Source organism: Periplaneta americana, chromosome 13 (genome assembly GCF_040183065.1).
Source record: "Periplaneta americana isolate PAMFEO1 chromosome 13, P.americana_PAMFEO1_priV1, whole genome shotgun sequence".
Classification (NCBI taxonomy): domain Eukaryota; kingdom Metazoa; phylum Arthropoda; class Insecta; order Blattodea; family Blattidae; genus Periplaneta; species Periplaneta americana.
Window position 1 is genome coordinate 86,493,437 of NC_091129.1, and position 69,425 is coordinate 86,562,861.

At 34.4% G+C, this 69,425-nt stretch overlaps 1 protein-coding gene across 3 annotated transcripts; it reads left to right on the forward strand.

Moving 5' to 3' along the window:
- Window positions 1-6,551: 6,551 nt before the first annotated feature.
- On the forward strand, window positions 6,552-55,480 carry LOC138712084 (sodium-coupled monocarboxylate transporter 2-like). 3 transcript variants are annotated; one of them, XR_011335632.1, is made up of 13 exons: window positions 6,552-6,666; window positions 14,446-14,661; window positions 21,648-21,807; window positions 23,276-23,393; window positions 26,738-26,805; window positions 32,769-32,923; window positions 33,486-33,626; window positions 39,503-39,611; window positions 44,433-44,542; window positions 46,540-46,723; window positions 48,712-48,798; window positions 52,380-52,524; window positions 55,030-55,166. XR_011335632.1 is itself a non-coding variant. In XM_069843477.1 (13 exons), the coding sequence occupies exons 2-13, from the start codon at window positions 14,453-14,455 to the stop codon at window positions 55,334-55,336; spliced, it is 1,806 nt and encodes a 601-aa protein (XP_069699578.1). In that variant the 5' UTR covers window positions 6,552-6,666; window positions 14,446-14,452; the 3' UTR covers window positions 55,337-55,480. The 3 variants fall into 3 exon arrangements, 2 of the variants coding, with proteins under 2 accessions (XP_069699578.1, XP_069699579.1); XM_069843477.1 differs by having other exon boundaries at window positions 52,367-52,524; window positions 55,030-55,480; XM_069843478.1 differs by having other exon boundaries at window positions 6,591-6,638; window positions 52,367-52,524; window positions 55,030-55,480.
- The last annotated feature ends 13,945 nt before the right edge of the window (window positions 55,481-69,425 follow it).

The window sequence follows — 69,425 nt, forward strand, 5'->3', positions numbered from 1 at the left end:
TGTTTTTTTCCTGGGAGGGAATAGTATATTATATATCACAGTATATATATATATATATATATTTATTTATTTATTTATTTATTGAACCTGGTATAGATAAGACCATCAGGCCTTCTCTTTCCCTCTAGCAGGGGATTGCAACTACAATATTAAGAATACAATTAAATTTATAATTACAATTAATATTACATCTACAAATGCAATAAAAATTAAAGTACTAAAAGATTAACTGATTAACAAAGGCTAGACGGTTTATTGTAAAAGTTAAGAACAAAGAAATATATATATTTTTTTAGCTAAGTAAAAATTAAACCAAGAATAAAATTATATAGTGATGAAATTACCAAATATTGAAATATTTTCTGGTAGAATAAGAGAACTATTTACAAGAAACCACTCTGAACGAGTCTCAATTACTGACCAAGTGCCTAGTAAGTTTGTGTTTGAATTAATTTATATTTCGACAGTCCCTAATGTTGGCAGGTAGAGAATTCCAGAGTTTTGGCAGGGCTATTGTGAAAGAGGATGAGTATGAGGAAGTGCGATTGGATGGTATTGTTAGTATTGTTTCATGGCGAGAGCGTGTGTTCAGATTATGGTGGGAAGGAAGGTAAGTGAAGCGAGACGACAGGTACGAAGGAATAGAAGAGTTCAATATTTCGAAGAGAAAGAGAAGTGAATGTATATTTATTTTGTTATCTAGTTTAAGTCAACCTATTGGTTCCAGGGATGGGGTAATATGATCATATTTGCGAGCATTGCTTACAAAACGTACGCATAAATTATCAGCATGTTGAAGTTTCGTTTTGTTGGCGTTGGAAAGGTCAGTCAGTAAAATGTCGGCATAGTCAAAATAGGGCAATACAAGCGTCTGCACGAGGGATTTTTTTAAGCAAGAAAGAGGATGAACATTTATCCTTTTTAGCATATGGATAATAGAATCTACTTTTCTGCAGGTTTCTGCGATTTACATGTCCCAGTTTAGATTATTATCCATGTGAATGCCAAGATTTTTTTACTGAAAAACTGAAAGGGAAATGCACTGTGCTTACTTTAAGGGTCAATTTGTTTTACAGGATCAGTTTGCCGTTTGTGTCCTAATATAATACGTAGGGCTTAGCTTTTAGAAGGGAAATCATCAACTTCAATTTCTATGATCTCTTTACTGGAATGAGGTGGTGTGGTCAGCACCACGCTCCGCCCATCTGTTACTTCAAGAAAGAGCCAGTACAGAAATTGAGAGGAAGCTTAGCAGACTCTTGCGTTTTTATGAAGGCTTGGCAACGAGAAAATTTCTATCACGACATGGAATTGAACACGGAAGTTTTTATTATATAGCCAGTTCCTGTATCAACCAAGTTACTCGGTCGCCTATATCTGTGTAATAGCGTAGTTTTTATTAATCAGGAAATCTCATCACAATGAGAGGCTTACACTATTCAATAGCTTATCTAATTGCATATGTTAGTATTTGCTGAACTGTTTTCAATGCATGAATAATACGGTATGTGGTATTGATTCTACAAATGTCAAATAGCCATTGTAATCGATGGGACTACGCTATTAAATGTGATGTATAACTATAAATGATTTTTAAAATCCCACTGAATATAAGTATTTGACTGCAGCTGAAGAAATATTAATTTCTTTCGCACTTAAACATATTTAATCAATGTTTCAGGTGTAACAAATGTCAATTTTTAATTATAGCGTACCACATAAATTCCTCGAAATGTAGTAAAATTGTATATAAATAGGTATAAGGAAGATAAAACAAAATTTCGCATTATACATTTTACCCCTTTTGCAGATATTCTCTCACACAGCCAAAAATATTTGTTCCCAATTTATTTCTTTAAAATGTGGTGTCATATTTATAAAATATGATGTGCATAAGACTGTACAAAATTTATTACATTACATTTTCTTTCAAAGTGAAACGTTTATATAAAATTTCACTTCCAAAGTGGGAAAATATGTCATAATAATGAGAGCCCGGATGTTAGGCAAAATCTCTTTTTTAAACTGAGTGTATGTATAAAAGACCTATTAGAGATAAACATGTTTCCACACATTTGGGGACGATAGGCCCAATTTTTATTTTGCCTTTTTTGCCTATTTTAGCTATCGTAGTCTATTTTAAATTTAAATGCCTTTTTTTCTTAGCCTTTTTACGTCGTTGTAATTTTTTTATATGTTTAATGCATTTAAAATAAACAGCACATACATTATATGAAAAAAAAGAAGAACGGCTGTACAAATTAAAAATATATATTCACCTCACACAAAGATTTGCTGAGAATCTTATTCTCCAGCAATATATATGTTTCCAAGAAGTTGTAAACTTTTCCCTCCTACCGATTCCATTTTTATGTCACTTAACAAAGATGTTTTGAACAGTATAACCCTCAGGGCTCAGGTTACTTCGGGGTTTATCAGCGAAAGAACGGGGATGAGGGAAGAATTAAAAGCCAGTCTCCAGGTCCCGTTACTGTTGTCGCTCGCACGCACAAATCACTCGTACTGTGAAGTCTCTAATCCATTCTCACACCCCTCTTTTTGAGACAATATACAGTCGGTTTTTTCCGATCTCTGAAAGAAAGTAGAGACAGTCTTTCTGAAATAAGTTGTTTTAAATATGCTCCAATCACTTCAGTAGAAGTAGAAAGATCTTTTCCACCGTGAAAAACGTTCTCTCTGACAGGCGGCTCACTATGACAGTTGACAATTTAAAAAAGCATCTTATTGTGACATGTAACCAAGGAAAGTGAGTACCGTATGAGATAGTTTATTAACTATTTGTCTATTTTTTGTCTGTTTCCATGAATATAGGCTGACCAAATTTTTTTATGATCCAGAAGGGGACATCGGCATTTCAAGAAAAACCACAAACATTTATCTAGACACTATCCGTTGAAATGTTGCAGAAATTACATGTAACAGTAGTTACAACTACAGAACTTTTCACACTAAATTTGTAGATTATCTTAACTTTCTGAATTAAATGAATAAACACACATAACTTCTAAACATAATTATGGCCACTAAGAATTCAATTTTAGTACTGACGCATGTATCGAAGTCTTTCACATAATATTGTAGACAGTGAATTCTAAAACATACATTTTACAAGTACTTGCTGAAGAATATATCTTTTTAAGGATCTGTTCATTCTCATACAGCTTCACACTAAGTTCCTCACATGAAAAATGAAAGTTTGTTTTCACTTGTAACAAAGCTGTTTCAATTTTCATTCTTGACCTTTCATCAGTCCACATTGAGTTCATTGTGGAGAAAAGTCTTTCAACTGAAGAATTACTGACTGAAAGATATATGATTCATGGCACTATTTTGAGAAGATTTTCAAATAGAATAGATTTTTTTTTTTAAATATTGAAACACATCACACCAATGTTCACCTGTTGGTTTGTCACAAAACTTTTCATTTTTTGAACACTTAAAAATGGATGCTGCGGCAGTTCTAACACTTCCGCGCAACGCGAATGAAGGCAAAGATGGTATATCGTATGTTCTTCTCGAAGAGTGCAGAAAATCTTATACTGTGTTTGCTGTTCTTCTGTCTCTTACTGAGAACCGTTCAGAAATGTGCATGAATCACAACCGTTTCATCACGATACTTAAATATTCATGTGTAAAAATAATGTCATTGAAACAAAATCAAAATTTCTGGGGATAAAATTAATTTCCAGGGACAAAAAGGGCACATTTGCTTCCAGGGGACAGCAACTCAAAGCCGGGGACTGTCCCTGGAAATCGGGGACGTCTGGTTAGCCTACATGAATAGTAAATGCCTATTTCACTGTCTATTTTTACTATTTTTAGTGCCTATATGCCTGCCTATTTTAACCTAAATAAATGCCTAAACATTCGGGCTCTAGTAATAATTTTTATAAGATGAAGTTCCTTATGCTGATTAAAGTGGCAGCACCATCGCTCTCGTTGTTGCATCAAGTGATAGATGGCAGTTTCCAAATGAAATATGTATGGAAGGGAATTACGAGAAATTGTAACGTAAGCTGATACGTAGAGCAGTGCAAATGATGCACTTGAAAGGTAGCTTGGCAACAAGACAAGGGTTGTAACTTGAAACAGGATATCGTATGTGTACAAGCAACGTGGTAATCCACATCAGGCCCATCCAGACTTCGAGCTCCAGGCGCGCTACTTAGCTGCGCCAGTGTGCCGACTAGTGTTGCCAACTCGATTCTTAAAAATCCCCTATGAAACCGTGCAGAAACCGCTATATTTCCAATGTAAAATTAGATTATTTTGCCGCAGTGAGTGCTAAAAATACCCGCTAAGTCCCTATATCAACAATACAAATTTCATGAATTTTATCCGCTAAAATAACACTGAAAAACGCTAGATCTAGCGGAAAAACCGCTGAATTGGCAACACTGGACTGCGTCGAGGCCCCACCACGCGACTGTCAGAGTAGTAGTGGGGACAACTACAAACTACCCTCCGAAAATGGCTTGGCTGCTTTGGCGATTTTTAAGGATTTGTAGATCGCACGGACAGACGGTTCATCACTTCATGTTCCTCCAAAACCAAACTCACTATGAGCATGTCAAGCTGCTAAGAGGGTGATTGCACACACAAAATGAATATAATTCACCTAGGCCTACCTCTATGTGTGCTGTCAACTGTAACGCCTGCTTAAGGGCTTAGGTGCAACTTACAACAGTAAAATTTTGGAAATATTCAACATTTTTTTCGTCCATTACTGTATCTTGTACAATAATGAAAGTTAGTATGTGTAAACACTGTCCTTCTGCTATACGACAAAAATATTTTTACGATTTAAAAAATTATTTATTTATTTTTTATTTTTTTTCAAAATTCAGTTCACTGTGCAATGATGAAGCGTTTCCCACATAACTAAAAAACTATCCACCATAGTGTGATGTGATTTTTTGTGTGTGTTTATGCATGTCATATCTACAATATGATGCAAGATGACTTCTCTACCTTTGATATATTGTCTGATAAAAAAATAAATTTATTTAAAAATGATCAAATATCGGCATTTTCTATTACACAAAATAAAAAAAATATATAATTTATTAAGGAATGTTGTTGAAAGTACATGATATTGTAAACATGAGTTTCAGCAATAAAATAAAGGAGAACATGAAAAAGTTAACAAGTTTATAAGTTATGAGGGGAAAAAATATATAAATAACTTTTTTATGTCGTAAAAATATTTTTTTCATATAGCAGAAGGACAGTGTTTTACACATACCAATTTTCATTATTGTACAAGATACAGTAATGGAGGGGGAAAAAAACGTTGAATATTTCTAAACATTTTACTGCTGTAAGCTGTACCTACCCCCTTAAGTTCGCTCAGCATCATTTCATGATTGACGCCTGCCAGAATCTCGTAAGCAGTGACGTACGCAGAATTTTTCAAGGGGGAAGTCATAAATAAAATCGTTTACAATTTTATATTTGAGATATTTTCCAGTTAGTGTATTATTATTATTATTATTATTATCATCATCATCATCATCATCATTATCATCACCAAGCAAACATGGTTTCTTATATCAGGTTTATGGTCTTAAGGCTTTCTACGCAGTGATGAATCTGAAAATAGAACGAGAATGCATTTAATTTTCACTGAAATTTTAATCCACACCTGGGAAACGAGTTTTCAGATATTTAAACGTTAGTTAATAATAAATATGAACAAAGGATAAAACACCAACATCGTAAATGCTCGAGGTTTGATAATTATTTGGTCAATATTTATTTTAATTTTGTCACATAAAATACTACTAATACTACTAATTATAATATTTTAAACACATAATTGTTGTGTAAATTACTAAGTAAATGTAATAATAACTTCTCTCAGAACAAAGGAATGTAGGCTACTGCAATTCAATAAAAATATTAATCCCGATATTCATTTCTTTGTAATATCGACTGTTGATCAAGAATAAAGATCGATTCTTTGCTGCGTATCCATATATAAAAGCCACTAACTGTGGTTTCTTCACAAGCCGCGTCTCGACTTCGCTTTAGAAATCACACAAGTATTGAAATCTTGACCGCGATTTAAAAGATGCGACTTGGAACAACGATTTCGTCTATGTTTTAGAAATCAACCCGTAGACTACTAAAGTAATATTTTCATCTACATGTCATTTTGTACCCCTTACTGGAGTAATTTCGTTTCATGTGAATGTTTCGTACGCTTCAGTATTTTTGTAATAGATATATTACTTCTGGCAATAAATTTTGTCTTCTTCTGTGCAAAATGTTTCATAGTTCTACTAGAAGGTCAACTTGAACATTGTGGTATAACGTTGAAGTAAATAATCTCTTGTGTGAGAAATAACTGTTCGTGTTCTATCGACTTGCAACTTGTCTTATCGTTGTTGTTGCAAACAATGTCAATCACAACTTTCTACATACATTCTCTTTCTTATAATCCATTTTAAAGCCTGGAAAAACGATTGTAAACCGGTTTCTGTTAATAATCGCCTAAGTACCGTTTCCTTAGTCTCGATAAACATAGATACAACAGGCACCAACACTTACCACACTTTTTTCGGACACGAAGACTGAATGTCACAACATACTTATTGACTCTAATGTGCTTACTCGTAAGTTCTGAACCAACTATTATAGCGTGTGAGTATATTTTCTATGATAGCATTTTCTTCATCATCGCCACGTGCTACATATTAATCTACCACAGCTTTCAAGTTAAATTACTGTTATTTGGTGAGTAACAATATAGGGTAAAGGTGCCTAATCCCGTGATTAAATCTCAATTGACTGCCATGGAGTTGTGGTCTCTGAATTTTAAGTTTTTGAAATACCTAACAGATGCCAGGAGATGTCTTCTTTTCAATTCTATTGACTACCCGCCTTTTGAATAGAAGCAGTCGACTGCAGAAGCTTTCGTTCAGTGAAAGATAACACTACTCAACAAATTTGAACTTTTTTTTCCATACCATTAATAAAATAGGCTGATCTTAACTAATTTGCATGCGCTGAACACGAAAATGACAATGAAAAGTTCGTAACACGTCACGTTTTTGTGTTATACATTCATACTTGACACATTGAAAAAATAGGATTATTGATCTATTAAAAATTACTTTGTTCTCATTTTTCCTAAGGATAGCTTAGATATGATAAAACTGATACATTAATAACTGACCAGCTATTAAGGCTATTAAAAACCACCCTTCGTGCAATACAATAGAGAAAGATAAAAAATATCTTCATTTTTTTCTCTTATGAGAACTGGAATTTTCTCTTTTTAAAAACAAGCAATAATGCCAATCGTCGCTGGATCCCATCTTCCTTGATACCGTTGCTCCATTGTAGCAATATCTTTGTAAAATCACTCTCCCTGTTCATCAGTTACAGTCCCCAAGTTCTCAGGAAAGAAGTCCTAATGTGAATGTAAGAAGTGGATCCTCAGTGACATACTGCAAGCCATTTTTTTTGTAGTTTCTTAGTAACGTCTCTATTAATTGGCGATAATTTTCTGTTTTGTGATTTTCTAAAAACCGTTTGGCGACAGATACAAAAGATTTCCATGCTGGTAATTCCTTGGGGTTAAGTCTTTTCTCAAAAATGCTCTCCTTCAAAAGTTTTCTAATTTGTGGACCGACAAATATGCCTTCTTTTAATTTAGCATCACTGATTTTAGGGAATAGAGTCTTTAAGTATTGTAAGGCTTCTCCACTTTTATCTAGAGCTTTCAGAAAATTTTTCATTAGCCCTAGTTACATATGCAGTGGAGAAAGAAGTACTTTTTCACGTTGCACTAGCAGAGAATATTTTAATATTATGCTGACAGGAATATAACCTTGTCTGATAGGCCAGTTCTTCACTACATAATGTTATGCTGTTGCTCGACTGTCCCACAAACATTAAAAACAACATAACTTAGTAAAACCTCCTTGTAATCCAAGCAACAAAGCTATTACTTTCAAATCCCCACAAATTGCCCAGCGATGTTCAATAGAATTTACTGTATTCAATATTAGTAACATGTTTTCATACGTTTTTTCATAGTGTCTGAATGTTGGAAGGTTTTGTATTACCATTGTGCAATAAAACTGATTTTAAGGTTGGTTTTATATTTGAGGTAAGAATTAATATAGCACTATAAAAATGATATACTACTGTAGATTATAGTCAGCTTAGTCAGCTGAATCAATGTGTATGATTATTTAAACATTGTGAGACAATAACAATGCTACAGGAGCTTTCTCATTTTCGGATTTATTTTCATATTTCTCTTTCCTGGTTCACTCAACCAGCGATGCCAATGATAAATTGTGAAAATTAATTCTATGAATGAAAATAGTTCGTGGAAAAAATAATAGAAATAAATTATAGAAAACATCATTATAATTACAACAAAATAATAGGATATATATTTAACTTAGTTACTGCTGTTTTAGAAATATAAATAATGAGAGATAATTGTGTTATAATTCAATTTAGTCAAATTAAATTTTGTATTGAAATCAACTTTCAGTTTATTTTGTTTATAATATATTAATATGTTGTAAGCATTCCTGTAGTTACACAAGTATTTTCTATGGAATTTGTCACTTAGGCCCTTTTTCTATGTTGTAATTTCTTGGTTAATCCATATTAAAACAATATACCATGACTTTAAAGTTTTTTTTCAAATACACGTTCGTTTTCTGAGAAGTTAATTAGGATTATTGTAATATCACGGAATTAGGAAGCCACTATCACGGAATTTGGATCCCTGTCACGGATTTAAGAGCCACTGTATAACAGTGAAGTATCATATATTTTATATCAAACTTGTGAAACTTTTGACGCTGAATGTTGTAAAAACTGTAGCTAAAGGTCCAAATAACGTCATTTAGATGTTATTTGAAAATTTTTAGTACAAGTTTGGCATAAATATAGACTTTATTAAATATGTCACGGAATTAGGCAACCTTGCCCTACTCAGTTCTTACCTGGACATGGCAAGTTTGGTAGCTATTTCGAACGGTTCAAGATAGAAACAGAAAGTGGAAATATTTGTGCATATAATGACTCCCTGCAAACTGTCCAACTTTTGTTATTTCGGTATCACAAATTTTAATTACAACGTTTTGAACTAGTTTGTCGATTAGATAGGTGCGACACCAAGTACTACCCACCGTTATAAGTGTTTCGAAATAAGTGCTGTTATAAAAATTTTATAAGATATGTGAATTATGTTCATCAAAGTTGTAATCTGAACCCATGCTACTGTATAATTTCTCATAATTAATGCATTTCAAAATGCACGTTTTTTCTGGAAAACTATTCAATACGTAGTAAAATGGTATTCTTTGCTCCGGTATTCTTAGAAATACAGTATGTACAGATCTTTATAAGTGTTTTATTTCAGTTCTAATTTTGTTTTCCTGGCTATCTCTCTTTCTACTAATACCTTAGCTTCTCAAATGTTCCAATTTTTAAATTATTTCACTTCTTTGCAATTAAGCCAATTCTACTGCCATCATTTCATTTTTTAAAAATCTGCGCTTAATACCCATATTTCACTATCAAATCCAAATACATTAATGTATTTGTAATGTAATATCTATTATGTATTTATATCTAATGTCTTTTTTATGTCGTATGTATGAAACGTCCACGTAATATGTGGATAAATACGTATGTAATTTCTATGTAATATATTTTTGTATGTCATATGTGTGTAATGTTTATGTACTATGTATTTTTTTCTGTCGTGTGTACATTAGCTATGTATTCATAATATTCAAATTCAAATTTATTCATAATTTACATTTGAAATGGTATATTTGAATAGATACCCAAAATGAGCATATTATGCTCGTGCTCGCGTACAGTCCAGTAGCGCCAACATAAATTTTACAGACATCAATAATAATGCTGATAATAGAAATAATAGTAATAATAATAATAATAATAATAGTTAGTCATGCCTCGTCTCGGTGGACTTGTCAGTGTGTGCAATACTAAAGCCTAGAGCAGTGGTCGTCAGCACTCGCTGAAATGGGTAGAGTGCATAGAGGGTAAGGAACATGATATGTTTACACTTAGTCCTTCGCCTTATCCCACAAGAGGAAATCTTGTCATCAGGTATGAGCCGTTGCAACAACTAAAATTTATGCATATAAAGCCGAAGCTTCTCACGTTAACACTTTATGAGCTACATTTGGTGGCATACGCATACGCGACTCTTTGGATGAATTATTTTTCGAACTTCACTCAAATGAAATGCGAACTCATTCGATATCTTCAACAATTATTCCAGGTCTTCCACTTCTTTTTCTGTCATTTACCATGATTTTTTTTGTAAAAACCTTCATGCTGTTTGCAGATGGTGGGTATCACTTATAATATGTTATTTTGAAGTTTCTTTGAGTTTCTATTCCGTCATGATATACCAAGCTATGCATTATGTTTTGTACTGTATCTCCATTTTTCCGAATGAACAAACTCAGGGCGTTGCTATAGAAACTACCCACATGTAGCGGAATATAGAGAAACGTTCTGAGTTAAAATTTGCAATGAAGAAATCCTAAGTTGCTGTCTTTAAATATTTTTGTGTTATTAATGACTGAATTCCGTCAGAGACTTTAAAAATACGGAGTATTTTTGCACAGAGTTTCTCTGTCATTTACCAATAATAATGGTACAGTTCTCGCCTATCTTAGACGACCTCACTCATACCACTCTGCTGACATAACAAAATCATACGGGGCATGCCTGTTAGTTATGCGGCGTTGTCACATTATGACCCTGAATTAGTCCAGCCACTGACGCAAGTATGATGTTTTTTTTTTAAATAAAGAAGTTACTAGTTGTCTCTTGCGGCAAGATAAGCTGACCTTTTTTACCCGGGCTGAGGCCTTCTATGTTTGGAAACGCTGTTATAAAGCAATTCTGTTATCGGACGCGGCCAACTTCATAACATAAACGTCAAGAGCATGTTGACATTACTTCTTTCGCTCCTTTCCCCTGAGCTGAGTTCGTCAAAGTTTGGCGAGTACAATTCTTAAGTAATGTCCTATATTCCTGAATAAAACTATCCATATGTTCTGAATATCTTCGTATATCATCTATGATTTAGAAGACATCCTTATCCTTATATATAGAAATACTAAGAAAGTAAATCCTGATCCATTTCGCAAACAGCATAAATTGACATAAAAGTCCCAATTTATTTCTTCAAAATGAGAATAATTTACGTTTACAATTCTTAAGGTGAAATATTAAGGTATGTATCCACGTTTCGTCCTGAAATCCACATTTTCCAACCAAAAATTATGAATTTTTTTGTACACAATTAGTGTTCTTCAACTAAACCAATCCAATTAAAAAATACATATTTAAGCTTTTTGAAAATTAAAAAAAAAATAATAATCACAAAATTAAAAAAAAAATTTGAAACGCTCTCATCCCGCAGCAAATGACACTAGCAAGTTCCTTTTTGCACAGAAATGTTAGTTTTCATCCCCTGATTGTGTTGAACAACGATTATTAGTTTAGTCAGCTTAGTTCAAGAATTATAATTTATTCACTGAAAAATAAGATGTTTATTTTCATAATAATCAGAAAAAAATTTTTTCCTCTATTTTTTCATACAATATTACAAAAACCACATAACTTACAACATTCCTCATTTCATGAGCTTTAATTTGGTATATAAATGACTTCTGTATTTCAATATTTTGTGCATTTTATATTGTTTTGAATGCTGAAAAAGTCGAGATTTTTTTTTTGTAATAAACGAAGATGAAAGTTTGGGAGAACATACATCTTTTATTTAAAGAGATATGTTAAAGATTCTTATACCACAGCATTCACCATTTCATTAGGTTTAATGCCATGTATGAATGGAACTATTATTTCAATTTTTGAGGTTGTCTTTGTGTTTTGAAATTCTGAAAGCGGCGGCTTTTCTTTGTTAAACAGTGTAGGTAGAAAGTTTATACTTAGTATGTGATCACTTAATTTATCAGTAGGTAACCTTTTGCAAATTATAGCATCGTTATTTACTTTAAACTTCTATTTTCTTAAAAATTAAGTTATATCTAAATTTTTGGTTTATATTTTTCAATTAATTAGAGAAAAATTGTAGCATATTAAAAAAAAATAAAATTTGTGAAATTTCAACATACCCATGCCCCATGCTGACTCCCAGGTTTCAGAATCCTCCTGCTACATATGTAGTACCTTCTTCATGAAGTTTCTTGTCTTCATGAGTTTTCTTCGCTGCCCTGAGTCTTCTCCGCCGTTTCTTCTGCTCCGGTGTACTTTGAATCATGCACTTTCTTATTCTCACAATGTCACTCTTAGCTACACCAGCAACAGAATATTTCCCAGGACTAATATTAAATTTCCTGAGAATATTAACCTGTGTTTTGTTGCCACAGTTGAAATGGCAAACGGCGTCCATTACTCCTAATCTCAGGGTATCGAGGCCTACATATGTATCTTTTGGACACCTTCGCCATATCATGCCATTGAACGATTCGTTACAATTCTGAGTCAGGCCATGGAGACATTTGGACAACATTTTCTGATCTGTCAGCCTTTCATAAACAGGCTTGATTGCTCTCATAATTTCAATGGGCAACCCTGGCTTATACTTATACAAGTGCAATTCATTTTTTGCTTTGGCACGATTGAAAGAACACCAGCTGTCAACACCCTCCGGACACTTGCTATGGAAAGGCTGGTTCTTATTTGCTGACAGATGAAAAAATGTTGCCCATATTGCTTTGGACATAGCTTGCACACTAGTGGTATTTCCTCGCAAGGCTATGCCAAAGTAATTTTGCAACTTATCGATGAGGCTGCTCGTAAGTTTCCCCTTCCCTCCCAACTTTTTCTCTTTGGCTAGTTTTCGAAGAGCCGTCCCTAATCTCTTCTGATAGTGTCCAACGCACACTAATTTGTTTATAGTTTTTCCATTGTATGGATTTGTTTCTACCAGTACCCTATAACTTTTTGAGTCCCCATCACCATAAAAATCCACATACTGGAGCCCTCTCTCTTCCTCAGAGCGGAGAAAATTTTTTTTGGCCCCTTCTGATTCCATATTGGGTGCTGAACCACTGTAATTTTTGGCACAGTTCCTGTTGTGGTCTGCTTTCCATGCAAGATAAGCTGGTGATGTTTTACCTTCATGGGAGTGAAGTTTACATCCCACGCAGCTTCTTGACATGACTTCAACATCTACCACTTTACCACTGTCAACAGAAATTGCTGCCACAACACCTGACAGAGAGGAATGGCCACGTCGTTGCGAAGTCCCATCGATAGATACACCACACTCCATACCTTTTAATTTTCTCACTTCCTCAGCAGCAGATTTCATGCTTTCAGTTGCTAGTTCTGTGGTGGCAGTAGCAAGAGCTTTAGTATGTTCATGATATGGTGTTGCATTGGGAGGAGGAGGTAAATTCATGATAGACGAAAATCTAACAGCCTCACTATGTCCACAGCCTACAGATCTCATGGCATATACCAATCTTCTGTTTATTTCTGGAACTTGCCCTTGCCTTTTTGATGTTGGGAAGAATTTTGATTTGTAGCCACAATGTCTACAAGTTAGGAAATGCTGTAGTTTCCAACCAAATCTTTGTCGTTCAGAAATATTCACTGTCACAGACCCACATGTGAAACATCAGGGGCAAGCTAACACTGATATTAAATTTTGAAGGCAGTCTGAGTCGAAAATCACATTATAATTATCACTAACATTACTATTATCTATGTCACAACTTGAGATTTTAGAGTAGGAAGAACCACAGACTTCACTTACATTACTATTATTTAGGCCTACACTAGAACTATTATTTACAGTACTATCGCTAATATGTACAGTAGTATTACTATTTACAGATTCAGTTTTCTTCGTAAACCTGTTACCATGAAAACTTCTCTTCCTTTTTCTTCCACTTCGACTACTAGAACCCATTTTCACACTGAAATTAGCAGCCAAACTTCACACAAACAAACACACGCTTTGAAATTATGGAAGCTGACATCTTTGTTGTTGACACAAACCAAAACAGTGTAGGCCCTACCATCTGTTGGTGAATGTGTGTACTACGTGAAGAACTCAAAAACCGCGTTATTTAAGCTAGATTTAAACCAAAAATAAATTAAGAAATTGGCGCTGGACACAGAGCTCGCGCCACGCCTCCTGCTAGTGAATCACGTGCGCGCCCGTCCCTTTAAATGTCCGAATAGGGCACTTCTGGGCGGAATATGCGCATAAATGATAGAGATTTGGAAACTAGAAGAATGTGGCTTTCATACTATGAAAAAAACGAAAGATGGGAAATTTCGAACAGAAACCCCATTTTAAACGTGGATACATACCTTAATAATCTGCAATAACACTCGATTGAAACATAATACTCATCTCCTCCATAGGGTCTTAATGAATTCTACATCCGTTCAAACTGATGGACTACAGCGCCTCTACCTGGGATGGGCGGACTATACTGTGTTTAGCCTGATGTTGTCTTTGTCAACACTCATTGGCATTTATTTCGGATTCTGGGGTAGGAGAGAAAACACACCACTGGAATACCTACACGGAGGCAGAAAGTTGAATGTGACACCGGTAATTGCCTCTATGACAGTCAGGTTTGTAACACTTCCAAGGTTAAATAATTATTATGTCGTGTTAAACCCAACTCGATTTTTTATTTGTAGCTGATATTATTAGTAGATTTAATCCGACAATATCACTCAGCGGACAATTCTGAAGAAAATCTATGAAAAACGATGATTATTTAAGTTTTAAATATTGCATTCAACATTCCGAGCCATGAGAATGATACGTTAAATCCGGATATAGGCTTAGTAAACCTCTGCGGACTTGCATATTACGTTCACTATGGCCGAGGTCCACTATATCCGAAGTGCCTCTCCTCTAACCTTAAATGACAGAAATGAATGAAATTGTGAACAAGAAAATAAAATATTTAATTTTTGTGAAATGGATTATACTGTATAGGCCTACTGTTAGTCACAGTTGATTTACTTTAACTATGCTGTCGACCCACGTCCGCTTGCAAAAGACCGCGTTAAATGGCACTTATAATAATTCGCCTTATCTTCCAAAGAAAACACACCACTTTACGCTTTGATAATTTTATATAGTACATTCACTGTTGGAACACTAGAAACAGACTGATCAGGTAGAAATGACAAACGCAGTTAAGGTGTGACTGCGTACTCAGCCTTGGAATTTCACGGGTCACTTAATGGAAACTGGGAGGGGTTGATGGAGTTTGAAAGCCATCGAAATCTTATCTTAATTTATATTCTGGACATAATGTTCGTCCCATTTTAATGACGAAGGCAATTTCATTTTCCGTTGTTTCGATGCTATCAGTCATAATGGAAATATTTCTGAGAACAAAAGGCAACCCTTTGACGGTGGAGAATTAGAAATAACAGTAGAGTGCCTGAGAACAGAATGTCAACTCTTCGACGGTGGAGTGAGGCAAGTCGTCACGCGTCCACTGGATTTACAGTACACCTCAGAATTAGAAATTGTCTAGAAATTAGTAATCCTACCTTTGTCCTTTGACTACAGAAGTAAGAAACTTGGAATGTTGTTCTCAATACATTTTTTTTTTTCAATTTTATACAAGAAGTTCTGACTTCAAATAAGAATTTGTCAGGATACAACTCAGGTAACTTCAATTTTTAAGGTTCACTATAACCGAAGCGAGGGTTCACTATAAACGGAAATAGTAATGTACTTTTTAACGTATGCGGGTCAAGAATAAGGCCGGGTGCACAAAGAATGAGACCCGTCGCGGCGCGGCGCGGCGCGACGCGACATTTTGTCTGTTGGTACTTGTCTCCCATTGATTTCTTATGATGCGATGCACACAGAATCAGACGCGACGTGACGGTTGCTAGGAGACACAAGGAGACACGAAGAGACAACATCGAATGACTGCTTGAAGTTCGTCGCGAGGAGACTGTATGATAGCTGCAGTGTACTGCGCATGCGTTAGTAGTGGCTATGATTGCATGCTTTCATTATCTACAAAAAATACTATTGTTGTGTAGTGCACTTTATATATAATGGAACTCGATGCAGATAAATTAGTTATTTTAGTACAGGAAAAATACGTTCTGTACAATCTTTGAAACAATATCACGACAATAACGTGGTTTCTAAAAATATGTGAAAAATTGCAAATGAGATGAAAGAACCAGGTGAATAATAATAACACTGCGTAACAAATTTTAACTTTTTTTTTGCGCTGGACATGTGATACATGTTTTATACAGTAGCGTGCAAATTAATCCGAACACGACATATTTTTACATTTTCTGTCATTGTTGGCCTCACAGCTGCTCATACCGCCTTAATTGACATCTGTAGTACGTGTAATTACATTGTTGAAGGTCTGTCATTATTATTTTTTTATAATATGTGACATTTTGCCTGTCGTTTTGTACTTATAAGCATTTCAGTTGTGTTGAAGAGTTAATACTGCAATCCTGTGTACATTCTGTCGTGTTCACAAATGGATGCAACTCCACGAAAACGGTCTAAAATTGTAACATTAGCAGAGCATTCTTCTATGACACAGAGGCAAATTGCTGCAGAATGTCACATCGGTTTGGCTACTGTTAATTCGATCATAAAACGATACAGGGAGATTGGATCCATCATACCCAAGAAAAAAGGAAACTGTGGCCGGAAAAGGAAGACTTCACCTGCAGATGATCGTTTAATTGTCAGGAAAAGTAAATTAAATCCTAGACTAACTGCTGTCGACTTAACCCGCGAGTTAATGACTACCACTGGGGCGAATATTCACGTCACAACAGTGCGGCATAGGCTTTTGGAAGCTGGACGAAGGGCTCGTAAGCCTATTAAGAAGCAACTGCTAAACCCTGTTATGTGCAAAAAACGCTTAATGTGGGCAAAATTACATCAACACTGGACAGTGAATGACTGGAAGAATGTACTTTTTTCCGATGAGTCTCATTTCGAGGTCCACGGCCACCGTGTTTCTTACGTAAGGAAAGGATCCGAAAAAGTAACAGCAGCTCATCTCCAACAAGCACCCAAATACCTCCCTAAAGTAATGTTTGGGGATTGTTTTACACATGAAGGGCCTGGAGCATTAATACCTATCAAGGGAATGATGAATTCTGACAAATATATTCACTTAATGGAAACCAGAATCGTACCCCAGCTGCAAAAATCATTTCCGGATGGCAGAGGTATGTTCCAACAAGACCTGGCACCATGCCATACATCTCGAAAAACTACAGAATTGTTCAACAAGAAGAATATTCAGGTACTCCCCTGGCCAGGCAACTCACCCGACATTAACCCCATTGAGAACTCGTGGTCAATTTGCAAAAGAAGAATGCAAAAAATGGATTGTTCTACAAAGGAGAAGATGATTTCTGCCCTCATTGGTGTATGGTTTCGCGATGAAGAAATGAAGAATATTTGTGGAAAATTAGTGGAATCCATGCCAAATCGTCTCAGAGCTGTTATTAGGAACAAGGGAGGCCACATAGATTACTGAGGTATGTCTCAGATCCTTTTTTTTGATCCCGTTTGAGTGTTTTCGCATAAGTAATTACGTTGTTCGGATTAATTTGCACGCTACTGTATAATTTGAGCCTCCTGAATACGAATAAGACAATAGAAAACAGGTGTTGGTTACGGTTTTTGAGAAATTTTGGAATTTATATCTATTAAAAATATTGCTTTATATAATGGCAATAAGGTTAAATATTCACTGTTCAGAAGATTACAGCTTTCTTTTTCTGCATTTTCTTTTACACTGGGCATCAGGTACATCACGAGCTGAAGTACAACAATAGTCTGCTAGCATATTGGTACTCCACTGTCCTTGGTATCTTTTTTCAATAGTTGAAATGTCTTGGTGAAAGCGCTCACCATCCTCATCACTCAAATCGCCACAATTTTATTCTCGGGAAAAAAGTTAAGATGAGAGTGAAGGAAGTGAATGTTCAGGGACATTTTACAACCAATAGTTTCATACGTCAACAGTAAATTTTTCCAAGTTCTTCATAGTTCTCACTTCTACAGTTACCCAGAAAATTTAATACAACCTCCTTGAATGCAATCCAGACATATCTCTCTTTTCCTTCCAACAAAGATTGGAAGTGATTGTCCTTCATTATTTCTCTAATTTGTGGGCCATTGGAATTCCCTCTTTTATTTTTGAATCACTAATAGCAGGAAATGTTATTGAATGCGCGCTGGTTTAAGTCCTCAAGGGGGAAGAAAGTTTCTCATGAAATTTCGGCCAGTGTGTGGGACCGGTGCCCACCCCCCAGCATAGTGATGCATTTGGGGAGCTACGATACGTAGCGAAATCCGGTTGCGAAAGCTCGCTATAACGGCTGGGGGATCATCGTGCTAACCACACGATATCTCCATTCTGGTTGGATGATCGTCCACCTCTGCTTCACGGGCTGTAGAGCCACGGATTATTAAAAGCAGGAAAATTTTCCTGTATATGTTTAAATTCTTCAGTTTTATGATTCATCCCCTAAACAAAATTCTTCATTAACGCTAATTTAATGTGTAAAGGGGGTAAAATTACTTTACTTTGAGGTACAAGGGGTTGATGTTTATTATTTTTCTTCTCTGGCTCTAGTAATTGTCGTTTTATTTTATATGTGCTTATCTCTAGCGCGACTGTCCCATTCGCTCACAAAGCAGCAAAATATTGTGTAGCCTAAATGCATTCCAAAAAGCAATGCTACAACCTTCAAATCCGCACATATAAACCATTCGTACTTCGAATATTATCATTAAAGCACACTTTAAAGAAATACACGTCTTACACGGAATACTAACTCCACGGAAATCTCCTGATAAACTGAAGCGACTTCATACGGCGAACCTGTTTCTTCCCTTCCAAATGGAACCGAAAAGGGCAATAAAACAATTTCCGCTTCTAGAAGTGATTTTGACAGGGTGGTCTATTGCAAAATATAAACTAGTGTAATGTAATTAAAGCTCACAGTGAAAGAAATACACATCTCAAGTAAAATCAGGTAAACTCAAGCGAATTCAAACTACGAACCTGTTCCCCCCTCCAAATAGACTCGTAGAAAGGCAATAAAATAATTTCCCTTTCTACAAGTGCTTCTAACATGGTGGCCTACTTATACTAATATTGTTTTCACATAATGGGTCTTCACATTTGTAAAACAAAATAGTTACACACGAAATACGGTGATTTATTTATTAAAATGCATAGAAAATGAATTATATTGTGCATTTCGAAAACAACGCTAGATGGAACATTTTGCTTGTCAGTTTTAAATTCAGGAGGTCTAAATTAGTAAGAATTTGTTAGTTTTATGTCTGGCGCAAAATGGCTGTTGACCAGTGTAATTTGTAGTAAGCCTAGTTCTCTGCTCTATACTATCACTCATTATTGATTTAATATATTATTTTTCTTTAATGTGAGTCGTGAAGTAGTCATAAACATAAAAATTACGTTTGTGCAGTACATTTAATTTTAAGACCTTCAATCATAGGGGAGAATCGGGTAGTATCGGACAACGGGTAATATCGGACAGTGAGTTTCTTTCATCTACCACACGATGATAGTACCTGATTGACATAGTTACGTTTCTGTGATGTCGCATAGAGAAACGTAACCATGTCATTCAGGTACTACCACATGGTGGTAGATGAAAGAAACGCACTGTCCGATATTGCCCGATGTCCGATACTACCCGACTCTCCCCTATAGATTTTTAGGCATATTAAGCGTCCTTAGGAAATAATAAGTAAATACAATAGAATTTTTCATATAGACAGTCCACTTTTATTTATGACATTTTCTAGCCTAGGCCAGTTTTCCAATCCCACAGCCAGCAAATCAGTTGTCGCGAGCAGACAGTTTTAAGCTGTCGCGAGGCGTTGTAAAGCAAAACGTAGCGTCGCGCCGCGCCGCGCTGCGCCGCGTCTGATTCTGTGTGCACCCGGCCTAATGATTTAGGTTCACTATAGCCGAATGTTCACTATAACCGAGTTCACTATATCCAGAGTTGACTGTATTACCAATTGTGGCTAATGAAATTGTTTAGTAAATCAGTATTAACATACCAGATTATTCAATTCAATCAGTGTAAGGTATTCCTTTTAATTTCCAGCTACAGTAGGTATGTAGGGTTAATATTTAGCAAGTAGGATGCAGTGAGAATAATGGTCAAGACTAAAACTAAACAGAACGCACGAAAAAAAGAGAGATTACACTAAAGCAAAGAAGAAAACAAGAGAAACAATGAAAGAAAGGAAGGATTGAGACAAGGGAAAACGAACAGGAATATAGAAGAAGGATCTCGTGAAAGGAAAGAGATGTAAGGAAATAAGCAAAAATAGCAAGAAAACAAGACACTACGCAAAAAGAAAAAAATAGATTAAATAAAGAAGTAAAAGAAGTAAGGAAGAAGGGAACAGAAGAAGTAAGGGAAAAAGATAAGTTAGGAGAAAGGAGTAAGAAAAATAAACAAGGAAATGAAGTAACTATAAGGAAACAGAGGAAATAAAGGAAAGAAGTAAGGTAGAAGGGAAGAGAAGATATAAAGAAGGTAAAGAAATAAGGAAGAGTTAACAGAAGAAGTAAAGAAGGAAAATAAGTATGGAAAAAGGGAACAGAAGAAGTAAAGAGAAAAGGGAAGTTAGGAGAAAAGAGTACGAGAAATAAACATGAAAATGAAGTAATTAAATGGAAACAGGAAATAAAGGAAAATATGTAAGGTAGAAGAAACGGAAGATATAAAGAAGGAAAAGAAGTAAGGAAGGAGGGACAGAATAAGTAAAGAAGGAAAGGAAATAAGGAAGAAGAGAACAGAAGAAGGAAAGAAAATAGGGAAGTTAGAAGAAAGGAGTACGAGAAATAAATAAGGAAGAGAAGTAAGGAAGATGGAACAGGACAAACAAAGAAGGAAAGAAGTATGAAGGAAGCAACAGAAGAAATAAAAAAGAGAAGAAATAAGGAAAAATTAAGAAAGGAAGAACAGAATAAATAGAGAAAGAATGGGAGGAAAAAGGTACAGAAGGAATAAAGAATGAAAAGAAATAAGGAAGGAGGAACAGAAGAAGATTCGTCAATTGCCTAATTGTGTTTGTCTTCTTGATTCAGCTTAAGGTCTTAGAAGCAATATTGCTGAATGATAGCATACTTGCAGACCACGGTGACATCTGGACTATTTACAAATTCTGATGTATTGCGTACGTTCGGCAGCTGCAAAAAGACCTTCAGAGAAGGTCTAATACCTGGAAGTCGTTTTATTTCCTTTGTGCTGTATTTCAGACACTACGCGAATCGCCTGTACCGAATTCACATCAAATTCTACGTCTTTCTCATGTCTTTCTATATCTCGGAATTCCGACTGCCAATACTAATATGCCAACTTGGATTGTCTTGTTTCTTTAATTCTGTCTGCATGTAACTTCCAGTTACAGAGTTACTATTCTAACTTAATCATATTTTATTCTTTTCCAAGACTACGTGAGTTTACATTAATATTATATCATATTCAAAGGTACCACGCACTACAGTATGTAAAGCATTATTTGTCTATATCTTCAGCTACATATCTGGAATTACTGTACTGGGAGCGCCGTCCGAAATCTATCTTTTCGGAACTCTGTCCTGGCTATATGTGGGAGGAATGATGCTCATGGGTGTGGTGAATTACTACTTCATCCTGCCTGTATTCTACGAACTCAAAGTGGTTTCAATTTATGAGGTAAGAAGAGCTACATTGTAACTTAATTACTACCAACGTGTTATCTTTAGGCCTATTTAATTCATAGATAAAATATTTTCGTCTTCCCTCTACAAAATGACTGTGAGAGAAGTAGAATAATTTCAAGGGAAACATTGTTCCGAGGCCGGGTATCGATCCCGGGACCCTTCGCTTAGCGCACGAATGCTCTACCGACTGAGCTACCCTAGTACCCCTACACGACACCGTTACAATTCTTCCTTTTATATCCACACAATTCAAATTGACTGACAAGACGCCAGAAACCCAACTCTGAGTGCACACAATTCTGTGTGACTTAATTGTGGCTTTCTGTTAACGTACCTACAGTAACGAAATTATTATACAAATCTGGCTTTCAGGTAGAAGCTCCATGTAAAACAGGCTTGAATAATTTCAAGGGAAAAATTGTTCTGGGACTGGGTATCGATCCCGGGACCCTTCGCTTGGCGTACGAATGCTCTACCGACTGAGCTACCCAGTAACCCTACACGATACCGTCACAATTCTTCCCTTTATATCCACACAACTCAAATGGGCTGACGAGTTCTTCGAAAATTACTGAGGAATTGTCGGCTAACTTTGTCCTTCTCTAGTATCTGCTTTGCCCAGTCTCCCTTTAAAAGGCAACCATCTTATGTTTGATCCTCCAATTAATTAATTCATTCATTCATCCTTTCATGGATTTCTGCTCAAGCGCAGATTTTTCACTGCAAACCCAGCATTCTTCAATCTCCCCTATTATCCGCTTTCCTCCTATTCTCCCCTTGCGATTCATATGTCTTAATGTTGTCTATCATTTCATATCTTCTTCCTCTCCGATCTTTTCTCCAGTTCACCATTTCTTCCAGGGCACCCTACAGTAGGCAGTTTTCTTGGTCAATGACCCAACCCATTTCTATTTCTCTTCCTGATCAGATTCAGCATGTGGCTATTCTTTCTTCATCCACTCTTTCTTGCACAGTTTCATTTCTTACCTTCAATGTCCCATTCACATGCTCCATTCTTCTGCATATCCACATTTGAAATCCTTCTAGTCGTTTCTCTTGACTTCGCCGTAATGTCCATATTTCTGCCTCATACAGTGCCACACTCCACACAAACCACTTCACTAGTTTCTTCCTTATTTCGTATTGCGAAGGTCCGCAGAATAAACTCCTTTACTAACCTTTTAACATCCTGGTAGCACCTCATGATACATCTCAAAGCATATCTCAAGTATCTGAAGCTGTGCACTTGTTCAACTGACTCATTTAGAATTCGCACGTTTTTATTCTCAATTATTCTTCCGTTTTATTTGCATTTAACTTCATCTCATACTGCTGACAACAGTCATTTAGCTCCGGCAGCATGTTTCTTTGTGTTAGCCCTTCTTCTGCTAAAACACCATGTCGTCAACAATCTTATGCATGTCATTGTAGAAATTTATGTCTCTTTCTTTGTGTTCCAGTACTTAGAGCTTAGATTCAATCATCATGTACGAAGAGCAGTGTCATTTCTCTCTACAATTGACCAGATCTTGAGGGTGTCAATGGCTGTTTATGTTACGTCGCTGGCACTTAGTCAAGGCAAGTAAGTTATATATATATATATATATATATATATATATATATATATATATATATTTGTTTGTAAAGAAAATCAAAATGTCAATATCTGAGTCAAAACACTAAAAAAGAAATTCAACATAAATTTCACTACTGTGCTCCAACCACGAGAAAGTCTCTGCGGGATGAAACGCAGCGGGGTAATGCTGTGAATGAATGTTGATGTCATAAGATGTCATAAGGTCACACACGTGGGTACTCGTATCTCTATTGGCTCGCTCTCACAGCACAAACATTAACATTGATACACACATGTTTATACTACCCTAGTTACAAAATTAGACCACTGCTAATCTCCTGGTGTTTTAATCTCTCCATACAGGAAATAACAAATGCAGGAGAGCGCATGGTTTTTAAACTGACGTTATAACGATAATATTATCCATCTACTTCGCTCCAATAGATGACGCAATAGTAAGCACATTCCTTTCACGGTTGATCTCCTGGTTGGAGAACAGTAAATACAACGTTTACAATGGAATTACATAGGCGTAAACAAGAAAAGCTGTGGGCAATTTATATTCTAAAGAGAAACAAAAATGTGCTTATGAGAACGCTGCATCATGATAATCATGCAAGCAACAGGGACGATAAGAAGTCTAAAATGAGTTTGAATCATAATACAACTAAAGCGACTATAGACACACAAATAAGTACATTATACATACAAATCTATCAACAATCATTATTTTCTATCAAACAATTTATGTATTTGCTTACAACACATAAGTCTCGTGGACTTCAGAAGGGCCAAATTACCAAGAAAAAAATTATAATTATAATCTTTCGAATTACTGTAGACATCTCACATTAATAATTTTATATTCAGAGTAATACTAAGAGCTAACATTGAAGACACGCCTTTAACTGGTGATAGATATTAAATGTAACCTATAATATTGTATTAGTGAAGGCCTATCAATGTTATTGTTAAATATGTAATTTATTTCGAAGAATAATATCATGAAAATCCTTACGGTAAAAAGGTAATGTAAATCTACTATGAAATACAGGAGCCCAAACTTTTCCCCTGTGTCTCATCAACATTTAGAGCATGGATGTCCAAACGCCTATAGAACGAGGAGATATTGCACGTCAAGCATGCTTTGCTAAGATCAATAACTTTCCATATAAAATAGGGAAAACGACCTTAAAGAATATGCGAAGCGGGTTGCTTATGCCAGGCGTTATCTCGTACGAGTTACAATTGGACATCTATGATTTAGAGCTATGCATTTGAAATGTCTGAGGCGGATTAAGGAAGATATGTTGAACACAACCTGTAAGTTTTAATTTTCTAGCGAACATATAATTTTAATAAAATATTTTAGAAAAAAATTTTGTAAAAAGAAAATATCTTAAAACAGTGAGAGAGATATTGTGTCAATTTTTCTCACAAACTACAGGGAGGATTTGAAAGAATTTTCTTTTACACATTCTAAAGACATCATTATCATTTTCGTAACTTGAATAATTAATTATTATTTTCCTATTTTAATCTGGGAATTACATATTATATATATATATATATATATATATACTTTAGAAATTAAAAAAATTGCATTAACTTTTCAAATTTTCTCGAAAAAATCATATCTCATTCCCAGATTAACTCAGGAAAATAATACTGCAGTTACAAAAATTAAATGATATCAGTACACTGTGTAAAAAGAAATTTGTTTAAATCCATCATTAATTACTGAGGTAAGTAATGTAATTTTTCAAATTTCGAAAAAATTAATATCTTATTCTCAGATTAACACAGAAAAATAATTCTGATTCCCAAAATTTAATGATGACTGTAGACTATTTCAAAAGAAATTAATTGAAATCCTTCCACTACTTTAGGAGAAAGTGTTTTCAGTTTTTTTCATCAGATTTAAAAAAGAGTCATTAAGATTATTATATGTTTCATACAATATTAAAACTTACAAGTTACCTTAACCACAGTTTTTTGATCTGCTTTAAAAGTTTCGAAACCGATAGCTCTGGAAGTTGATGAGATACTACAGAGGACAGATACATATCCTTCCAATAACAGCATCTTTCCCCATTTGGTTTCTGGGATTATTTTAAGTCCCGCCTGCATTATAAAGCTGAACTACTTAAAAATTTGGAACAATTTAAGTCGGATTTTGAATCTTGTTACTAAGTAACGAAAAACAATGGATTAAGTAATATTGTTTATACGATTGTAGGGATTTCCATTTCGGAATCGAGAATATTTGGTTTCGGATATATTGCTGTATCAGAAGTAACTTATTCGGAATGAAGGCCACTTGGAATAGTAATACTTTCAATACATCATAGCGGCAAAGATTAATGAAAGCGATGATTCTGACATGTTCGTGGACATAAAATATTTAACAGTTAAAGAAATATGACTGTACTTCATTGATACCGTAATGTCCTTCAATAGCATTAGTGTTGTCACGAGCTGCAACAATAATATATTCCTCTAGCAAAGAATCCGCGTGTTGTAAAACAATTAATCCAACTTACAAGGCCTGTCAAGAACAGGTGCAAATGTAACAAAAACACGATCGTGCAAAAAAAAAAAAAAAATATGTAAGGAGGGATCAGATGAATTTCCTTCTACTCGTACATATAGGAAAAGTGGATATGTCTTCTATGCATAAAACGTCACTGGAGTACCAATTGAATTAATGCAAAACTCATTGCCTTTCCTGCCTCAATAATAACGTAGAGATAATTCAGACGTAAATCTACAACAGATATTGCAAACAAAACCAAATGACAGACGGGCGCCATCTGGACAATATTTGACTGGTACCATGACCATTTTTCGGATGCTGACGACTTTTAATTGGATGGCGTTACGCAATAATAGACCAACTGACAATTTGAAAAAAGAAAGAAAGAAAGAAAGAAATTTGCATAAATCTGAAGAATGCGATATCTGAATTTTGCTGCTATTTATAAAAAAAATTCGTTTATTGCATAAAATTCATTTATTTATTTTGCTTTGAATTATTAATTCAACTGCTGGTCTTTTATCAAAAATCGGTTAGCCTTTTTTGGTATTATCTGTGAAATTTTTGTAATAGTATGAACGTTATAATACTTCTTGTCTAAAGTGTTTTATAAAAAAAAACAGATTTATTTTAATGGCCAATATCTCGAAACAGGTTTCTGGCGCTTGGTCTCTTATTACGTAACTCCGTCCAATTAGAGGTCTCTTTCGTGGACCTCGAATGCGTGCTGTAGAACTGACATAACGAAGAAAATATGAAACCCTCAAATTATGTATTTATTGTTCGCTATAACAGAATCTCTCTTAACAGTTATAGGTGTTGGAGTAGAAGTGACATCCCCAGCTGTCTCAGTTATTTGTATCATATACACCATGTTGGTGAGTTTTCAACAGTTTACTTACACAACAATCTTAGTATATTATAGTTTTAAATCAAGGTAGGCTACAGGCTTGTAGAAATGGAAGACGGAATTTGAATTGAAGCATTATATTAAGTTAAGTCTAAAAATTGAAGTTATATCCATGTTGAAAATATAAATTTCAAAATATATAATACAGTCCATTTCTTGTGCTGCTCTGCAGATGGAAAGTTTGTTGTGGAGATGGACACACTTCAGTGAGGAGCTTTAGTTTAGTAATATCTCGTCGTATATCTTCTTGAGATATCGAAACATTCATTAAATGTTAAAAAAAATGAAAGTAAAATAATTTTCACTTCCTGTTTTATTTCACTGTCATTAATAAACAAACGTGGATAATATACTTAAAAAAATGTATGGTCACTATCTCAAGGTTGTTTTGTAATTCCTAAATAAAAAAAAACTGTCATCTGAAAAAGAAATAGAAAAAGCTCTGAAGCCTTGTAAAGACAATAAAGCTTCCATTGAAGATGGACTTAATCCCTTTCCACATACTGGAGCAGATATGGCACATACCTGTTTCATATTCATGTAACTTATAATATAAGCATATATTTAAAACTGCATACTGAGACAGATATGGCACACTGTCAGGAATAACTGGATTTGACCATATGTGCCATCAGTTGAGGAAAGAGAGAACTAGGTACTTAAGATATATGAATATAAAACCGGTGTGTGCCATATCTATCCTACGCGGTAAGGCATTAACACTAAATATTTCATAATATGTTAAAGTCAGAGTCTTAAATTAAAGATTTTATATTTACTAAACATAATAAGGACAGGAGAATATTCGCTACTATCCTGGCAGAAAGCTGTTGTCATACAAATTTTCAAAAATACAAACCTGAAAATGTTACCATAACAGATAAATTCTGTAGGACCAAAAACTAATTTTACGTACAAAACTGAATGATTGTGACAATTATAAAGGAATGTCTTCTCAAAACTTTATATAAGCTAAAATATTTACATGTATTATAGCTAGAATACTATAAAATCTTTATGAGAATTTACTTGGCAAAGAACAAAATCATTTCCGAAAATACAGCTCTTGTGCTTATGGCTATTTCACCTTAAGGTGTTAGGTACAGCTTACAGCAGTAAAATTTTGGAAATATTCAACATTTGTTTCCTCCATTACTGTATTGTGTACAATAAAGAAAATTAGCTTGTGTAAAACACTGTCCTTCTGCTATATGAAAAAAATTACGATTTAAAAGAATTATTCACCTCTTTTTACAAAATTCAGTTCACTGTGCAATGATGAAGTGTTTCCCACATAACTCAACAACTATCCAACATTCTGTAATGAAATTTCTTGTGTGTATTAATTAATGTCATATCTACAATACGATGCAAGATGACTTCTCTATCCTTCATAGATTGTCTCACAAAAAAATAAATTCATTTTACAAAATGGTCAAATATCAGTATTTTCTTCTAGCACAAAATAAAAAAAAATTATTTATTAAGGAATATAGTTGAAAGAGTAGGATATTTTAAACATGAATTCCAGCAATAAAATAAAAGAGAGAGAGAGAGAGAGAATATGAAAAGGTTAACAAGTTTATGAATTATGCACAGTGAACTGCACATTTTGAATTTTGAAAAAATATATATAAGTATTTTTTTAAATCGATTTTTTTTTTCACATTGCAGAAGGTCAGTGTTTTACACATACCAATTTTCATAATTGTACAAGATGCAATAATGGAGGGAAAAAAGTTGAATATTTCCAAAAAAAAATTAATATTGTAAGCTGTACTTAACCCCTTAAAGCTATAATCTTAAAATCATAAAGAATTTAATAACTTAACCCATATGGCATTTTTTAATATAAGAAAGGATTTTATCATGTTGATAGGAAGAAGTTATTATAAATGTTAGCAAATGATGAAACTCTAAATGAAATAACACATAAATTTTTCCAATCTGAAATCTAATGTAATAGCAGTAAAAATAAAGAGCAGGATTTTCTGATTGGAAACCTATAAATTGTGAAGTCCGACAATGCTACCCTTTATCACCTCTCTTGTTTGACATTTATATTAGTGCCATCATTATACACTGGAGACTAAAAGTTCATGGAAATATAATCATCTCCACAATCTTCGAACGTAGACTTTCGCGTCCGGCGTCAATTGGGCGAAGCCGTGGTCTTGCAGCTGTAGACAAAATGTCTGGAGGTAATATCGCCAGTACAACACTGCCTCTTAGCTCGGAAAACATTCATCCCAGCTATCTCCATAGTAATAATGACTTACATAACCTCTTGTACGCAGATATCAAAGTTCTTATCGATAACACAGAAGATGAATGACAGTAGGGTACTCGATTCATCATTTTAATTTCGCAAGATTTTAACTTGGCCAATATAGAAAACAAAAAGAAACGTTATTACCTTTGAAAGAAAATTATACATACGAAGCAAAATTTGAATTAACAATATAATATTGGAATTTAGGTTATAGGCCTACCAGACTTAGGTTCCTTGTCATGTATAGAATATAAAAAATAAGCGAGCCAATCCTCCTGCTAAGACGGCTGCATGCTCTGATAGCGAATGTGAATATATTAAATATCCAGTTATTTTTGTTTAAAACATTTAAATGTGTCACATTAGATAATTTTATTATCTAGTCAAACACTCGTAAACGTCAAAATGACGAAATGGCTGTATTTTAATCAACAGTAAGACGTATGTCGTCCCGCAACGTGGCGTCGAGGTCTAAGGTATCCCGCCTAGGACTCGCGTTACGGAATGCGCGCTGGTTTGAGTCCTCATGGGGGAAGAAATTTTCTCATGAAATTTCGGCCAGTTTATGGGACCGGTGCCCAACTAGCATCGTGATGCACTTGGGGAGCTACGATAGGTAGCGAAATCCGGTTTCGAAAACCAGTTATAACGGCTGAGAGGATCATCGTGCTAATCCAAGATACCTACATTCTGGTTGGATTATCCTACACCTCTGCTTCGGCATGTGGACGTGAGGCCAGCAGCCGGGTAGTCGGTCTTGGTCCTTCATGGGCTGTAGCGTCACGGATTAGACTTAGGTTAACTATGAATAGCCTATATTAAACTCGATAAGTTACAACACAATTTTTGGCTGGTCACGACAAATTCAAATCGTATTTTCAGCGCTTCAGAATTCAGCCGCCAAATGCTTATTCACGTATTTGTGGATATTCTACACAGTCGTTTGAACGGTTAATATTTGAATGCCAAATGCGAAACCGTAAGAGGCAAGAGTTAGCAGGCTACAGTATTTATGTTAATTCTTGTAATCTATTTTCCACACCTCCTTCAATCAAAAAATATTTCGAAGACATTTCTGTATTAAAGACATTGTAATCTTTATAATGTAGAGTGTCTTCAAGACACTATAGAAATTAAGTACATTCACAATGTAAAGTCGTTTGGTAGTTGTAAATTTACTTTGGATTTTGTTTTGTTCGACTTTATTTTAATTTCTTATCCTTTGTAACTGCAGTGTTAGCACAGTTTCTTATTTCTTTTTTCTTTCTTTTTTTTTTTTTGAAATATGTAAACTTATATATTCACTTGGAAATTCAATGGTATTAATAATACATCCTATTACTCAAATTTTAACACTATATCACTTCGGAAAACGCATTGTGTGTCTTTATTGTGTTAAATTTTACATTACCTCATTAACATGTTTCAGCCTGTTATCAACCATCTTCAGAACTGGTTGTCGCTGGTCTTGGCGCCTTTTGTTTGTGTTTTTCCTGTGGGAGTGTGTTACTGTAGTGTAATGTGGAGTAAAAGAGTGTGTGTGTTCTGAAATTGAGTTGTACTTACTTACTTACTGGCTTTTAAGGAACCCGGAGGTTCATTGCCGCCCTCATATAAGCCCGCCATTGGTCCCTATCCTGAGCAAGATTAATCCATTCTCTATCATCATATCCCACCTCCCTCAAATCCATTTTAATATTATCTTACCATCTACGTCTCGGCCTCCCCAAAGGTCTTTCTCCCTCCGGCCTCCCAACTAACACTCTATATGCATTTCTGGATTCGTCCATACGTGCTACATGCCCTGCCCATCTCAAACGTCTGGATTTAATGTTCCTAATTATGTCAGGTGAAGAATACAATGCGTGCAGTTCTGTGTTGTGTAACTTTCTCCATTCTCCTGTAACTTCATTCCTCTTAGCCCAAAATATTTTCCTAAGCACCTTATTCTCAAACACCCTCAATCTCTGTTCCTCTCTCAACGTGAGAGTCCAAGTTTCATAACCATACAGAAGAACCGGTAATATAACTGTTTTATAAATTCTAACTTTCAGATTTTTCTACAGCAGACTGGATGATAAAAGTTTCTCAACCGAATAATAACAGGCATTTCCCATATTTATTCTGTGTTTAATTTCCTCCCGAGTATTAGTTATATTTGTTACTGTTCCTCCTAGATATTTGAACTTCTCCACCTCTTCAAATGATAAATTTCCAATTTTTAAATATCCAATTCGTAGAATATTCTCGTCACGAGACATAATCATATACTTTGTCTTTTCGGGATTTACTTCCAAACCTATCTCTTCACTTGCTTCCAGTAAAACTCCCGTGTTTTCCCCAATCGTTTGTGGATTTTCTCCTAACATATTCACGTCATCCGCATAGACAAGCAGCTGATGTAACCCGTTCAATTCCAATATCTTGGAATTTCCTAATGGCATACTCTAGAGAAAAGTTAAAAAGTAAAGGTGATAGTGCATCTCCTTGCTTTAGCCCACAGTGAATTGGAAACGCATCTGACAGAAGAAATTGAGTTGTGTGTTGAGAATTTCATTTGGGTGTGTTTTTGCGTGACTATATATTTCTTATTGTTCTAGTGTGTTTAGTTTCTGGCTCTTTGGTTGAATGTGTAGAATTTCTATGTCTGTTTGATGTCCCTGTAGGAGTGATTAGCATTTGTGATGTGTTTTGCTTATGTGGAAGTGTTTTGTAGTTTTGTTATGGCTGTGATGTGTTTGAAATGATCTGCCTGCCTGTCCTATGTAGAAGTTGGTGCAGGTGTTGCATTTGAGTTTGTATACGCCATAGGAGGGTGAAACATGTTAACGAGGTAATGTAAAATTTAACACAAGAAAGACAAACAATACGTTTTCCGAGGTATTAATAACCTAAAGGTTCGGGAGTTCCCACAATAGCGAACGCATTCAAATGTACAGGATGGTTTTTGGACAAGAAATTAAGTAGAAAACATTGCGGTGAGTACAGACAATGACAAACTTACTGAAAGTAGTAAGCAAGATATTTTTGTTCTTACTATATTTTCTTTTCATTCTTATTACGTTTATTTGATTGTGTTCCATAATTTCTTTTTTCAGAATTCAAGGGTTTAAAACGTGAAACAAATAAAAAACTAAATACACTTATTATAAAGATAGAAAGTAATTTTATTAATTTAATTTGCAAGCATGAACAATTCATAAGTTGAATAGAAGGTATGAATATGGAGAAATGTCGCTAATTCTGTTCTAAATATTACTTTTATCCATTTAAAACTCTAAGATAATTACTTCGTCGGTGCATTGTATATTGTAATACATGAATAGTTAACTCCTAGTAACTAGTGAGACTAACGGAGGGTAGACTCAAATCTGATTCATGTCCTCTATTAAAATTACGAATTTCCTGATCAGATCTAAAAGTATTTCGATCGTCATCATGTTACAGCATCAGCAAAAACATTTACAAAAAGATAAGTCAGAAAAATCCAAATTTTGAATATATTTTTTAAAGATTTCCTTCGAAGTACACCCGCCATTCTCAGACGCAAATCATAATTCTTTCTCTCATACTTTACCATTACATTTATTACTCATTACATTTATTAATATTTTTTTAAACCATTACAATCTGAATTACATTGATATTATCATACTCAGGGTGGAATCAGAGCTGTTGTATGGACAGATTTACTGCAGGGAATAATGATGCTCATGTCAAGTTTGGCTGTTATCATAATCGGAATTCAACAAGTGGGTGGACTGGACACTGTATGGCGAAGGAGCGAAGCCGGAGGAAGGATACGATTTTTTGAGTGAGTACAGACTGCTGCTGCTGCTACTGCTACTACTAATGGGTGAACAGTATAGAGCAGAACAGATTTGACGGCCGGCCGGCTATGTGCGCGGAGGTGGGTGACTCAAGGCCGCGCGAGGCCGTGTTCTGCTCTGTACTGTTCACCCAGTATTAAAGATGGCATTTAAGATCGCAATTACAGAAGATTACATTTTGCACATAGCCTTCTTTCTACCTTCTTTGTATTGTTTTATGGGTTGATGAATTTGTTTCCAGATATGTGTTGTTAGAAATGGCTTTATTAGAATTTAATTCTTTACATGTTTTTGGATATGTAAGTCATAGAATTCCAATGTAACTTATTGTATCACAAATGTATATTTCTATAGTAGCTCTTTTATTTGAGTTATGTTATAATCGACAGCTTTTAGGACTTGATCAAAATACAAATTTTCATTACATTCTAACACCATTTAACTGCTTTCTTTGAAATATTTACCCATGCTTAAGGACATATTTAGGATAATATATTTTTTCTGAGACTTTATTGAATTATAATATAATATAAATTTAATTTTCAGATTTAGTGCTTCTCCTTATGTAAGACTGACTTTTTGGAATGCCATATTCTGTCAACTGTTTTTTGAAATCGGATCCGTTTCTCTGAATCAGTCAATTGTGCAGAGATATGTTTCCTTGCCAACGTTTCGAAAAGCACGCATGTAAGTTAACTGCAATTACAAATTCATCATTTTGTGCTGTAATAATAATTACCTAAAAAATTGCTACAATCATATATTTCACTGTGTGTAGCTGAGATTCATTGACATGATGAAGAGAAGGATATTACCACAATAAAAATTAATATCGAGTACTTTGTGAAGTGACACGTATTTTTTTGTACATTTTAATTGCAACAGTTGTTATTTAAGGGGAGAGGATGGTATTTTTTTAACTTTTTTCCTATTTGGTGTAAAATATTAATTTTTTGTATGTAGAGAGCTCATAGCTGTAGCAACTCAACCAAATATAAATATTTTGAAAAAAAAAATTATTTGGGGGTCCAGATTTGAAAAAAATATACCCAATGCAGGATTGTACTAAAACCGGTATATCTAAACCGTTTTTAGAGATAGATTCGAACAGTTTTTTGCAATATATTTGCAAAAGCATGTTCTACAAACTGTCTTAACATAATTTTGATATTAGTCCCTACGTTTGTAAAATAAACAATTAAAATTTAATAACAATTTTCTGATTTCCTTTCTTGCAAACAAACGGACGTATTTTTAAAATGAAATTAATCCACAAAATTCTGTTAAGAGAGAAGTTTCCTAATAGTCTAAAGAATGTGTGTTCTAAATTTCATGCATGTAACTTTAATAGTTCAGAAATTATATCCATTTTTGTCTGGCAATGTAGCAAAAGAATGAAGTTACCGGAAACCGATAAAATGTGGCGTGTGATTTAAAAATCCATAGCGCAGGAAGTTTAAGAATGACGTTTCAACATCCGATAAGGGCACAAATATCCACAAAATATTGTGCAATGCATTCCACATATATCAAAATGTATTTTAAAGAAAACAATTTTTTTTAATTTAATTTACCGGAAACAACAATAAAAGGGGGCGAGTGATTTAAAAATTCATAACGCAGGAAGTTTGAAAGTGGCGACTCAACATCCGATAAGGGCACAAATACTCACAAAATGTTATGCTATGCATTCCACACATATCACAGAGTATTTAAAAGATTGTTTTTTTTTTTTTGAAAATTTACTCATTTTTCACCAAAAAATACCATCCTCTCCCTTTAAACTAAGTTCTAGCTAATGAACTTCCTGAAGAAGTGTGAGTTCAACTTAAAGTAGTTCATTTTCATAATCATCATCACCAAACACAAAAGATAGGCACCTGGCCTGTTCCGGGTTCAAGTTATCTATTGAATTAATATTTACATTGAAATGTTCAAACTTGAAGCTATATACATTAATATTGATAGATATCTGCAGTATAGTCTTAAAAGTTTAAAATATCATTAAAATTATTCTATCTTTCGGTTACATGAGCGTGCCTGGTCCTTTCTGCATCTAGGGTGGTAGTCCAAAACTACTCTTTTGGGTCGGTCTTCATTCATTCTTTCCACACGCTCGACATTTTATCTGATAGGTCCTCATTCTACAATTACTAACATCCTATTTGTATTCTTCTCGTATATCGTCACTTCGTCTACGATGAATAAGCCGATATCCTTCCAATGTTCGTAAGAAACGCATTTAGCCACGGGCGCGTTTGCCAACTGCTTCAGAGAGTTCTCGGGCGTGGGTTCGATTCCCGCTTCGACTATTTTCTTTGTAATAATGAAATTACAGGATAATTATTATTTTTTAAATTTATTTTCTTATATGATAGATATGTACTCGTATTATAAATTGAAATATCCAGGAAGCTATAAAAGTAATCATGCCTATTTCATTGCACATTACCGTAACAGTGGACCTGCAGATGATACCTCGAACGTACTTGAAAATAACCAAAATAGCTTAATTATCTATAATTTATTGAGATCTTTTATACAGAATTTAATTTTATATAATATGTAATTAACTCTCTCCTGAAAAAATCAAAGTTTGTGATCGGGAGAATTCTTGCCGTTCTTGCAAGCATGAAAGTAATATATATATATATATATATATATATATATATATATATATATATGTATATATTAAGCATCATTCATTCATTCATTCATTCATTCAAAGTGAGTACAATAGTACATTATGCAACGAGCCTATAATGGTAGTAATTAAGACGCGAGTATGTTTATGAAACGAGCGCAAGCGAGTTTCATAATTTGCATACCTTGCGTCTTAATTACCATTATAGGCAAGTTTCATACGACTTTTTATGCTCGACCATATTTCTAACTTGAAATTATTCATAAGTATTCATGTTATTCTTATCTGACTGGGGAGCGGAACTGACCTTGTGCAATATCTCATAAATTGTGAAATGTGCGCAGACGCGAAAGTATTAATTTTTTCCAAGAAAGAAATGTCATTGACCTTGATATAATCTAGAGAGTAAAATAAACATTAATCTTGATATAACCTTGAAATTGATTTAGACATTGAAAAACGAGATGACAAATTGAATTTATTTGAATGTTATTTACAATTAACGCTAATTATTGTAGTAACAGAACATAACCTTCTGCGAAAGTATTGGATTTCCAGCCTCCGTGACGTTTCGCTAGTTGTCTTTCGATCGCATATCCGAGAATAATCGATACTTGCGCTTTCATATTGCTACAATGGTGTTTTCTGATTGGTGGAACACCTGAACTTCAATGAATAGGTGTACTTTAATGAGGTCCATTAAAGGGCTGCTACCAGGTGTATAATTACTGCATTTCGGCATGGTCGAGCACAAATGAAATTTATAAAACAAAAATGTTTCTAGCCGCTACCGTGAGACCCAGGCTCGCGTACGGTGTGGTCTTAGCCAATAATATAACAAAACATTTATAAAGACAGTTTACTAAATACAGTAAGTAACTTAATTCAAACTTATAAATAACTCACAAGAGCAAAAAGGAGAAGAAAGAGAAAAAGAGAGAAAAACACAATTTAATATAAATTGATAATCAGACAGAAGCCAGTGATATTCAATAAAAACATGAATATAGTCGACAGAAATAAAAAGGTAAAAAATAGACACATTTCATAGTATTACATATGATGAATAATTTTATAATTTTCTTTTTTAAAAGGTTCAATTTTAAAATATTTCAAATTTGGAAAATAGTTTGTAATTTTAATATAGAGTCTTGCGCCGAAACTAGCACCATGTTTAAGTGCTGCACTTGTATGACATTTAGGTTCAATTAATGGGAAAGAAGACTTTTGTCTTCGAGTACGATATTCATGTCGATTAGATTTATGTTTTATTTGATTTCTGTGGTAGTAAATTAGTAAAATATATTTATAAATTTATTCAATAGTTGATACTTTAAAATCAGTATCAATTAAATATATTGGGTAGGATAAACATTGGTAATTTTGTGGCAGTGGTTATTTCGTGATATTTTTTCCTGGCTCTTTCGTGAACTAACCAATGGTGTTACGAGACTCATATTTCCGACAAGGGATTGCATATATTGTCCGGTTTCCATAAACATACAGGAACGCTTTGTGTGACTATTGTAGCTGCTGCAGTGAGCTTTTGTGTTTGGAGAGAGCAAATTACAATTGATTTTTCAGGCGTACAAATTTTGTGGATGTTTATAATGGCATTACAGCTTATTACTGAACGTAAGCATATGATATTTGGTACAATGATAAATTATACAGTATGTTAATGACATTTTAGAAAATATTTGTGGAATTTTAGATACACCTGTAGTCTCCATATAGGCTTAGCTTTACTGACAGAAATCTTAGCTGTTTGAGGTGACATTTTGTTGAGCATTACAGTTAAGAAAGCTTTGTGCTAGATGGGTTCCGAGGATGTTGACAAAAGTCCACAAAGAAACTCGAGAAATAGTGCGCAATTTACTTTTGGACCAGTATGCGAATGGTGGATATGACTTACTTGCAAGAATTCTGCCAGGAGATGAAACATGGCTCCACCATTTTGAAACGGAAACAAAGAGGCAGACAATGGAGTGGCATCATGCAAATTCATCAAAGAAATAGATATTCAAATCTGTGCCTTCGGCAGGAAAAGTTATGGCTACTGTATTTTTCGATTCAGAAGGATTCTTGCTTCTGGACATCATACCACACGGAACCACCATTAATTATGACGCGTATGTGGCAACTCTCAAGAAACTTCAAGCTCGAAAGAATCGTGTTCGACCACATCGAGAGAAGCAGGATGTTCTGCTATTGCACAACACACGGTCACATGTCAGTCACAAGACCACAAACCAGATCAGAAAACTCGGATAGACAACACTGAAACACCTAACTTACAGTCCTGATCTGGCACCATGCGATTACCATTTCTTTGGTAAACTAAAGGATCCCTTCGAGGAACGAGGTTAGAAGATGACTCCCTCATGCACGCTACTAAAGAGTGGCTCAGACCTGTTGATCCAGACTTCTACCGTGCTGGTCTACATGCCCTCGTTCCTAGATGGCGCAAGGCAGTTGAAAGGGACGGGAATTATGTGGAAAAGTGACATTTTGTTCCTAAAGGATGTATCTACATTCTGTGAAATTAGAAAATCTGTTGGATAATAATGTAATTTTTTAATAAATGTTGTGCATTACTTTAGTAGTGACCCTCGTAATATATGGTGAAGTCCGTAATAAAAGTGTTCATCTTTTCAGGGCAAAGAAGATCCCTTTCCAATTTCAATTTTTATTTTGATTTCATTAATATTATGTGTTGATATGTATTTATATGTTTTCTTGCTAAGAATATTAGCCGGAATTACTAAGTTTGAATTCTTGTAATAATAAAATGATAATTTCATTTGACTTTAATGAATTTTTCCACAATTCTTCTATCTCTCACGAAATTGTCATTGTAATACCACGAAATTACCAAGGTTATCACGAAATAACCAACCAACTAGCTTAAGTTATAAAAGTGGTTTTTGGCAATTGTTCAAAAACCTATCCAATCTTTTATGTCTCCAGATTTGTGCAACACATTATCATCTCTTAGATGGAAAAGTCGGAATAAGAAAATATTTACACATTTGCATTTTAAATTAAATTGCATAAAATTATCACGAAAGTACCTATGTTTATCCTAATCCATATTTTTGATTAGACAAATTTTTTAAGATAATATACAAATTTTAAACCGCGTAGATTACAAAATGAAATACGAACCACATACTTATGCTAATACTTTGATATACTTCCACCAGATTACAGCACTATCCTGGAATGTATTTTATGCTTGAATAATCTCCAGATTACATTCATTCATAATGTGGGTTTGTAAATTTTCGTAATATAACATTCCTATGTAAACAGCACAATAAACGAATTCCTTCTTGATAATGCTGATTATTTGAAAATCAATACCATTAAATATTACTCTCGTTAAAAACGTCCATTAAATGTAATACACCTACAAATTATAAATGTAAGTTATCATATATAATAACAAAATAATATAAGACATTTCTTGAAAACGCATGAGTAGCAAATTACGTGAATTTAAGCGAAAGTTTGTATATAATCTACTATAACTGTGCACTTAACTAATGAAATCAGAGTGATATCTTAACTTCTGGTGTTACAAAACTACTTTTTCTTACAATACAATTAAAAATATATTTTTCCTTATTTACTATCATATATTACAAATCATATTACCTAATATGAATTTTGATCATAATTGGTGTAAATAAATCATACAAGTAATTGTCATAGATATTTCTATAAAAGAACTGAGTCTGTTCGAAGCACTTAAAACATAAGAGAATCTATGTATCATTTTCAAGGCAACGGCTTTAATGTTGTATTACGTCATAAACATTCATAATAGTCTTCTTTGTTACTAAATAAGACAGAAAAAGACAATATGTGGGCCTATAGTGCTCACTACCAGTGTTAAGTGTGGCATATGTTACAGGTCAGCAATTATCTCTTGCCTTGGAGTCGTAATACTGTGGTCGCTAGCCTGCTTTTCAGGGCTTGTCATCTACTCCAAGTATTATGAATGTGATCCCTTGAAAGCTAAGGTAAGCCTATATATAATAGTAGCTATATTTTAAAATAAATTCCACTATATTCTACATCATTAAAATTGTCTTTTCCCTAACAATTATACAAAGTATCTTGGTTAAATATTATCAATTGAAGGATGTACAATATATTTCTGCTCAGTAACAATAGGATGTTTGGTGATTTAATGTCGTAAATCGTGTTTTAGTGTGATGAAAATGTGTTTAGGAGACCATAGATATATGTAGAAATCAGTTAGGAAGTTATGAAATTGAATAAAATATGTTGGGAAATTAAAAAGTGGCTAGTTAATAAATATATAGTTTACCGATTGAAGTTTATTGTAAAGAAGTAAATCCTAGGAAGTGATGTAGTGAAGTTTATGAAATATGATCGTAGTGATAGTATTTCCAATTTTCTGTAGTTTTTTTCTGAGTGTTGATTGTGATTAAGAAATGAATAATTAAACTGAAGTGAATTAGATACTCATGTCAAGATTTAATAAGATTATTATAATGACGTGTATTAGGTAGAAAACAGATCCTAATGAGTATAACAGTATGAAGTGTTACGAACTAGATGTAATGTAGAAAAACGGAATTATATATACATTTAGTTAGCAAGATTAGAATGCTGAAAGGAACGTAAGTGTGGAACGAACAGATGGTGGACATTTAAGATCAATAAGAAGAAACTGACTGTTGGAAGTTAAGTTAATAGCGAGAGTAGATGAGTTATTAGTTCAACAGGGTGTCGGGATTGCATGCTAATTGTAAGTATATGTAATAGAAAGTTATGGTGAAACCCGTATACATAAGTTGTGGTATACCATAACTAATATAAATGGTGATGACAAATAAATATCCATCTATCTAAACTTCTACTCAGTCTGTGTTGATATGAGTCAATATCTCTATACTAAGTACTACACGTTAACAGATATTTCTGCTAAGTTTATAAGAATCTCCTAATAAGGTAAGTATCTCTAAGTTTGCCAGGTCTCCAAAGTTCGCCACTCATTATTTTCGTTAAGATACGACATTTTTTCAAACGTTGGCACCAGTAACTCAATGCATGGTGCGTAAGAACTTAGTTGAATACGCAAGGTGCATTACCAGTATCTCTTGTTGTGAGGTAGTCGCCATGTATCGTGTTAACTTACAAGATTTGCTGCGTAAGTATCCGTTTCATTCAACGGAATAAGTAATACATTTATACATTTAAAGAGTGTATTACATAGTTATAAAGTCTATTGTGTGTACTTTCTGGCTGTATTTTTAGAATTACATTTTCTATAGTGATGTCCTACTTCATGATATTATTACTAAATGTTGGCACTGTACTTAAGTTCGCCACTGCAGCTTCTTTCATGGTAAACTTAGGATCATTCGTTGCTGCTTCTTTGAAATCATTTTAAACATTTATCAATTTAAATAACTGATTACATTTAGATTTTAGCATTTAAATGAGCAATATTTTAGATATTTTATAGGTAAAAGAATACTAAAATGAGAATTTATTAACGATAAAACTTTATTAAATTCCTACTATGATCATTTTTGTATTAATTTATATTACATCTCTACTTTTACGATATCAAAATATTACCTGAATTTACAACAGGCACACAATTAGCGAACTTTAGTATGAATATTGCAACCCAATTTGTTTTATACTTTCGATACATGACTTCATCATTAATTTAAAAATAAATTTGCTTAAGGGGGCGACCTAAGAGAAACTTACCTCAGTACAAGATGTTTGATGTTATTTCAGTTCGTGTTCTGTTCAGTGCCGGATTAATAACAGTAGAAAAAGAAGCAAATGGTACAGGCCCCTCGTTTTATTGGGTCCTGAATAGGGAAAAAATATATAGGTCTATCCAAATTTGAGGGAGAAAAATACATGCTTATAAGGTGTTTGGTGAAAATGGCATCTCAGCGTGTTCTCGCCATCTGACTATGTGTTGCTTACATATCAAGAGAATGGCATGCGGAACTGTCTTTGTTGATACCACTATTTAGTTTTTGTTACATACTGTTGATATCGTCTGTTCTTGCCGTTTGGGAAATTAAGGCCCTACCTTTTCATTTTCTGTAGTTCACATGTTTAAGTTGTAAAAGCGTTAACTAGTTTAATCTAAATTTGTTACTGTACTACAGTACTAATTTTCAAGCTGTTTTCTGGTGTATCAGTAATCTGCTTCTGTCCTCTCAAAACGCAAGGAAGCTTATCACAAGGTGAATAACTTATTTGGATTCCTTCATGGTTACAGTCGTTTACACCTGACGAGATTGTGAAGAGATAATCTAATCTTATGAAGTCATATCCGGAATATCTAGAAGAAAATCTTGGTGAAGAATGAACTATTGAAAATTGATGTTGCTTCTCACACTGGTGTCAAGCAAGATTTTGTAAAGTCAAGTACAGTTGTACTGTTTGATAACTGGCAATAGTTCTTTGCGGTTTCGTTTTCCAAATGTAGAAAATATCTTACCATCTATTTGTCATTCGTGGCTAACAACTGTAGTGGAGGATAGTTATTTTCAAAAGCGAAACAAATTAAAATTGAATCAAAGAGCATCATGGGTGAAAACAGATTGAATAATTTCATTCAAATGACCATGAAACATGAATTTCTGCGTGAAATATATATATTTTCCTTATCATCAACAAATTTCTGTATTCTATAATAGAAAATTGAATGTCTAAATTTTAGTTTTGTTATTGTTTATATTTAACACAAATACTTAGGTCCATATTCTTAGTGGCTTTAAAACTGAGAGAGAGTATATTTTTATGTTGACTACTGTCTTTTTATGCATGATTTCTTTCACAGTAATGTGACATTTATATTAGATAACAAATTTTAATCTGAACCAGACAAAATGCTTCTCTTCACTAATTTATTCATTACACTCAGGCAGGCCTACGTATTAATTATGTCGAAATCGTACCACGCTACAACTGCCTCTAATGTATCAATTTTCAATTCGCGAAATACAAAATTAAACTATCCAATTGCTTTAATGTTCAAGTAAATGACATATTTAAATTTGGAACACTTCATAATATTATGCTACAGGCCCCTCACTACCTTAATCCGGCACTGGTTCTATTGTTTTATAACCTAATTTACTTCTTTAATAAAACTATTAAATTTAAGATTTCAAATATCTTGGAGCAACAGTAACAAAATAAATATAAACGACACTTGCGAGAAAATTAAACGTAAAATAAATATGGGAAATGCCTGCCATTATTTGGTTGAGGAGCTTTTGTCATCTAGTCTGCTTTGAAAAGAACTGAACGTTAGTATTTATAAAACAATTATATCACCGGTTGTTCTGTATAGTTGTGGAATTTGGACTCTCACTTTTAGAGAGGAGCAGAGGTTAAAGGTGTTCGAGAACATAAATCTTAGGAAAATGTTTGGGGCTAAGAGGGCTGAAGTTACAGGAGATTGGAGAAAGTTACATAATGCAGAACTGCACGCTTGGTTTCGTCACCTAACATAATGAAATATTAAATCCAGACGTTTGAGATGGTCAGGGTACGTATGGCCGAATCCAGAAATGGATATAGAGTGTTAGTTGGAAGACTTGAGGGAAAAAGTTATTTTGAAAGGCCGAGACGTAGATAGGAGGATAATATAAAATGAATTTGAGGTAGGTATCATAAAATAATGTTATCAAATTCAATCAAAGACACAACTATCTGCAAATATTTATTTTCTACATGAATATAAAGTATATGAACGTTATATTCATGTAGCAAATAAATATTTGCAGATAGTTGTGTCTTTGATTGAAATTGATAACATTATTTTATGATATTACCAGACACATCTGAAATACAAAATGAATTGCAAAAAAATTGAGTTGGGTAGGTTATAATGGTAGGTGTGGATTAATCTTACTCAGGACAGGAACCGATGGCGGACTTATGTCAGGACCTATGAAACTTCTGGTTCTCTAAAAGCCATTTGTAAGTAAGTAAGTAGGCCTAAATTAAATTTCAGATAGTATTTATTTTCTGCATAAATTGCCTTACATAAACTAAGTATAAACAAAAGCTTATTAATGTTTTGACTCAAATATTATGCATAGATAGATAGTATTATGGAGCAAGATTTTAGTGTGAGAAAAAGCAGAAACTACAAACGGTAGTCATATCTGAATATAAGTATACATATTTAAGCATAAAATCAAATTCTTCCTCTATGTGGGAAAATAAAGATAATTAAAATAGATTATATTTACAACCCACCACGGATTTTAATTTCCAGTTAGAAACAGGATGCAGTCTAATGTTGGGTCAGTGCTCACACCTATTGCAAATATTACGGTTATGTGAATCGGTTTTCACGAACTAGAAAAATTGTTAAAAATGATAACAGAACTTAAATGAGGATCCAAAATTGTGCCGCAACACAATTTCTATTCACCATAAATTTAATTAGTACTGAAATTTTAACATCACAGTAAAATTCACTGATAGTCTATGTGTGTAGCTACTGGAGTACAAATCTTTCATATTATGAACGGATATTCAACGAACAATTTAAACGTGAAAAATAAAAGACAACAGGAAATACTAAATACCGTAATGCATATATGAAAGTAATTGAGCATGTATTTCCCGCATGCAAGGCTGATGTTTCCCATGTCCGGCTTACTAAGTACCCCGATTTCCTGTACAATTAAACGTAATTTACTAAATTTGAAAGCAAGGAAATGAGACAAAATAAAATTCTTCTAATTTTATTGTGGTGTGCTATGGAGTCCAGCTATTGTAATGTTCCCAATTTAAGAGATATCATTTACATGTTGAAACAGGTAATTCAGAGACCAGATCAAATATTTCCCTATTATGTGATGGATGTCTGTGCCTCGATTCCAGGACTCTCAGGTCTCTTCGTGGCGGGAGTATTCAGTGCAACATTGAGGTAATTACAGGTCATTCGTTATCTCGAGAAATCAAAAGCTTGTGTGCGCCGTAGCTCTTGGTAAGAATCTTATGGTGGATGTAAGCGAGCTAGCTACCTGTAAGTGGGTAATCCAAACTCAAGTAAAAGGGGAACTTAGAATTACTGTTTATATTATTTATGATATTAATATATACACTGTTGCCAATAACTAAACTGAAATGCGCTGAAAGGAAGTCAACTGTGTGCTAATTTTTTAGGCTTCACTTCCGTCGGCCTATGCTTCCTGTTCATTTCTACCGTTATCATTAATTATCACAATTACAACTAATCTACTGTAACTTCATACAAAATTTCACAAAAGTAATAAAAATAAAATAAATGTAAGATATGAATGAAAAAAACACAGTGAAACACACACACAAATATATGTATATATATATATATATATATATATATATATATATATATATATAAACAATTTACTTCAATTCCTTATTGAAACTGTAATAAATAATCCAAATAATAAATATAAATGTTAGAGATAAAAAACATATACACACGCAATAAAAACACAAATAGAAAAAAACACAATAAATACAAAAAGAACATTATCCCCTAATTACCTTATTCGCACAGTGTTAATACTACTCATTGCAACACTAATAAATAACTCTTCCACTTATTTCCTCGCCCCCCTTCCCCTCGGCCAGTTCCACCCTCGGCTGTCAAACTTTTGTCATAAATTTTCCCACACTCTCGCAGAATTTAGCGTTATTTAATATATCCTGTGTTTCCAAATGCCCCCTGCTAGATGTAATGAAGGACTCTGGCAGGAATCATTTCATCAGAGCTTCTGTTACTTCACATTCCGATAAAATATGGTGTGATGTCTCGCCTCTGCCGCAAAGAGGACATATCCTCGCCCCCTCTTCGTTGACGACTTTAAGTGCCCTCCAAGCTCATATACGAAACCAGGCTAAGCCCAGTCTGCCTTCTATGCTTCCTCCAAAGAGGTATAACTTGGTTCGCCAATTTGTTTTGATCATTGATTGGATCTCCAGAGCAACCTTATCCCTACATTCCCCTTCTGTTATTTGCCTGTATGCAACACAAAACCATCTCTCTCTAGATTCAGGGGAAATCTACACACTATTTTCTAGGCAGTTGCTTTCGATTTTTAATAGTAAAAGGCCGACAGCATTTACCGGAGCGAAAACAGTATCCTGGCAAAGATTCTGTAAATTAAGAGCACTTCGATAAGGGAAGTGACAAACTTTATTAGCAATAGGCTATATATCATAAATAGTAGATCTATGTAATAAAAAATAAACGTTGCAATATATTACATTTCAGATAACAGCATTTTCAGATAGGCTCATTGGACTCCCATAAAGATGTGGGAGAATTCTTTGTGAGACATTACCAAGTCCATCGTGTAAAATGACAATTAAATTATTTGTCTTGAAATTTTATAAAATATAGAATGATGATGAAACTGATCATAAAGAGGAAAAGGAATTGGTTGGTCACTGGTTGAGAAGGAACTGCCTTCTGAAGGATGCACTGGAAGGAATGGTGAATGGGAGTAGAGTTCGGGGCAGAAGAAGATATCAGATGATAGACGACATTAAGATATATGGATCATATGAAGAGACAAAGAGGAAGGCAGAAAATAGGAAAGACAGGAGAATGCTGAGTTTGCAGTCAAAAACCTGCCCTTGGGCAGAATACTATATATGAATAAATGAATATTAGATTTTCTATTGATATGGGCAAAAATCACGATCCTACTTGCACTAGTTACCGAATAAGAGGGTGTTAAATGTTTGGGAAAAAAACATGTTTTTCCTCAGAAAACTATGAAGTTTCCACAACTATCGCATGGCACTTTTTTGTTGCATACAAGATGAGCTATTCCCTCTGAAAATCTGTAGGGTTATTTCACTTCCCTTCTGCATAGTTAAAACTTATTTTGCTATGTTTAATTACTAAACAACTTTTGTCCCTTTCCTCAGCACGATGTCCAGCAGTCTGAACTCTATGGGAGCCACTGTTTACGAGGATTTTGTTAAACCTTGCCTGAGAAGCAATGTGACAGATAAGATGGCCAATAACATTATAAAACTCATTGTGGCTTTATCTGGCTTGCTCTGCATTTGTGTAGCATTCCTTGTAGCTGAATTAGGTAATGTTATACAGGTAAATATAATACAATATCTTTTAATGTAGGCCGATCCCAAGAACAGAATTTTTAATTACACTTGTTTTATCTAAGTTTGAGAAATTAAAAATATTCCTGATACAAAATACGATTAATTCTCTAGTTATTTCTGAAGTGTTACTTCGTTGTCCCACGAAGCTGTGTAATCTACTGAAATTCATTCAGTTTCTTAAAATAAAGTATGTTAATTCTTTTAGACGAAGTAAGCAATTTCTGTGAATACAGTTCAGACAAATAAAAACAGCTTCCGAGTTTTACATTCATGTTATCCAACCTAAATGTTAGTCGTTCCTGGTTTTCCATGGCATTACAAACTAAGTTTTGTACACTAACCACAGTTTCTGTAGTTTAATTTAGCTTCTGGAGTAGAGCGTCAGACAATGTGACACGCATTTAGGCTAGTCATGTGGATTTACAGCGTTTTCTCCTTGAGAGCTCCTCGAATTCATCACGTCACGCGTCGTCTAAGGACGTTGGAAGTACCAGTTTGAGCACGGTTTAGTACATGAAATTCATTCAATGCAGTAACATTAAGTCCTTTCCTCGCCTTGTGCTGTAAAAAATATGTAGTTGTCTATGTTACAGAGAATGAAGGAAAAAATTATGTACAAGCAAACTCGGATGCACCATGTTTGGATAATTCTAATTGTGCATATGTTTGATTTAGATTCCAGTGACTTGGAAAACATAAATTTTGATTTAGAGATTTATTTAAGTTTGTGATTTTTTTAAAGTCTGCGTAAATTATGTGATATTGTAAATATGAGTATTTATAAAACATCTCTAGGTTCGGAAAACACGTAGATTTTCTCGTTTCATTTACATATTTATGAAATACGCAAATCAAGCAATGTCTTTTAAAATATGGAAGATAAAAGGTCCCGTGAAAGTTACCGAAGAATTTACCTTACTAATAAAACATGGACGTTAGGAAGTGTAGATCTATTCTCTTCCCTAATTAAATATATATTAAAGTTCTACGAACATACGTGGCTAAGAACTATGGCGGTTGTCATTGTGCCGGTTCTCTATGGGCGATACTTCACGTTCCTTTACATTTACATTATTGCAAGTTTTTTTTAGGCTTACTTGTACGTTGGTTTAAGTTATATTATTTTCTGTTTTTCTGTTAGATTAAAGATTAACTTAAGACCTAACATTCCAATTGTGCTAAGTGCCAATTTTTCAAATTTCATTTTATTTAACATAAGGGAGGAACATCAATATAAAAATATCAGACTAAATTGTCTTTGTCGTAGCTCAACTGTAAGCAATTCATTCGTGCGTCAAATGTAGGTATCTCAATATGCATTGCGCAGTGTGTTTTTCATCAATATCTCAGAAAGTTGTTTTTGGCACTTAACACGTTTAGAATCTTAGGTTCTCAATTGTGTCTGAGGTGATTTGAAAGTTGTCTTTAATAACATTGAAGTGCGATGTACGTTAACATTGGACTCAGGAAAATGTGAAATTGAATATATTAAATAATAGCATGGGTGTCCAAACGCTTATAGAACCAGGAGATATTGCACGTCAAACATGCTCTTCTTCTTCTTTCTTGGCGCTACAGCTCATTGTGAACCTTTGCCTCTTGCACGATTTTCCGCCAGTTGCCTCGATCCTGCGAAATTGCTTTCCAATTCCTATATCCCATCTTACATATGTCTTTCTCAACTCGATCCAACCATCTTATTCTTGGTCGTCCACGGCTTCTTTGGCCCCCAGGATTTCCATTTAATATCCTTTTAAGAATTTCTACGTCACTCATCCGTGCCACATGCCCAGCCCACCATGCTCTGCTAAGGTCAAAAACTTTCCATATAAAATAGGAAAACCGACCTTAAATAATATGCGCTGCGAGTTGCTTACGCCAGGAGTTACCTAGTACGAGTTACAATTATTGGACATCTATGCGTAATAGTTTTACGTTATCATAATGTTGTGCTGATTCTAATTCTGTTTTCAGATGCTTTATGCATTCGGAGGTATAACTTTGGGAGCAATTGTAGGAGTCTTCACTTTTGGGATGTTCTATCATAGAGGAAATTCTAAGGTTAGTACGAGAAAAAAAACATTTTCTACATTTCTTTTTGACATTTAATTAGACGTATTTACCAATGTACCCGTACCTTTCTAATCTACCAGATCATGGATTTGTCTATCTCCTAACACCTGCAGGTGCATACATCTACATACTTGTACATACCTACCGAAATAATTAAAAACCTAAGTATTCAAATAACTACATATCTACATATTCAAATAACTACATATATACGTAATTATACATTCTTATATTTATGAACCCATCTAGCTATGTACAACAGTGGCAAAATAAACCGGACCGACCCTTGTAACTGATTTCAAAGCCTTGTTCACTCCAGAGTACGATAGACTGGTAACTAAGACTTTCGTGGTTCGAATCCTGCCTAGCAAGGAAACTTTGTTTTGTTCCTTATTCAAATTTATTCCCAATATTTTTTCGATTGCAGCGATATTTTACTACTTAATTAAATTATTATTCCAAGAACATGAATTTTACCAGCAATCGGAAAATATTAGGAATAGATTTGAATAAGGAACAAAAAAAAAAGTTTCCTTCCCAGGCAGGATTCGAACCACGAAAGTCTTAGTTATTAGTCTATTGTGCTCTGGAGTGAACAAGGCTCTGAAATCAGTTACAAGGGTCGGTCCGGTTTTTTTGCCACTACTGTACTCAATCACTCAAACAGCTACCTTTCCGTACATCTATCTACTGTAGCTTGACTTTGTCTTCCAAGGGCTGTTAAAATAAACACATGCACGAGGCCTTCATACGCGTCATTGATTCCTAGTCTAAGTACTCATACGACTCAGGAAAATATGTAGTTAAGTGTTTCTGGACCATAACCTTTTATTTATTTGAAAAGATAATTTTAATCTTAGTTGGTAAATACGATAAAACATATAACTTGACCCGTATGTACAACGTTACGTAAAAGAAAGTTTATTTTTATATTTGAAGGGCTCAGAGACACAGTGGGCCAAGCTCTATTTATTAGAAACGGAGAAAGCAGGGGTTAAAGTGAAATGAATACCATAGTTTAATGAAGCTTGACATATCATTGAGTTCTAATGTACAAACTTTATATTACTTGCTACGTGTTTCATTAAACTATGTTTTTAGTAGGTTATTTTACGACGCTTTATGAATATGTAGGTTATTTAGCGTCTGAATTAGATGAAGGTGATAATGCCGGTGAAGTGAGTCCGGGGTCCAACACCGAAAATTACCCAGCATTTGCTCATATTGGGTTGAGGCAAAACCCCGGAAAAATCCTCAACCAGGTAACTTGTCCCAACCGAGAATCGAACCCAGACCACCTGGTTTCGCGGCCAGACGCGCTAACCCCGTTATTCCACAGGTGTGGACTTAAACTATGGTAATCACTTAATTTTAACACTTGTTTTATCAATTTTTTATTTATGGCGCTTGGCCCACTATGTCTTTGAACCCCTCATTTTTTTTTTTACTTACTATGAAAGTGAATGAATACAAAGAGTAAAATCTAGGTAGTCTGTTCTTCTAACAAGATGACGTCACTTGACTTTGAGCTTGTTTTCCACAAGTGGTAGTATAGTTTCTGCATCCTCAGTGCATGTGGTTAAACATAAGAGAGGAATAACAATTTTGTTCGAATGCAGTAATTAGCCTTACACAGAAGTTTAACATAAAATTACTTATTTAATTGGAAAGTAACTGTTTCCTACGTGAACGAATTTATAGTAGTGATATTAGGCCTACTTTGACGTGTAAGGGGAAATATTTAAAATGGAACACAATCTACAGTGTGTCAGACTCAAGTTGTTCACAAATTGTTTTAGGAATCATGCACAACGCGACTAAGGATGGACAAGCAATACTTTTCGTCGTTGAAATTCTCTAACTCGTAACGTTCATATTTTAATTTAAGTAATGATTGAGAACTGAAATAATAAATAGACATAGGCTAGGTTCGGTGGACTGATTGGTACATTAATTCACACCATACGTCTGAGTAAAGAAACAAAGATTTAGAATAAGAGGATCTCTCGAGAATACTTCATGGCTGTTAGCCAGAGTGATGTGTTCGTATGAATTTTTTCATTGCCTGAGAGGTTTCGATACTCGGTCCTTCTTTTCGTACTTCTTAATTTCGAAATTCGATTCCAGGTGATTCTAGAATAATGTAATTAATAAATAGGCCTACTACATTAAAATAGAAATATGCAACCCATCGTAACATCATATGAACCAGAATTTTCCATAGCAATAGCTACAAAAACTCGAATTCTACCGTTGGTAACCATACACTGTTCGAATATCTGAAGCTCGCAAAAGTGAAAGATAGCGAGAGAAGAATTGAACATCATATAAGATATTCCAGCGAGCAAACTAAGTCGAAATCGTTCTATCCATGAGGGTTGTTATCGATCTCATATGTCTTAGGCCATATGTTCTGTCACAGTCTCAATCAAACTTTTTTCTTGGTCTACCCAGGTTTTGACTTTCTTATGGCAGTCTCACTAGGCGTGATATATTCAAAATATATTGAAATAAATTAATAAATTATGTTAAAATTCTGCCCTGTCTGTTACTTACAGATACGTTGCTTATGCTGAATAAAACAAATCGAGTAAATTAATTTGAAGGACTACATATAAATTGTGTTTCAAGAAAACGATATTATAGGAACTATAAGAAGAGCAAATTACTCGATAAAATATTATCCAAGACTGGGATAAACGTTGTAAAGAACAAAGAAAATAAATAATTAACGTAAAAGATTGACAGCACGTTTTTAAAATAAAATTCAGATACGAAGCCTAAAACTCATAACATTCACGTGATGATGTCAGTGAACATTATATCCTCCTACGAAACCAATAGTACCTTCCACATGTCTCGACTGTTATTTGAACTGCCTAAGTAAAAATGAACGGCATAAGTTAGAGACACTCTGTACAATATTGGGTACGATCACGTATTGAGAATAGATGGGGCGAAGCTGCGCCAATCAAACCTAAATTCAGTCACGTGCTATTGTTTACTGTAGGATGATTGTAACAGAGAAAAGATTATATTATGTCGAAGTTCGACAGTTGGTCTGGGTAACATTTTTGAATCCGACGCTGACATGCGAGCCATCCTGTTCAGCCCCCTACTGGACCTATTTGCCTGACAAGCTCCAGGGGTCCGGATCCCAAAGTCCTTCCTGAATCTGCATCGTGGAATAGACGCTGACAAATGGATCTTCCTGCCCCAGCCCCTGAAAGAACCACATTCCATCCGTAGACGAGTAGCCTGATAAGTAGGCCTATATCATTATCTAGATTAGGAACAGATAACGGCACAAGGTTAGGTTCATTCTAAAGACGTTAGAGGAAAAACTCTAATTTGAATCATTAAGAGAGTATGATGCTACATTTCGGTGCAGCTGTAGGCCTACTGCGTGATAACCATTGTTACGTTTCTAATCCGACCATTTTTCCTTTCCTTGAGAATTAAGAAGCTGTTAGTCTTCTTTATTTTGCAGTGATACTTGAGGCATAATTAATACGACTGTACTGGTTTATGATAATGGGCTAGTATTTTTAATCAGGGCGCTCTAGCAGGCAGTGTGTGCAGTTTCCTGATCATGTCCTGGATCGTCATCGGTGCCGAGAAGGCCATCGCCGACGGAAAGATCGAGTTACCAGTGCTGCCAACCAGAGTTGACGGATGCCAGTCAAATGTGACTCTACCAAATTCCATACCCAGGTTAGTTTTCACTTACCACAAAACAAGTAAAGCACACTACCATTTGGAAATTAAATATGAAACTGTATTAGAAAGGACCAACTGTACCCTGCTGTAGTAACCTATATAGGGTAGTAGTGCAGACTGAAGGGATAATAAATACTTAAGATAAATATGTTTGTGACTTAAGACCCAACTCTCATAGTCATTTAAAGGCGGGTTTCGACACTGTATTATGCAATCTCAATTATGTAGTCACTGACATTTTGTTTACCAACATTTCTTTTAATATAACTCGACCGAGGCCAGTGGAGTCCTGCAGCCCGGAGCGCCACTTGTACTGCTCCTACGTTCGTATAGTGTCATCGCTATAGTTCACGTAACGCCCGCGGCACCACTCGCCTCGTTCGAGTAATAACACCATTCAATTCATATTTCTGCTGTTCTCTATCAACGTCCCTCATTATATAGACAGGATAGTTAAATACAAGAACTTATCCTATTATGGTTCTTTCAATTTCAATGTTCACTCTGCTCATATTCCATTCATAAAATCCCATGGATTTAGTTTTTGACAATGAGATTTGCACATATATTGCTTTAAACTTACTTCACTTTCAATCATATTCACAATCTTTATAAATAAGAACAAATTCGTTAAATATTTATACATCGCAATAACACCAAACAGAGAACTTAAATGTTACACCTAAGCATGGGGACTCTATGAATCTCCTGGCACATTATTAAATAGAGACAGAGAGATCAAAAACCCACTAACTCCAATTTTTGGCAAAATTGAGATATGGGCTGGATGATGCTTTTTAGTTTGTCCCGCATGGGTGGAAGGCAAGAATACACTAATATCGACATTCATCTGCATTCTGGGGGCTGTTTTAAAACTCTTGGATGTCAGAACTCCACTTACCCCATGGAATGAGAGTTTTTGCATTCCAAGCTTAATTTCCCGGTAGGTGGCAACACTATCGCTCAACCAGCTGAGTAAAGTGGTACGATATGGTATTCAGAATGTCACAAAAAGCTATGAAATCCATGGAAGTAAGATCATTAAAGGCACAATATCCAGTCGATTAACTTCCAGAAACCCAATACAGATGCATCATTCCCCAGTCAACTAAAGTACAATTCAGCATTGTCATTGAAAGAAGAAAGCAAAAAGACTTGCAAAATTTAATGCAGTTTATTTCTGAGGAAAGTAGGATGAATTACCAAACTCTGTTTGCGGACAGTAATAATCTAGAATCTAGATGCACAGGAAGAACATGAGAGTGAGAGAAAAAATCAGAATCTGTAACATGAATGAGACTGCGTTAATATTTTAATATTGTTTGTGGTTTTATTTGTGTATTTTGATGTGCTTTATGGTAATTTGTGATTTTCTGTCTCATATTAATAGTTCATGGTATTTTGTTGTTTAATTCGTAAATAACTCTTGTGTACATGTAGCTCTCATCTAAATCAAATTGTTGAATTCTTTGTAAGTTCATGCAGGTTGAATGGAAGAGAAGGCCTTACGGCCTTAACTCTGCCAGCTAAAATAAATCATTATTATTATTATTATTATTATTATTATTATTATTATTATTATTATTATTATTATTATTATTATTATTATATTTGAAATTTTAAAAAAATATATTTAGCAATGTTAATCTTAATAATAAACTTCCGTTTTCTCGTATATTCCAATGCTTCATAAGGGAATTATGATATACTTATCTTTTTTTCTTCACTGGCTCATATTTGTTCACTTTTCTTAATTCATACACTGTGGAAGTCAGAAAACTACTATCTCCAGCAGTGTTTATTTCAATTGTAGCGTAAGATAATGTAAAAATTTAGGATTTGAAGTATTTAATTAAAAAATAATTTAATTTTATATAATATTAATAGATAAATGTATAATATTTAGAGTTAGTAAGAGAAATAATAAGTTTTTTCTCTCTCCTGAAAATTTAGTTCATTGGAGTTAGAGAGTTTTTGATTTCCCTGTCTCAATTACTTGAATTTTAAATCATTCAGGTTTCCTATCAAGTTTTGATTAGAGTACTGTAAACTTCTGCTAAATACTTTTATGGAAAATTATATTATCACTTAACATCATAATGGCGTTCAGAAGTCAACATGATTAACTCCTTTTCCAAAAATTTGAGCTATTCAACATTAAAGTTAAATACACATAATTAATTCTGTGGTGTAGTCAAGACGAATATTGTATTCTTTACGCTTTTTACTGAACTATGAAGTTAATCACATTTACCACTGAAAATATTATTAATTTAATACTGTACATTGTCAACTTAGAAACTCTCAAATAACGAAAAGTGGCGTTAATCAAGTTGACTTCTGAACGAATCAATTATATTGTGCCTGTGCGTGCGCGTGCTTCCTCTTGTTTCTTACCTCATAGAACGTCAAGACTTGACGCTTAAAGTTTGTACATTTAGAGCAACAAACAATATCGTTTTTAGCACCACTACAGAACATTGTATGCATATGTTTCAGGATTGACAGCACAAAAGAAGAAGAAGTTCTCTTCCTATATCGAATTTCATATCAATATTACACACTAATAGGAATGGCCATCATGTTTACTGTGGCAATTATAGTCAGTTTCCTAACAGGAGGACAAGAAGAAGCGAACACTAATCCTGTTTTCTTCACACCAATTGTGAGGAAATACATTGAGGACAAAAGACGAAAATCATACAGTATGCAATCCGCTCTCCGGAGTTTACTGCAGCAGGACTTAGCAAGACGGCACAAAGGGAATGCGATTTTAACAGACTCACTAGCTTTTGAAAGTACCTAATGACAACTTTTATGAACAGTATCCTCACTAGGAATTTTGATTTATCTCGAGAAAATCAAAACTCGAGTGGGATTTAATTGACTAATACACGATTATAAGAAATTAAGTACTCTAATACAATAAAATATTAATTGACTTACTAAACTTCTATCTCACTAATTTTTCCTCATCAAAATCTTCGAACGGAGCCGCCATTTTCAGCTGAATATCTATGTGGTAAACAAATGAATTTCGAAAGCATGTTTTATAGTACCTTAAAGAATTTGCTATTTGAAATGTTGGCAAACGAAATAAATGGTACAGAGATGATAAAAGAAGAAGAAAGTATATAAAAATTAGAATAAATAAATATTAATTGACTCAATAAAATTCTATTTCACTAATGTTCCCTTCATCAAAGCATTTAGACGAAGCCTTCATTTTCAGTCGACTATCTATGTGGGAAACAAATGACGATCGCAAAGGATGTTTTATAGTATCGTGTAGGATTTTCAGTTTTAAATGTTGGCAAACAAAGAAATAAATGCTAGGGAAGTGATAAAAACAAGCAAATACTACTGTAAAAAAGTGATAAAAATAAACAAATGCTAGAGAAGTGATAAAATTGTAGCGATAAACAGCCGTGTTTGGTTGAAAGAAGTCCTTTCGTACTGTTTTATTAGTCAAAAGTAGTATGACGTAGTAAATGTGTAATAATAAAGTTAAATATTGTATGTCTGAACTGCTTGTAATTCTAAAACGAAAAGTCTCAACTACATATACAATTACGGAGAAAATAATAGTGCATTGTGGAAAGACTCAGTCTCCAGTGGTTGAGTGAAGTCACAAAGTTTGACGACAGTATATAAAATAATGCATTGATTTCGATTTATTGTTTTTAAGTAAATAATTGCATATGATATAAAGATATCAACATGTGTGCTATTGATGAAAGAATGTGAAAATTAGAGAATTTAAGGAGAAATATTACAGTATAGGGATAAATGTGGTCCTTAAGTTAGTTTTCTCATTACACGAAATATAATTCGTAAATAACGAAATTTCAGTACTATATTTCTCCTTATCATCAAAGACAAATATTGTACAAAAAATATATCGGTGTGTTGGAATTTCGCATATCTTTATTATAATAAATTCAAATAGCAGCCTCAAACTAACAGATATCTCTCTTTAAGAGTAAAAGTTCGTACTGATACAACATAAAATGTCTGTGAAAATTGAAAAACTAACCTATTGAACGGATGTTTTTTTTTGGTTTATTGCCACAACGTGTACAAACAAGTAAAGAGTTTATTATTACTGGATTTAAAAACTTAATTGATTCTTTAACCTGTAACAGCAATACAAGTATTAATGTAAAGTTGAAAGAAAGGACAGTACAGTTAGGTTCGATGAAAACTCTTATAATTCAAAGGATTGATTATTATTATTATAAATATTAATGTTATTATACTCATTATGATTATGATTAATATTCATTCATTTCTTAGTGTTCTGCCTAATGGCAGGCCTTTTACTACAAACCCTTACAAACCCAGAATTCTCCAATCTTTCCTATTCTCTGCCTTCCTCTTTGTCACCGCATATGATTCATATATCTTAATGTCGTCTATTATTTTATATCTTCTGCCCCGAACTCTTCTCCCGTTCACCATTCCTTCCAGTGCATCCTTCAGTGGGCAGGTTCTGCGCAGCCAGTCACCCAACCAATTCCTCTTCCTCTTCCTGACCAGTTGCAGCATCATTCTTCTCCATATACAAGTTTCGAATGCTTCTGTTCATAATCGCTTCTCCTCACTTCGTCATTATGTCCATGTTTCTGTCCCCATACAACGCCACAGTTCACACAAAGCACTTCACTAGTCTCTTAGCCCTTTTTCCAGAGATCCGCAGAAAAAGCTCCTTTTTCTACTAAATGCTTCCTTTGCCATTGCTGTCTTCCTTTTGATTTCTTGGCAGCAGCTCATGTCACTGCTTATAGTACATCCCAAGTATTTTAAGCTGTCCACTTGCTCTACTGCGTCATTTAGAATTCACAAGTTTACCTTCTTTACTTTTCTTTCTATGACCATGGTCTTCGTCTTATATACATTTATCTTCATTCCATAGTTATCATAGTTGTCATTTATCTCCAATAGCATACACCTTAGTATCATCTCCTCTTCTGGTAACCACGCTGTATCATCACAAAATCTTATAGGCCTACACTTTATTCTTCTTCCTCCTACTATCACTCCTCCCATGTTCTGAAAACAGTTTTTCACTAAATCCTCCAAGTAGATGTTGAACAGCGTAGGTGATAAAGGGAATCCTTGTCGTACTCCTCACCCTATTTCACTAACTTCCGGCATTTCTTTTCCTATCCCTGGTTTGACTCGTTGTTTCATATAAATATTACTGAACATCCTTCTATCTTTCCAATCCACATCAATTTTTTTTTTGGATCCCCATCATTTTATTTCAATCCGTTCTGTAAAATACCTTTTTTTAGGTCCACAAATATGCATATACTTCTTTGTGTTTAATAAATACATTTATGCTCGACCATGCCGAAATGTAGTAATTATACACCTGGTAGCAGTCCTTTAATGCATGTCATTAAAGTACACCTATTCATTAAAGTTCAGGTTTTCGATTATTCTCGGATATGCAATCGAAAGACAACGAGGGAAACGTCACGGAGGCTGGAAATCCAATACTGTCGCAGAAGGTTATGTTCTGTTACTATAATAATTAGCGTTAATTGTAAATAATATTCAAATAAATTCAATTTGTCATCTCGTTTTTCAATTCTAAATCAATTTCCAGGTTATACATTCTCTGCATTACATCAAGGTCAATGACATTATTGTTCCTCGGAAAAAATCAATACTTTCGCGTCTGCGCACATCTCACAATTCAGGAGCTATGAACAAGGTCACTTCCGATCTTCTGTCAGATACAAATAAAGTGAATACTTCTTAATAATTTCAAGTTAGAAATATGGTCGAGCATAAAAAGTCGTATGAATCTTTCCTATAATGGTATTAAGACGGTCGTATGAAAATTATGAAACTCGCTTGCGCTCGTTTCATAAACAAACATACTTGCGTCTTAATTACTGTCATTATAGGCTCGTTGCATAATGTACTTTTAAAATACTGAATATATTAAATGCATTAAACAATACTGAATATGTAAAGTATTAAAACAAAGTTAAATTAAATTTATTTCCTTACGTATGAAGAACGCTCGTGTTTGGAGGTTCAAAATTTAATTATAAATATACAGAAAGAAAAAATAAACAATAGGCCTAAATATAAGCAATAAAAAGGAAATAGCATTGATTACAAACAATATATGATAAAATAAGTATATACTATTTAAACAGTTTATTCCTATTACGCATAATATATAAATAAGATTATTAATATTTATAAATTAATTATAGGCTATACCCCATATTAATTTTTCTTAATAATTTCTTTAAAAGGTATACTTTGCCATTCACGAATAACTGCGTCAATATAAATGTTAAAAAAAATGGGGATAAAGGGCAACCTTGTTCCACTCCCTGATTTACATATACTTCCTTTCCATTTTTTCTGTTTCCATACTCATAGATGTATTTAGATATAAAATCCGTCAAATTTAATTATACGATTTTAAAATCCTTTATTTGTCATAATAGTTCACAGCTTGTTTCGTAATACTATATCAAAGGTCTTTTCTAAATCGATACACATTAAAAACATTGGAAGACTGAATTCTCATATTTTTTGTATCAATAGCTGTAATACAAACACACAATCACTTCAAGAGCGTCCTACTCTGAATCCATGCTGTTCTTCTACATGTAGGTTTCCCGCTAATATTTTGAATTCATCTATTTACAATCTTCGCATAGACTGTGTATGCCGTGTTGATTAAGCAGTAAATATTTTTTCAAAGGCATTTTGGTTCCGTTAAGTTCAATATTAATTGAAAAATGCGTTCTATTCAGTCAATACTTAACATAAAACACAATAAAACATGTTATAATAACATTTACACAGATTTAAAAACAAACGTTTTCGCCAATTTTGATTGGCATCTTCAGGTCGTGTAGATCGAATGGAACATGTTATAAAAAATGAACACTTGGTATATGACGTTAAAAACCAAAGTTACAACTGTTTTGTGTAGGTCGAATGGAACATGTTATAAAAAGTGAACACTTGGCATATGACGTTAAAAACCAACTTGTTGTAACTTTGGTTTTTAATGTCATATACCAAGTGTTCACTTTTTATAACATGTTCCATTCGACCTACACGAACAGTTGTAACTTTGGTTTTTAACGTCATATACCAAGTGTTCACTTTTTATAACATGTTCCATTCGACCTACACGAACAGTTGTAACTTTGGTTTTTAACGTCATATACCAAGTGTTCACTTTTTATAACATGTTCCATTCGACCTACACGACCTGAAGATGCCAATCAAAATTGGCGAAAGCGTTTGTTTTTAAATCTGTGTAAATGTTATTATAACATGTTTTATTGTGTTTTATGTTAAGTATTGACTGAATAGAACTCATTTTTCAAGTAAATATTTTTGTTTTTATATTTTATATTCTCTCTAGGACTGAAGAAATGTATTAGTAACAGAGTAATAAATATTTTCTATATACATTGTTTATGTTCTTAGGAAAATATTTGGGCCTAAGAGGGATGAAGTTACAGAAGAATTGAAAAAGTTATACAACGCAGAACTGCACGCATTGTATTCTTCACCTAACATAATTAGGAACATTAAATCCATACGTTCGAGATGGGCAGGGCATGTAGCACGTATGGGCGAATCCAGAAATGCATATAGAGTGTTAGTTGAGAGGCTGGAAGGAATAAGACCTTTGGCGAGGCCGATACGTAGATGGGAGGATAATATTAAAATGGATTTGAGGGAGGTGGGATATGATGGTAGGGACTGGATTAATGTTGCTCAAGATAGGGACCAATGGCGGGCTTATGTGAGGCGGCAATGAACCTCCGGGTTCCTTAAAAGCCGTAAGTAAGTAAGTATGTATGTAAGTAAATTGTTTACAAAATGCGTCCCGTTTACGGGTGTCTCTACTGTCTGTATCAGAATGCCGAAACAAAAATCCAACAATTAACAGATAATAAGGCGACTGAATTCAGGACATGGAGAAAATGCTTTTGACTTAATTGATAAGAATGATATTTTTTGTAAATGTAATGTTTGTTCCGAGTTAATTAATTTGAAACACAAGTAATCCTGTAAATGTAAATTCTACTACGAGATCATTCATACGAAGCGGACTGTACAAACAGCCGCTACCGTAACCAGTCGAGCGTACACACAAGCATTTTGTAAAAACAGAACTCTACGTACGATGCATCTTAGCCCCCCTCTTTCTTTCATACTTCTTCATTTCATTGTGTTCCACAACCGGAATAACCAGCTATATGACCAGGTGATTTTTGCCTTTTCACTTTTGTCCTCGAGATAGAAGTTCCATGACGGGCTGAATTTCTCTACTATTTATTCTTATCAGGTAAGAAGATAAGGAGACCTACATTATCCCCATATTTAAGTAGGTACGAATAAATACCTCAAAGTATAGCCGTTGGAATACTACTCTCTCTGTCGAAGAAGTCAGGAAAAATAGTGCAACCAATCCTAATCTCTCTCACGCAATTATTGTCGGACCATCGGATCTGTGCCCCCGTAAGATATGCGAACTGAACCCTAATTCCTTCTCAGCTTCGGTAATTCATTTCTCTCCCTTCATTCCCATCTCTCTCTTTTCTAGCTCTCTCACTTTCTCTCTCCCACCACTCACAATTTTGAGCCTACTTGTGGGACAGTTTATTTGCACTTGCAGTCCAGTGTTGTCAGCTCAACATGAACACTGAGTGGCGAAAGAAATGAATGAAGCAAGTACGTAATAGCATTTTGCGATGAAGAGAAACGAACAGGTCAATTATCGTTTCCTATAAATCAGGCAACGAAAATAGCAGCTGCGATCACAGGTGACGCTTATTTTATTTCAATTGATTACGTATTAAAATTACTTACTTAACAAATACTAATAATACAACATTTTATGGTTGCTTGACTGTTGTCAGCCCACTTTGAGGTCTGTGGATATAGAGGGAAAAATTGGATCGGTGTCGGTTAGAGTTCCCGAGTAGCTCAGTGGTAGAGCGTCGGTACGTTAAACCAAAGGTCCCGGGTTCGATACCCGGCTCCGGAACAATTTTTCCCTCGAAATTATTCAAATCAGCTTTACAGGGAGCTTTACCTGAAAATCTTGATTAGCAACATTTTATGTAATTTATATAGGCAGGTCAGAGCGCCTAACAAAGAAAATCAGGAGAGAGGGAGGCTGTGCAGGAGATGAAAAGCTAGAATCACCAGGGAAGAACAGACCAAGGGAACCTTTAATTCTTGTAGATGATATGAACCGATGTATTTTAAGAGGAAAGATACAGGAATTTTATACCATGCAGAATGAAGTTCCGACATTGAAGAAATTACTGAAGGTTGCGAGAGACAATATTTTCCAAGGTTGGAGAGAAACGTTGCGGAAAGTGATTCGAGACATGGAATTTAGGTTTAAAAAATGTAGAAATACAAGATGTATTTTGATTGAAAGAAATGATATTGTAGCATGGAGGACCAGTTATTTATGATACCGTTTGGCGGAAGTTTGGCAACATCCATATTCGCGCAAGGTTCGTGGCTTGTTGTTTAACGTGGTGGGAGGAAAGCGGGTGGAATGGAGTGAGTACAGGCGTTAACTTTTTCAAGAAAGATGACAGCGCTGAAGGGGCACAGATCCGATGGTCCGACAACATATTGTCACTTGATGGGCTGAACTGAACTCTGGCAGACTGGAAGACATTAAAAGAAGCGGCGAGGGTAGCTACATGTAGCTTGAGTCATATATTTAGATTCTTAATTCTGTGGGACATCAAGCATGAAATCTCGGCTCACAAATAATATTTGATACTTATATTAACGATTCTTCTAACGTAATTAAATAATCAAAAATGTTTGCTTTAGGCTGATGATCTATAGGTTTTTATATTAATTGAAAATATTTCGAATTTCGATATACCTTCATATTGATACTAATAATGTTTTTCATAATAACAACTTTTGTAAAAATATATTTTACTCTTAACCCATAAGTATCCTCTCTGGCTGAAATGTACATCTACTATTATTAAACAGTATAGGCCTATCTCATTTGATGGTATGTGTCAGAGGAATAACTACTCTTGTATACATCTAAAGTCTGACCAGTGTAATATGTAGCTAGTCGGTGATGGCTGCAATGTAGGGGGAAAGAAACTGGCCACCTACCTCATCATATCCTGGCTTAGATGCCTCATAAGTGGTGCCTTCTTGGTAATTAAAATTGTAATATTAAAAATAATAAAATTTTACGACTTATACAAAGAATACTTCTTATTTAAAAGCTAATTTTACAGGGAATTGTGCAGCTTTATAGAGAGGAAGCTACTTAGTAGATGACACGAACCAGAGGCTAAATTTATGAGCTATTGAATTCAATATTTAAAAAAGCGGAATTTGTTTCAAAAAAATTGTTGGTAATAGCAGATAACAAAATTAACGGCATTATTAATTCTTGAGATGTTTTTTTTCCTTTACTGAGTCCTGGATATTTTCACAAGAAATGTACCTGAATTGAGTTCGCCGTATTTATATGGATTAAAGTTACAAAGTCACATATATAGTGTATTTAAGTAATATCTTCATTAAGGACATTTTGTACCACTTATTAGAGTAATTTTGCTTCAAATGAATGGTTTCCGACCTATTGCAATATTTGTACGGTTAACTATGTACAAGGAAAGAGACTAAATGCTGGTCCACAATTAACAGAGAACGAAAACGGAAAAATCGTTAAAATATATATATTTAAATGTGAGCATTCAACAATTAACGAGAAGTTGACCGGAGCCCGGGAACGGGAACGTGAAGTCTGGAGAACTTTTAACTTTGCTGTTCTCATTTCAAATCACAGCCTATTAGATAAAGGTGTTTGAGAATAAGGTGCTTAGGAAAATATTTGGAGCTAAGAGGGATGAAGTTACAGGAGAATGGAGAAAGTTACACAACACAGAACTGCACGCATTCTATCCTTCACCTGACATAATTAGGAACATTAAATCCAGACGTTCGAGATGGGCAGGGCATGTAGCACGTATGGGCGAATCCAGAAATGCATATAGAGTGTTAGTTGGGAAGCTGGAGGGAAAAAGACCTTTGGGGAGGCCGATACGTAGATGGGAGGATAGTATTAAAATGGATTTGAGGGAGATGGGATAAGATGATAAAGACTGGAGTAATCTTGTACAGGATAGGGGTCAATGGCGGCCTTATGTGAGGGCGGCAATGAACCTCCGGGTTCCTTAAAAGCCAGTTAGTAAGTAAGTAAGTAAATAAGTACCATAAAATAAATTTATATATCTTCTCACCATTCGTGAGCTGCCACAAGGGACAAAGAGTGCTTAACCATAGAAATTTTTACAAGTTCATGAAAAACCATTAATTTTGTTTTAACAATTAAATTCTTACAAGTACATAGCTGCAAATAATTTTTTTTAGATTAGTGGAAATATACCTATTTTTATAAAGGTAAATGTTACAAAAAAGTAAAGAATGCTACTGAACTTAGTTTGATTTCGAATATAGGTGATTCTTCAGGAGAGCAATTGATCCTTTCAATGCAGCTAAGTTTACAATCGGAATAATAGATGTATGTATTCCAAGCCTCTTAAATGCATCTTTCATGAAGAGAGTAGCTGTACCTCCAACCAGTAGTCCGATTACTTCAAGCTCTTTTAGCTGGTATTTTTTGAGGTAATAGGGAATGGTAGGATTGTAGGTATTCGTTTTTTCATTATCCACTTCTGCTGGCTGTTCCTCATCCGTTTCGAAACGCACAGTGGGATCAATTATGTATCCAGATCTTGTAGATTCCTTAAAAGCTATTATATCTATGCGCCGTGTACTGTCAGTGACGGAGAGATCATGTACTTCTTCAAAGGTGTTGTAATCGGGATCTTTAAGGCCAGTGGCTATAATTGATCGTACTTGGTGGTGTCTAGCGTTTCGCAGAGCTTCGCCGTGCGGACAGGATGCTTGTCTTAATAAAGTTTTCCTTCTTCGGTGCCAAATATTTCATAGTTGTGTTATAAACTAAACTGGAATACTGTGATATACTTTTGTACTAGACTGTCTTTTGTGGGAAATAATTGCCGGTGTACTGACAACGTTGAGCTTGTTTTACAGTAGTTGTTTCTAATTATACTATTCTAATCTTTAGTTTCCTTCATATAATCTGTTTAAACGTACGTAAGTATATTTCAAAATACGTTTGTGCACATTATCTCTTAATTAACCTACTAGTTCCCTACCCTCGATAAACGTCGACACAATAGGCACCAACACTTACCGCAGTTTTTTCGGACATGAAGACTGAATTTCACAACATACTTATTCACTCCTTTCTTCTTACTCCTAAGGTGTGAACCAACTTCTATAACATGTGATTATACTTTGTGATAGCATTTTGATCATCATCGCCACGTGCTACATGTTAATTTATCAAGTTAGATTACTAATATTTGGTGAGTAAGAACATATTTTGAAATAATTATGTGGAACAAGAATATACGAACCCTAATAATTCAATGGAAACCATAACTATTAATTCCAAAATTTGGGACGTCTGGCCGACATCTACGGCTGACCATAGGATCCAGAATACAAAGCAGAGGATAACTTAAAATTTTTACAATATAATTTGCGGAGAAAATACAAAACAATGATAAATTTAAAAATAAAGTACAATTCGATTTCGGAGAAATGTGAGATGAAAGTACAATGAAGAATAATAAATGAAGTAAATAATATTACGTAGTGTTATACAAGTGACTGCGTAAAGTAGATAATGATTCTCTCAATATCATTAAACAAATTTTGTTAATGTCCTTACGTGGTAATTGATGCACATAGAAAATTAGGATTTATAATCAGAAATACAATAGCATTAAAACATATAAATATTATTGATACTCTATATAAAACTATAGTTAGGAGTAAGCTAGAGTATACCGTCTGTAATATGGTCACCTGAGTTCCAATCCATCAGATGCAAATAGAAAGGATACAGAAAAGATTTTTACGTTATTTATATTTTTAAAATACATCACGTGTCGTCTTATGAAAAGCAAATTTCATATAATCAGTTACTTTTTGAATTTAATTATAAAACTTTAAGATCTCGACGATTAATAAATAGTCAAATTTTACTCAATAAGGCTGTTAACGGTGTATTGAATAGCTATGATTTTCTTAAATTCCTTCAGTTCAATGTAAAAAGAACAGAATTACGTCATGGGCAACCTTTTGTTATTCCAATTCCTGGAACTGTTTTCTTCAAGAACTCTCCGTTGTTTGTTATGTGTAATACAACTTTCTGTCTTCAAACTGTGATTCTCAATTAGATTTCAGTTTAACAGTTGAAAAATTTCATACAATATTAAACAGAATTGTATTTCCTTAGATATTTAAATTATGAAGAAGTGTATTATAACGTTTTTTACTCTATTTTTTAAATAATTTTACATTATTATACTATATTTGGCACTATATTCACTGCAATATTATATTCTAGCATCTATTACCGATATGTATCTTCCTTCTTTCGTTTGTGTTGTTTGATTTCTTTTTTCTTATTATGTATTTTGTATATGTATCCATGTAAGCTACCTATAATTGGAAGCTTGCTTCTGTGCGTGGTGGACTTAAAATAAAATAAAATAAAAAATAAATAAAATTAGAAAATTTAGGAGAAAGGAGAATGGTTTTGGTTAACTTAAATGAAGTTCCCCTAGGGCCAAAATGAAGGCCTTTCACTTCCCATGTATTAATATTCATTTTGTATCTCTAACAGAAGTGAGGAATACATTGATTGTAAATAGACTTATTTCATCGTTAACGTTATTGGCTTGTTGATCATTCTTCTCAAAACGGACAGTGGGGTCAAGAATAAGGCTTCTTTGATTCCGGCTATCGATGGCTATAAAATATATCTGCTCTTCTGGTTGACCCATTCTCAGCCAAGCAGTGCATATGTAAAGCAATACAGGTAACATTTATTACAAAGAAGGGTAATGACATGTTACTTACCAACCTACATTAGATGCTCAAATTGCTTTCCCTCCTTTTCAATGGAATATGATATCTACAAACAACAGAACTATAAAACGTGTCACAAATGTTCTGGGAGAGTAAATTTTCGAGTTCAGATTGAAAAGGTTGATTTAAATATTCCACGACGTGTATTTTCACTGAATAAACTCTACGTTTTAGTATTCTAAACACTGGAAAGTTCAACGAAATAAGACATGACTAACAAGGAGACCATTCAATGGCACGAAATCTGTACAGTATATTCGTCAAACATTTCATCAAAACATTATTTCAACAGTACATAGTGAGGATGTGCCATCTTGGTGGATATTAACTTCTCCAGATTTATATAGTTACATGTTACTCAAACAATCACACAGCAGAATTCACTTCTGATTACATTACCAAATTTGGATTATCAGAATCCCAATAGATATAGATGTGCGTGTTCAGTCTCCTATCTAACATAAAGCAGGTTTGTAGGTCCAGAGAATGGTTTTCCAAAGTACGATATGCCTTCACCTCGTATTTCTTTTAGTGGGTTATTTTACAACACTGTATCAACATCTCACGTTATTTAGCATCTGAATGAATTGAAGGTGTTAATGCCGGTGAAATGAGTCCGGGGTCCAGAACCGATAGTTACCCAGCATTTGCTCATATTGGGTTGAGCGAAAACTCCAGAAAAACCTCAACAGGTAACTTGCCCCAACCGAGATTCGAACCCGGGCCAACTGGTTTCGCGACCAGACGCGCTAACCGTTACTCCAAAGGACTGAACTACATCTCTTATTAGGCCTATGTACCATCCACAGATCATCATCTTCATCTTCATCTTCATCATCATCATCGCTATCATAATCAATCATCTTCATATAAGCCTTGAAGTTAAGAGAGTCCCCATAGCTTCAACTTCAATTTTTCTTGCATCCTTTGTAGGCTTATTATAGGTACGACATAGCCACGTGTCAATTTTTGTGTTGATTTTGTGGGTGATTTAAGAAGTGTGCTAAAAGGTCAAGATTATCTTACGTAATAACAAATATACGCCTACCTCAACTAGCAAGATCCGCAACCAATGCAGTCCCTACAGTACAAACCTTTTGTTCAACTTGTGAATACCTTGTCAAGATGGAGGTGATGTGTTTAGAAACCGTTCTACAGACAACTCAACGTCACAATGGTATATACAGTATTATATTTTCACAATGATAATTTATACTTGATGTTGCCATTCTGTATTCAAATGGTATAAATCTGCAATCACTTAATTTAAATATTGATGACTAAGATGTGATACCTCGTATCTGCAAATTTGCAAGTGAAAAAAATGTTTTAAAAATTAATTTTTCTCAAAATAGACAAACATTTTATATACAGAGTGTCCCAAATTGATTTATACTCATTTTGAAACATTATTTCTATCCAACGAGATGAGATAGAAATACGATTTTTGCGGTTTTGTGTTCCTTAAGCCCGTACATGTTCAAAATGGCCCTCTTGCGCCACAGTACACTCCCAACAACGACGTACAACAGAGCGACATACCAACTGGATTGTTGCTAATGGAATATCATTACAGGCATGTTCGATGTGAACTCTCAGTTCCTCTACAGTTTTGGTTTTGTGGCGTACACTGTGTCCTTTAGAGCTTCATAGGTAGAAGTCTGGAAGGGTTAAATCCGGAGATCGAGGAGGGAACTGCTCAGCAATCCTTTTCGTAATATCCATCTCTGAGTGAGTGTGCAATCGAGAAAATTCCTCACATTGCGATGAAAGTGAGCTCGAGCCCCGTTTTGTTGAAAGAAAAACCCATTTTCAATCTCAAAGAGGTCATTAAGACGTGGAATCGTGGTATCCAACATTTGCAGGTATTTCTCACCCGTGACAGTCCCTTCGAAGAAGTACAGCCCAATTATTCCTCAGCCTTTTCTTGAAAGATGTGTGGGTTTTCGTTAGTCCATTACACTCAATTATTGTGCCGGTTAATTGTACCATCAAGTTTAAATGTGGGTTCATCTGACCAAACAATTAAGTCTTGAAATCTTCCTCTTCATCAGACATGTTCAAGAACCACTCAGAAAATTCAAGTGCCTATCTGGGTCTTCTTCATTTAGTGTGTGGACAAGTCTCGGCATGTAAGGCTTCCATTTTTGAGCTCACAAAATTCGATGAACACTTGATTTGCTGATACGAATATCAGGAGAACATTGTCTCATTGAATTCTTTGGGGATTGTGCAAAAGCCTGCATGACTGCATCAACATTCTCGTTATCGATGCAACTTCTCTTTCTTCAGACCGCTCTTTCAACATACCTTCCACCGTTCCGTCGACTTCTAACTTGTCTCGGAATCTTGTGATAGTTAACCTTGCTGGTGGTTGTGTTCCAAATTGAACCCTCCAACGTCGTTGAACCTCAACAACATTCTCCACCTTCCAATAATATTTCAGTATCCACTTACGTTCATCGAACGATAACTGAACCCCATTTTGTTTATAAACATATGAACATGTTTGCATGCTTTCCACTGGCTTCTGAATCATAAAGCGCAAAAATCGCTTTTATATCTTATTTGTTTACTTCTTCGCCATTGATATAATTGTCTCCTCCACAGGGTCATAATGAATTCTACATACGTTCAAACCGAGGGACTACAGCGCCTCTACCTGGGATGGGCGGACTATACTGTGTTTGGTCTGATGTTGTCTTTGTCAACACTCATTGGGGTTTATTTCGGATTCTGGGGCAGGAAAGAAAACACACCACTGGAATATCTACATGGAGGCAGAAAGTTGAATGTGGCACCGGTAACTGCCTCCATTGCAGTCAGGTTTGTAAAGTTGTTAAGGTTAAATAATTATATCGTATTAA

Bases quoted from the DNA above. Each gene is read 5' to 3' on its own strand.
- LOC138712084 (XM_069843477.1), top strand. From the start codon at position 14,453: ATGAATTCTACATCCGTTCAAACTGATGGACTACAGCGCCTCTACCTG. The intron at 23,394-26,737 runs GCAAGTAAGTTA...CTCTCTTAACAG, and splicing joins GTCGCTGGCACTTAGTCAAG to TTATAGGTGTTGGAGTAGAA. The intron at 46,724-48,711 runs GTAAATATAATA...TTCTGTTTTCAG, and splicing joins AATTAGGTAATGTTATACAG to ATGCTTTATGCATTCGGAGG.